The sequence below is a fragment of the Hypanus sabinus genome, chromosome 3 (assembly GCF_030144855.1).
Source record: "Hypanus sabinus isolate sHypSab1 chromosome 3, sHypSab1.hap1, whole genome shotgun sequence".
Taxonomy (NCBI): domain Eukaryota; kingdom Metazoa; phylum Chordata; class Chondrichthyes; order Myliobatiformes; family Dasyatidae; genus Hypanus; species Hypanus sabinus.
Genome location: NC_082708.1, coordinates 151,870,864 through 151,942,952, shown reverse-complemented (window position 1 = coordinate 151,942,952; position 72,089 = coordinate 151,870,864). Strand labels below are relative to the sequence as shown.

General features: G+C 39.2%; 2 protein-coding genes across 4 annotated transcripts in view; both read left to right on the top strand.

Moving 5' to 3' along the window:
• The window catches only part of LOC132390939 (uncharacterized), a 122,799-nt gene extending 102,267 nt beyond the window's left edge, over positions 1–20,532 (top strand). The window contains exons 40-49 of the mRNA XM_059963474.1: positions 410–484; positions 990–1,079; positions 2,394–2,498; positions 7,501–7,638; positions 7,973–8,139; positions 8,437–8,503; positions 12,614–12,699; positions 16,612–16,795; positions 18,272–18,371; positions 19,587–20,532. Coding sequence (XP_059819457.1) covers positions 410–484; positions 990–1,079; positions 2,394–2,498; positions 7,501–7,638; positions 7,973–8,139; positions 8,437–8,503; positions 12,614–12,699; positions 16,612–16,795; positions 18,272–18,371; positions 19,587–19,804 — 1,230 coding nt within the window. The 3' untranslated portion in view covers positions 19,805–20,532. The remainder of the gene's footprint in view (positions 1–409; positions 485–989; positions 1,080–2,393; positions 2,499–7,500; positions 7,639–7,972; positions 8,140–8,436; positions 8,504–12,613; positions 12,700–16,611; positions 16,796–18,271; positions 18,372–19,586) is intronic.
• Positions 20,533–33,598: 13,066 nt separating this feature from the next.
• On the top strand, positions 33,599–71,450 carry ppm1kb (protein phosphatase, Mg2+/Mn2+ dependent 1Kb). 3 transcript variants are annotated; one of them, XM_059965400.1, is made up of 7 exons: positions 33,599–33,755; positions 35,376–35,922; positions 43,373–43,473; positions 64,843–65,008; positions 65,140–65,284; positions 68,815–68,949; positions 70,581–71,450. In XM_059965400.1, the coding sequence occupies exons 2-7, from the start codon at positions 35,483–35,485 to the stop codon at positions 70,710–70,712; spliced, it is 1,119 nt and encodes a 372-aa protein (XP_059821383.1). In that variant the 5' UTR covers positions 33,599–33,755; positions 35,376–35,482; the 3' UTR covers positions 70,713–71,450. The 3 variants fall into 3 exon arrangements, with proteins under 3 accessions (XP_059821383.1, XP_059821386.1, XP_059821385.1); XM_059965403.1 differs by lacking the exon at positions 33,599–33,755 and adding an exon at positions 34,401–34,449; XM_059965402.1 differs by lacking the exon at positions 33,599–33,755 and adding an exon at positions 34,419–34,498.
• Positions 71,451–72,089: the final 639 nt, after the last annotated feature.

Sequence of the window (72,089 nt, the reverse complement as noted above, 5' to 3'; positions counted from 1 at the left end):
AAGGATATTTCACTTGAATTGCCGAGGCTATGAATGCTACAGATCAAACATGGGTTAATAAGATTAGTGCATTATCATGGTTGGCTTGGTGGGTTGAATTGCTTCTACTCCATGAAATGCAAGCCAAAGTGCTATCAAGAGTTCTAAATGTAGGAATATTTATTTTGATAAATACATACAAGGAGCATACAACTACCATTCAGTGACAAATATGAACCTGCTTGTTGTGAAATGGCCAAAGACATTATGTTGTATTAAAGGTGTTGTTATTCTAGAATGGAAGATTTCCTGGAGGCAAACATTGTTATTCAAGAAAGGAGATCTTTTTGTAGGAATGTTAATAGGGGATGCAACAAACGACCCTATCCAAAAAGGTTTCTCCAGTACTAATTTTGTGCTTTCTTCACAGGTATTGAATGGATATTTTATACCTCCTGACCGACAGCACAAGTTGGTGAGAGAATATTACCCAGCCCTTCGCAAGGTAGATTACTTGCATTGCATGTTTGCTTTTAAGTTAGCAATCAACCTTATTACTTTTTCCTCCTTTTATGGAACAATCAGATAAACAACTTCAGGACACACCATATCTTATTTTCATGCGACTGATAGTCTTTATCAATTCATTACTCAGCATTAGACTCAGGCATTGGTCTGGATGTTGGGCTTTAAGACTACAGAAAGGAACTTGAACCCGGAATGGGCAAGAGCTCTACCCACTGAGACACAGTGGACAATCTTCATATATTAAGACTGATCCCCAAATCTAGCATTTTCTGATTTAATTTCAGATTCCAACATCTGGAGTTTTTGCATTTGAGTCCAGAGTACTGCATTTGGCTAGAGCAGTAAAATGGTAGTGCAAAGACACCATAAACTGGGTGATATGATGGCAAATAGAGACAATTATTATCTTGCTAAAATAACTAAAGCACATAAACTGTCATCAATATATAGTGATCAGATTCGTACTGCATTTTCTTTCACAGGTCGTACAGCAATTAATACCGTATCCTTGCATCTTTGATATGGATACAAAACTTAATTTTTTAAAGCTGGAATCCACAATACTTCTAAGAGTAAGTATAACTTTCAGGAAGTCATCCATGAACCACTTTCTATGCATGTATTATGTGTCAGGTCTGCACAGGTTGGCACCTTCCAGTCTCCAACCAGTTAACAGGAGTCACCTGCCACTCATTTCCAACCCATTACCTGCAGCCCATTTAACCCAGCTCTCATTCACTGTCCTTTGCTGGGACATTTTTTGTCACTGTCAGCTAGAGTTATGGGAGCTGGTGGTTTGCACCACCTGTAATGTGATTGTAGGAAGCCTATGGTGGGACATTCAGATGGGGAGTTAAGTGATAGTATGGAATGGATTTTGTAAGAAATAAAAGTAAAATGAGTTTGGGGTAGCCCCCACCCCCAAACTCATTAGCCCATGTGTCTGGGTAGGAGGGTCACCCACTGAAGGGCATAAGGACTGTGGTAGAAGATGCTGTCGATTATGATAGCTTTCATAACTAATTGTGACAAAGGCTTTCAGAAGTATATTGGTGAAGTAAGATCAGCAATATGTCTTAGCAAAGGTAGGGTGGCCACTTGCAGCCCAAACACTCAAGTCTCTACCCACTGGATATGTCTGAATAAGGATACAAACACCAAACTTAGACAAGTCTTTTTAAGGTTACACCAAGCAGGCCTCACATATGTTGTTTCTTCTGCATGAATGCCCCCCCCCCCCCACTGTCTGTAGCCTCTGCTTGAGATCATGATGTCCAAAAATGCATTACCCTAACTACTGGATGCCACCGTGCTTGTCCAAGCACTATTACATCAGTAAAGCTGAAAAGAAATTCATAGCTTGTTGGGATCCAATCAGCCCTGGAGTATCTTGTGAATGATTTTCCAATAAAAAGTTATGAAGAAGCACTTCAAAGGCTGCAGTATACAAGATAATTGCCAAGCCTTTGTGTGCTCATTTTGTGCAGAGTATGTTTTCTACATGACAACCACACTCCTTTTGCCATAAAGCTCTTTGGTTTGCTCTGAGGTCATGATGTGGGCAATGTTCTTACCATCACACAAGAAACACAGAATTAAAAAGTAACTTTTCATAATGTACAAATTCTTTAAAACTCAGTCAGGATTGTAAACAAATGTTACACTGTATGTACCATGGAAAGAAAAATAGTGGTGCTCTATCATTTTATTTCTTCACTTGTCTATTGGAATAGTCTATTAGAGATCAACTACTTTTCATCATTTATCAGGTCGTTACACCACATGTATTTTATTTCCAAATGCATAGTAGTCTTGATTTACTTGTCTCTCACTTTCTGCCTGAATATTTGCAAACCTTTTCTCAGGAGTGAACTCATTTATTTCAGGATGCCATTAGAACTGAAGTGAATGTTTCAAGAACAGCAGTTCTTCAAGACTTAATAGACTGGCACAGATCTCACAATGGACTTGAGTACTTTACAGCACTTAAGGTATGGAACTGTTTTCTCTTCGGCAACATTTCGAAAATCTACTGATCAAAGATTATGGAGCTGTACAGCCCGGAAAGTGTCTCTCTGGCCCATTATGTCTGTCCTGACTTCCTATACTAATTTCACAACCACTGCAATACTTGGGTGGGAGGAACATGTCATTATGACTCACATAGAGATTTCAATACAGATAAGAGATAAGAAAATAGCAATAGAAGGTCAAGTTTTGTAGACCCGGAAAAGGAAAACTTAATACATGACTAATTTGCCTTCAATTGCCTAATCCAAGTATGGTTCAAAGGCCGTTGGCAGTGGTAGGTGACTGCAGAGGTGGAAGATGTTGGAGAGATGGGGAGATAACTGTATCAGTACCAACAAATGAATTTAGTCTTTATTTGGAAGTATTCTTATTTTATGAATTAACTTGATCCAAGTTAGAAATTACTGAAAGAAATCTCAATGGAGCACACATCTTATTAAGAGACACCAAGGAGTAAAAGGGCATAAGCTACTGCTACAGGGTCATCACTAACAAGCAGAATTGATTACAGTGTGACATGTTTGGCATCGTCTATGCAAATGTAATTGTAGACATTATTGAGGAGAAAGGTGACCAAAATGTTCTGAGAATTTTCAAACTTTTATCTACTATTACAATGGACAACAAATTTTTTAAAAAGTGTTGCTTCCTCAGAATTTTTTTTTGTTTATGATAGACTGCTTGAAGATGAATAGAAATATAATTTCAGACTACTTGTATCATGTAGGAATTCGGAGAAAGAATAAATTAGCTTTTATTGAATATAATGTGTTTAATTGCATAATGGTGTTGATTTTTTGCAATAGTTCAACTAAGTTAAAAATATTTTGTTAATGATTTTCATTTGTACTCAGTGTCTGAGGCTTCTCGCTTAAGCGTCCAACAATAATTCGCCAGCATTGATGGATTCCAGTTGCCCTGGTATCTTCTCCATTATCGTGCAGGGAAGAAATCTCATTGGAAATGCAGAAAATGAATCTTTAGTGACATGTTGCATTTCATGGTTTTATATGCTTGAAGCATGCTTTCAACCAGCTGAATGTAGTTTGGTGCTCTGTAGATGCTGAGAAAAATTTCAACAACTTCCTTGAATGCCTTCCACGTGATTTTCTCCGGTCCCGCTAGAAATTCTTCAAATTGCCTGTCATTAATGACCTATTTGATTTGTGGACCAACAAAAATGCTTTCCTTAATTTTGGCATCAGTTATTCTGGGAAGCATCTGTCTCAAATATCAAAAGCCTTCATAGAAATTTTTGTGCCTGGTGATAGCAAATTCCATCTTTACAGTCCTGAACCCAATAATTATTACTAAAACCTGTCTTGCCATGCAGCAGCTGCACCACCTAAGCATGCCTGGAGAAGATAGGAAACTTTTCAGCTTACATTGTAGGCAACATTTTAATTGATTTGAATTATGAATAAAAAATAATAAACATAAGTGATATCAAAAAAATGGTGCATGATAGGGAAATTTCATGGTGATTTTCATGATCAGTAGGCCAAAAGATATACCTAAAGGTATTCAGGAAGAAAAAACCTTTGTTGTCCAGTGTTATTGGCATAAGAGGGGAGGATTGTTTGCACCAGCCACTACAGTTTACACAGTTAACTTTGGTCCAACAATTTGATTTTAAGGAGAATATTTTCCCCATTGTAAGTGGAGTCATTTGGGCCAAAATCACACATATTTTCCATTTGTGGCAAGAGGAAACTTTGTTCCAAACCTAGGCGATTAGTTGTTGAGGAAATTCCAGCATATTCCAAGATTTTTGATACGTTAAAATGTACTTAAACAATTACTAATTAAACCAATATACAGCATCAACATGATAAGAGCCCTTGGTATTACAGTGAAAGTACTAGCATGGACAGAAAATTGGCTGACTGGCAGGAGGCAAAGTGTGGGAATAAAGAGGGCCCTTTCTGATTTGTTGACAGTGGAAAGAGGTGTTCCACAGGGTTCAGTGTTGGGACCACTTCTTTCCACATTACTTGTTAATGATTTGGATGAAGGAATTGATGGCTTTGTGGCCAAATTTGCAGACAATACAAAAGATAGGTGGAAGGAAGGAAGCAGGGAATCTGCAGAAAGACAGACTGGAGGAATGGTCAAATAAGTGGCAGATGGAATATAGTGTAGGGAAGTGCATGGTTATACACTTTGGTAGAAGGAATAAAGGCATGGTCTGTTTTCCAAATGAGGAGAAAATACACAAATCAGAGGCGCAAAGGGACTTGGGATTGCTCGTGCAGGATTCCCTTGCAGGTTGAATAGACGGTAAGGAAGGCAAAAGCACTCATTTTGAGAGGACTAGAATATAAGAACAAAGATGTCATGCTGAGGGCTTTTAAGGCATTGGTTAGACTGCACTTGGAGTATTGTGAGCATTTTTGGGCCCCTTTTCAAAGACAAGATGTGCTGGTATTGGAGAGAGTCTGGAGGAGGTTCACAAAAATGATCCAAGGAATGAAAAGGTTAGCATATGAGAAGCGTTTGATGGTTCTAGGCCTGTACCTGCTGAAATTTAGAAACATGAGGGGGGAATCTCATTGAAACCAGTGGAATATTGAAAGGCCTAGACAGAGTGAGTGTGGAGGGGATGTTTCCTATGGTAGGGGAGTCTAGGACCAAAGGGCACAACCTCAGAAGAAAGGAATTTGAGGTGAGGAATTTTTTCTTTAGCCAGATGGTGGTGAATCTGTGGAATTCACCAAAATACTGAGTATATTTAAGGCAGAGGTTTATTTAAGGCTAATAAATCAAGTGTGATGGAATGACAAAGCAGACTTGATGGGGTGAGTGGCCTGATTCTGCCCCTCTGTCTTAAGGTCTTGTACTGTAACTCTTACATCAATGCCTCAGCAAATGAAGGCAAGCATGGCAAATGCATTCTTCATTACACCATCCGTGGCGCCACTTTCAGCAAATTGAGAACTTGCAGCCGAGGTCCCTCTGTGGATTAAGGCTGATAAGATCGCTGACATTTACTCTTTATGCTCTACTGGAAATGGACTTTTCAAACTGCGTTATTTCTTATTTGTTTGGAAGACATTTTATCTGCCACTGCTCTGCCTAACTTGACAGTTGATCTGTGCCCCACTGTATACTTCTTTTTCATCTATAACTCACAAACTTTTGTATTGTCGGCACACTTAATAATTCTACTCCTGCATTCTCACCTTGTTATTTATATGGCACAAAAAAAAAGGGTCCCAGCATGAATCCCTGAAGTACACCTTATTACAGATTTCCAGTCAGAAAATCCACCATGGTATATTGTCTCCAACCTCCAAACTAAATGTGGATCCAATATACCAACATGCCTCATGTCCCTAGTCCTTAAACTTCTGGTCTAGCCTACCATGCAGAATCTAGTCAAAAGCCTTGCTGAAATCCATATAGACATTATCTCTCACACTGACTGAATGATTGATTTTTAGAATACCTCCTCAAAAACATCCAGTTTTGTGAGAAATGATGACTTTGTTATTTGGATTCAGAATTGGCTTGCTCATAGAAGCCAGAGGGTCATGATAAATAGGGCTTATTCTGGTTGGAGGTATTATGTAGGAATCCATACTGAACCTCTGCTGCTTGTGATATATAAATAACTTGTTAAATATGGATGGTTTGTTTGGTAGGTTTGGAGATGTCAAAAAAATTGGTGGCATTGTGTATTGTGTAGAAGTTTGCCAAAGGATACAAAGGGTTATAGATCAGTTACAGATATGAGTGGAGAAATGGCAGACGTAGTTTAATCTGGACAAATGTGAGATGTTGCACCTTGGAAGATCAATGTAAAGGGAAAGAACACAGTCAACAGCAGAACCCTTAACAGAGTTGATGCATAGAGGGATATTGAAGTCCATGTCCATAGCTCTTTGAAAGTGCAGCATGCTTGCTTTTATCATTTGAGGTAATGCATGAATGAGTCAGAAAGTTTTATTGTAGCTTTATAAACCTCCAGTTGGGCTGTGACTGGAGAACTGATTTCAATTCGAGTTGCCTTATTATAGGAAGATATAGAGGATTTTGAGAAGTTGCAGACGAGTTTTACCTGGATGCTCACTGAATTAGAGTGCGTAAGTAGAGCTTGGACAAACAAGGGTTATTTTCTCTGGAGTGGTGGTGGCTGAGGGGAGACCCGATTTTATATAATTGAGAGAAATAGGTTTATAACCAGTATCCTTTTCTCAAGGTCAAAATGTGTTTAACGTGATAAGGGAAAAGTTCAAAGAAGATAAGTGAGCAAGTTTTTTTTTACAAAGCAAATGTTGGGTGCCTGAAATGTTTAATGTGGAAGTAAATGTGATAAAGGCATTTAAGAGGCTCTTGGACGGGCACGTGAATATGTAACTAATAGAGGATATGGACTATGTGCAGGCAGAAGGGATGTGTAATTAGGCATCCTTAGCTTAATTAACTTGGCTTAACATTGTAGGCCAAATGACTTGTTCCTGTGCTGAACTACAGTATGTTCCAATTAAAGTATTTTAGCTAGTTTTCTGAGAGCTCACTCATGGCTAAGGCAGTTACAAAGACCACCAACAGAATCCCAACAGTCTCCTCTCTTGCTTCCTTTAGCATTCTAAGATAGATCCAAGATTTCCTCCTTCCTAACAGACATGCTTCAGAAAATCAGCACCCACTCCCTTAACTCTGCAGCCTCCACATCCTCTTGCTTGATGTATACCAATGAGAAGGATATATTCAGGACCTCGCTAACACATATAGTTTATCCCTTTGGTTCTTGAGGGACTTACTCTTTCCTTAGCTACCCTCTTGCTTCTAATGTACACAGTGTAAATGTTTTAGGATTCTCTTTACTGTAACTTGCCAAAGCCATAAACTAATTATGGTTAGGAGATAATGAACAATGTCTATGAGGAGAGGAGTCAATGATATCAGAAGGCAAACATTGAAAATATTAATGCTTCAATCTTGATTCTATTATTTCAGGTTACCTTTTGTAATGAACCATGCTTTGGTCATGGGGTGACACAGGAATTCTTCACTCTTTTCAGCGAGGAGCTCCAGAACGACGAAAGGATATTTAGTAATGAAGAGCAATCTAATTTGCTGTGGTTCTCTAATAGGGTAAGAAATGCTATATCAACTACTGAACATATGCAGATGCAAGTGTCATCTGTGAATGCAGCTTGACTCATCTTAGTTGGTTTACTTTGGTTCTGGAGTAGTGTTGCCATGAATCAAACAGCTTTTTAGTTCTAAAGATTCGCTAGCCTTATAGGAAGTTTGTTGGAAGTGAGATGTAACCCTGCACCAAAAAAAAGAGAAAAGCATTGGGGAAATGAAATAACATTGTTCAACATCAATCATTGCTGAGAATGGTTCTTTAGTCGATCCACTGGATAATATCAGGGCCTGAGGGCATAATAAGATTCTAATAGTTTTGTATTAATATTCACAGGAAACTGAAATGAAGGATGTATTTAATCTGGTGGGAAATCTGTGTGGAATTGCTCTGTCGGATAATTTTGTTTCCAACTTTCACTTCCCTTTGGCATTGTACAAAAAATTGCTCCATGTGCAACCAACACTGGAGGACCTAAAGGAGCTCTGGCCAACAGTAGGAGCGTGAGTGAAATCAAATCTACTTGCATTTTTATCCTTAATTCATCTCAACTTTACAAAGAAATTTTCCCATCCATGCTACCTGTGGAAAAGTTACTGTCCTTTTCCAGGTTCTACAGAGAATAATGATGAATTGCCTATAAAATAAGAAGTTAACACTCTGCTTCATAAATAGTTTACAATTAATGAAAACTGATACATTTACTAAAGCTATTTCCACAAACTTATGTCTACCATTAAAAGGAACAATCCAGAGATAACTTCAGTTTTCAATGTCTGCATCTTTGTTCTGCATTGCAGGTCACTCCAGGATATTCTTGACTATGAGTATGATGACTTTGAAGAAAAGCATTGGATATATTTTTCAGTAGGTTTACTCTTATTTTAAATAACCAATGAACATATTAATTTCATACTGAAGTATAAAGTTCAAGCCAGTAGGTACTTTAGGGAATAAATCAGCCATTCTAAAGCAGTTTGCCCTGTGTGTGACTCCAGACAGCACTGATTGATGCTGAAACTTCCCAAATCAGAATGAAACAGAGTGGACCATCTCTCATCAATACTAGCATTGAAATTAGATGTGGAAATTATCACAAACAATTCAAGAAAATCTTAAGTTCTCCTCATACATATCTGGTGACTGGGAAATGGCATTCAGCTTGAGAGAACTTCCCCCTTAAATTAGTTCAATAGTTTCATGTAGTATCAGAGAAAATATACAACATACAACCGCAAACATCCTCAAAACTGAAGAAAAACCCCAAAGAATGAATGACAGAAATGTAAGAACTCCAAAGCTCCCTACCACCTCCCATGCATAAGCAGCATCAAATCCTCCCCTTCCCCCTCGCCCACTTGTTCTAGCATAAAGAATCATCATTCCCATCACTTGTCATGCAAGCCACAGCAAAGTCCCCAAAGGGAGACCATGATCGACAGTACATCAAAAACTAACTGTTCACTCTGACAGGCACTGTCTCTCACTAACAAGAGAGAGACAGATATAAGATACAGGAGCAGAATTAGGCAGTTTGACCCTTCGAGCCTGCTCCGCCATTTCATCATGGCTGATCCAATTTTTCTCTCAGTCCCAATCTTCTGCCTTAGCCCTGTATCTCTTCAGGCCCTAATGAATCAAGAACTTATCAACTGCTGCCTTAAGTATACAGTATATAAAGACTTGGCATCCATAGCTACCTGTAGCAAAGAATTCCACAGATTCACCATTCTGGCTAAGGAAATTCATCCTCATCTCCATTTAAAAGGACGCCCCTCTATTCTGAGGCTGTGTCCTCTCATCTTAGACTCTCCTGCCATAGGAAACATCCTCTCCACATCCACTCTATCATTTGATAGGTCTCAATGAGACAACCCATCATCCTTCTCAATTCTAGTGAATACACACCCCGAGCCATCAAAAACTCATATGACAAGCCATTCAATCCTGGAATCATTTTCGTGAACCTCCTTTGAACCCTCTCCAGTTTCAGCACAGCCCTTCTAAGATAAGGGTCCCAAACCTGCTCACAATACACCAAGTGAGGCCTCATCCTTGCTTTTATATTCTAGTCCTCTTGAAATAAATACACTGCATTTGCCTTCCTCACCACTGACTCAAACTGCAAATGAACCTTTTGGGAATCCATCACAAGTCTCCCAGGTCCCTTAGCACCTCGGTTTTTTGTATTTCCTCTCCATTTAGAAATGTCAACCCTTTCATTTCTTCATCAAAGTGCATGACCATGCATTTCTCAACACTGCATTCCATCTGCCATCTCTTTGCCCATTCTCCTAACCTAAGTCCTTGTGTCGCTTCTCTACTTCCTCATAACTACCTGTCCCTCCACCTCTCTTCATATTGTCTACAAGCTTTGCAACAAGACCATCAATTCCGTCATTGACATATAACGTAAAAGAATCGGTCCCAACACAAACCCCTGTGGAGCACCATTAGTCACTGGCAGCCAGTCAGAAAAGCTCCCTTTTTTCCCACTCTTTACCTCCTACCAATCAGCCACTGCTTTATCCAGGCTAGAGTTTTTCCTGAAAAAGTATGGGATCATAGCTTGTTAAACAGCCTCATGTGTTGCACCTTGTCAAATGCCTTCTGTAAATCCAAGTACACAACATCAACTGATACTCCTTTGTCTATCTATTTTATCATGTGCCTCCAAGTACCTTGAGACCTCATCCTTAAAAATCAACTCCAACATCTTCCCAACCACTGAGCTCAGACTCACTGGCCTATAGTTTCCTTTCTGCTACCTCTCACCCTTCTTGAACAGTGGAGTGAAATTTGCAATTTTCCAGTCTTCCAGAACAATTCCAGAATCTAATGATTCTTGAAGGATCATTACAAATGCTTCCACAATCTCTTCAGCCACCTCTGTCAGAACTCTGGGACGTTCAGGTGACTTACCTACCTTCACACCTTTCAGTTTCCCAAGATCCTTTTCCCTAGTTATGGTACCTTCAATACTTCATGCCCCCTGACACCTGAAACCTCCACTCTACTCCTAGTGTCTTCCACCATGATGATTGATGCAAAATACTTAACTCAGTTTGTCCACTGTTTCCTTGTCCCCTATTATTACTACCTCTCCAGCATTGTCTTCCATCAGTCCAACATCCACTCTTGCTTCTCTTTTACACTTAATGTATCTGAAGAAACTTTTGGTATCTGCTTTAATATTAGTGGCTAGCTTACTTTCATATTGAACCTTTACATTCTTAATGACTTTTTTACTTGCCTTCTGTTGGTTCTTAAAAGTTTCTCAATCCTCAATCCCCACTAAATTTTGCTCTATTATATGCCCATTCTTTGGCTTTTGTGTTGGCTTTGACTTCTCTTGTTTACTACGGATACGTCATCTTTCCTTTAGAATACTTCTTCCGCTTTGGGATGTATATGTATATCCTGTGTCTTCCAAATTGCTTTCAGGAATTTCAGCTATTGCTGCTCTGCCGTCGTCCTTGGCAGTGTTATTTTTCAATGAATTCTGGTTAGCTCCTCTCTCATGCCTCTGTAATTCCCTTTACTTCACTGTAATACTAATATATCTGATTTCACCTTCTCCTCATATTTCAGGGTGAATTTGATCATATTATGTTCACTTGCCCCTAAGGCTCCTTTTATCTTAAGATCGCTAATCAATTCTGGTTCATTGCACTACACCCAATCCAGAATATCTAATTCTCTAGTGGGCTCAACCACAAGTTACTCTAAAAAGCCATTTTGTAGGCGCTCTAGAAATTCCCCCTCCTGAAATCTAGCACCAACCAGATTTTTCCAATCTACCTGCATGTTGAAGTCCCCCATGACTATTGTAACATTGCACCTTTTGGCATGTGATTTCTATTTCCCATTGTAATTACTAACATCTGCCTCAAGATCACCACTCTGATTATGTCCACTCAAACAATGGCTGGTGCACTTGCCACTGCCTTCCTTTAGTTTGCTCTTGCTAAGCAATCCCATAAGCCTATTAGTTGCTGGTCAAAGCTCTTTTCGCTGTACAGACCCGCTGCTGTTTTTTATCCTCGGGTAGTGGACCTGATTGAAGTCCCCTCCTCTCGACAGTGGAGACAGCAATTGTTATTTTTGTGTTACAGTCAGTCTTAAACACTGGTTTTATTTCAAATTCTCTGACTCAAGAATGGGTAGCAAAATCTCCCTCACCATCAACAGAGAGAGGATTGATTGATTACTGAGTGCAGAATCCTCCAATGGCCACTCTCGCTGTCTTCAATGTTCCGGCTCCCGCTATGCTTCAGCTTGCAACACCATCGAGAATTCGTGTCCATAGGGTCATGCAAGGCCCTAAAGTCACCCGACTTCAGGCCAAACCTGGACATACCGAAAAGGGGCTAATTTGCAAGTTCCAAGAAGAGGAACATGCCATCGTACAAACCACTGTCAAGCAGCAGCCCAGGATTGTCATACCAGAATTATTCAACAGATCTGCAGCACTTTTTCATCTCAAACCTGAGGTTAATTCTTGTCCCACTTACTAGAGATTGAGGAAGATGTATTAGAACCCTGGGAGTGCTTAACATTATTGGTAAGGCAAGAGAGATCCCTTTTGCTTCTCAATGGCCTTAGGCTGTGTGGTTAGCCATTTCTTGAAAACCTACATAATCTTTTCTTGAAAAGTAACATTCTTTCAAACTCTTCTGTGGTTTTTAATTGCACCTCTCCTCTATTAATGTTTTTCCCCTTTGAAGTGATCTATCCCTTAGTCTGCACTCTCAGGCATGACAAGATTAGAGAGCAAGCCTGCAATGTTCAGCTTCCCAGAGACAAACCGATTCGGGAAGAGATTCAGCTATAATGAGTTGAATTGATTCATGTGAATTTTGTTAGCAAAAGAATAGAGAAGCATGGCGAAGTCAAGATTTTTGAATTTGTTAAATGCTGTGGAGAAACCAACAAAAAATGGAATCACATCATGTAAATTTGTGGGGTATTTTGCAGGTACCCAAAGAAACGGAGGACGGAACATACGTTGAACATGAACTGATTGCTGATGGTGCCAACGTACCAGTTCAAAAGCATAACAGGTATGTAAACTACATTAGTAGAAACTGTTCAGGTCACAAACAGAGCTGGTGGAGATGGGGTTAGGGTGACAGCCTCTCCCACACACCCAACCTCAGATATTAGAATCATGGACAGGCACCTGACAACCACCTGGTTGTAAGTCTACTGTTGTAACAGTAAGCCACAAGTTAACTTCACCTCACCACCCCCATATGGAAAGCTAACTCTCGCTGGTTCAGGTGGATTGCTAAATTAATCTGACTTTAGAGGCAACATTACAGCTGCATTTGCAGTAACATACAATTAAACATGGATGCTTGGACCACATTTATTTCATGCATTGATGTGTATTAGCCAAGGATGGCTACTTAATTCAAAAGTGTGCATTAGAACTCTCCTCTCTCATCCAGTTTTCTCCCAAACCCTGTGTCTTGTTGTGTGACCTGTTGTGTTAATAGTTTTACCAATTACAGGCTCACTGTTCATCCTGAACTATTACGTTCAGCAGATGACACCCTCAGAGGAATTTCTCATGAGAACCTTCTGATGAGGATAGATTATCCACATTACTCAATTCCCTCCCAAAAGAACTTGTCCGTTGAACTGATAGGATTGCTGGGATTGTCCGTAAGGGTAGCAAAGCAGTTAGCACAATGCCATTACAGCTCTGGGCTTTGGAGTTCAGAGTTCAATGTTGTTTGTGAGGAGTTTGTGCTTCCACCCTGTGAACACGTGGGTTTCTTCTGGGTGCTCTGGTTTCCATCTACATTCTAAAGACATATCAGTTAGTAGGTCAATTGATCATTGTAAATTGTCTTGTAATTAAGATAGGGTTAAAAGGGTAGGTTGTTGGGCCAGAAGGGCTTGATCTGCACTGTATCTCAAAATTAAATACATGAATAGAATGAACCTTTTATAATTCATCAAAGTTCAAAGACTGAATTAGGTACTCCATTTACAGAGGGAATGACCTGAAATTTGCCTATTTACTTGTTAATTTAATTTCTAACTTAAGGTTGGGATCTGATTGTCCTGGACTCCAGGTGAGTGGTTCAGTTGCATACCATATATTTCCAAAAGCAGATTTGCTTCTATGAACCAGATGGATCAGAACAACAGGTTATTTTCCAGTGGATATTACTGAATCTGCTAGATTCATACAACAGACTTTTCACTGGGCCCAGTTTTTTGAACTCACTATCCTGATAATGCATTACTATTAAACTATTTAGTTGAAAGAAGCAATATCCACTATTTTAAACACACACATTCCTAACTTATAGTTAGTAATTGATCCAATAAATTTTAAAGCAAATATATTATCAAAGTACCTCTGCCACCAAATATAACCGAGATTCATTTTTGTGGGAATTCACAGTAAATACAAGCATTGGGGTGAGTGAAGTTATACCTTTTGGTACAAGGGCCTGATAACTGTTCATGAAACTGGTGAAGTGGGTCTTGAAGCTCCTGTAACATCTTCCTAATTGCAGTAGCAAGAAGAGAGCATGGCTTGGATGGTGGGGTCTCTGATGATGGATGCTGTTTTACTGCGACATGCTTCTTGTAGATGTGCTCAATGGTGTGGAGGGCTTTCCCATGAGGGACTGGGCCATACCCACTGCTTTCTTTTAGGACTTTCCATTCAAGGGCATTGGTGTTTCCACACCACGCTGTGATGCTACCAGTCAATATACTCTCCACCATACATCCTGAGAAGTTTTTCGAAGTTTTAGATGACACGCCAAATGATGACCCTGTGATCTCTATCTCAGAGGCAAATGTTAGGCTGCCTTTGAAGAGAGTGAACTCTCACAAGGCGGACGGTCCCAATGGAGTACCTGGTAAGGTTCTGAAAACCTGTGCCAACCAACTGGCGGGAGTATTCAAGGACATTTTCAACCTCTCACTGCTATGGGCAGAAGTTACCAAAAAGGCAACAGTTATACCAGTACCTAAGAAGAATAACATGAGCTGCCTTAATGACTATTGCCCAGTAGCACTGACATCTACAATGATGAAATGCTTTGAGAGGTTGGTCATAACTAGACTGAACTCCTGCCTCAGCAAGGAACTGGACACATTGCAATTTGCCTATCACCACAATAGGTCAACGGCAGACGCAATCTCAATGGCTCTCCAGACAACACAAACACCTATGTCAGGATGCTGTTCATCGACTATAGCTCAACATTTAATACTATCATTCCCACAATCCTGATTGAGAAGTTTCAGAACCTGGGCCTCTGTACCTCCCTCTGCAATTGGAACCTCGACTTCCTAACTGGAAGACCACAGTCTGTGAAGGTTGGTGATAACATCTCCTCCTCACTGATGATCAACATTGGTGCACCTCAGGGGTGTGTGTTTAGCCCACTGCTCTACTCTCTCTATACCCATGACTCTATGGCTAGGCATAGCTCAAATAGCAACTATAAACTTGCTGATGATACAAACATTGTTGGTAGAATCTTAGATGGTGACAAGTGGGCGTATAGGAGTGAGGTATGCCAGCTTGTGGACTTCAGGAAGGTTAACAGGAAGGAACACATACCAATCCTCATAGAGAGATCAGAAGTGGAGAGAGTGAGCAGTTTCAAGTTCTTGGGTGTCAAGATCTCTGAGGATATAACCTGGTCCCAACACATCGATGCAGTTATAAAGAAGGCAAGACAGCAACTATATTTCTTTAGGAGTTTGAAGAGATTTGATACGAATACACTCAAAAATTTCCAGAGATGTACCATGGAGAGCATTCTGATGACTTCATCACTGTCTAATATGAGGGAACTACTGCACAAGACCAAAAGAAGCTGCTGAAGGTTGTAAATTTAGTCAGCTCCATCTTGGGTACTAGCCTACAAAGTACTCAGGACACCTTCAGGGAGCGGTGTCTCAGAAAGGCAGCGTCCATTATTAAGGACCTCTAGCATCCAGGGCATGCCCTTGTCTTACTGTTACCATCAGGCAGGAGGTACAGAAGCCTGAAGGCACACACTCAGTGATTCAGGAACAGCTTCTTCCCCTCTGCCATCCGATTCCTAAATAGTCATTCAACCGGTGAACAGTATTTATTTATTTACTTCCCTTTGTTCTATATTATGTATTGCATTGAACTAACTGTTGTTGCTAAGTTAACAAATTTCACGACACATGCTGTTGATAATAAACCTGATTCTGATTCAAATCTTCGCAAACTTCTAAGTAAGAAGAGGTGTCGCAATGCTTTCTTTGTAATTGCACTTGTATGTTGGTCCAAGTACAGATCCTCTAAAATATTAACACTGAGGAATTTTAAATTGTTCACCCTCTCCACCTCTGATACCCTGATGAGGACTGACTTATGGGCCTCTGGCTTCCTCGTCCCATAGTCAATAATCAGCTCCTTGATCTTGCTGCCATTGAGTGAGACGTATCACCAACTTTGATTCGGCTAATGACAATGGAGCTGTGCTTAGCCTCACATTTAAAAGTACAAAGCAAGTAGAGCAAATGGTTAAGCACACAGTCTTGTGGTGCCCATATGTTGATGGTGATGCTGTTACCAATCTGAACTGACTGGGGTCTGCGAGTGAGTAAACCTAGGATCCAATTGCATAAAGACATATTTAGGCCTCAATCTTGGAGCTTATTGATTAGTTTTGATGTGATATACTGTATGATTGTAATTGCAAGTATTTGGATGAACATTGTGCAATTGTAATTAAATGTGTGATTTTATTCTTCACTTTCACTATCCTATTGGACCTTCTCATTTTAAATATTGATGTGAAATTTGTTGTTCATGACAGTCTATCAAAGGAATTTATTGGCAGCATTTTAAATACTAAGTTCAATGTGAGATTCAATGCAATCTTAAAACACTTGGTATCTACAACCAAGCCTACTGAAGTTATGTATTTTAAAGTAAGTCTTATTTTCTTTTAAAATAGGAAGCAATTTGTTGATGCCTTTGTGGATTACAAGTTTAACACCGCAGTGGAGAAACAATTCAGAGCCTTTTCTGAAGGTTTCCGGGAAGGTTTTCCACTACCCATTGTGGATCTGTTCCTCCCAGAAGAACTAATGGCCGTTATCCATGGCAACACCAACTATGATTGGAAACTTCTGGAAAAGGTATGCACTGCATGCCACATCTACTATTCAATGCTTTGACAGTTGCTGTCCATTGTGTTTACAAGAAACAAAAGCTGGGATTAGAGTGCATTAAGAATACTCCCAAAACATTATACCATTCTATCATTCTACCATTATGGCTTTCATCCTAAACCTGAGGTGTTTTTCCTGATTTAACTGACTGAATAGGAATGCATTCATCTTACTAAAGCACAAGCAGATGGGAGTGCAACAGAAGCAGATCATTCAGCTGCTCATCCCTGTTAACTATTTATTTATATTATGTATCTTCTATTGCTTAATTCCCATTGGCCCATCCATAATCCAGCACCCTGGAAACACAAACCAGATAAAAATTTGTTAACTTGGTAGAAGATTATTACAGTCAAGAGATCAGACTGAAGTGGTCAGCACCATACTCTGGGCTTATTCTCTGCACAAAATTTAGACTCAAAAATACTGAGGATTAGTCAAGAGTGGGATATGGGCATTGAGATAGGGAATCTGCTAGATCATATTGGACAGTAGAACACATTTGAATGGCTTAATCTTGAAAATATTTTGTTTTCTGCTTACTGTTTAAGGCGGGTAGAAGGGAACCCATGGTGTTATTCTGTCATGGAGCAGCTGAGTTATTCCTGATGTCATGATGAATGTTAACCCCTCATTTGTTTTTCTTCTTAAGCACTCCTTCAGGACTGTGGATAACTTGCTTCCATTCTGGTTTTGTGGGCTCTCAGGTGGCTGATGAGGCCAGTATGGGAATTGGAGTACCCCACAGATAGATGGGTTAAGAGGTGTCTTGGGAAGTGACATGCTCTGTCTGCACCTATACAGGATACCTGTGCTCTACTGGCATGTGAGCTTGAAGTTATCAATAATAGAAAGCTCCTTCTTCGCCCAAGTAGTCATGGTCCTGATGCTGGGTCTCAACCCAAAACATTGACACAGATGTTGCCTAACCCACTGAGCTCCTCCAGCAGGTTGTCTTTTTGCTTGGGATTCATCTGCAGTCTCTTGTGTCTCCAATGGCCAGGAATTCCCAGGAGTCAGTGTGGATATTACACTTTCTCAAGGAAGTTTTGAGCATATTGAATCTTTTCCTCTATCTTTTTCATAAATAACATCAATGAAATAGATTGTTATCTTGATACTGCTGATTTTCCTACATTGTAAAATTGATCATATTTCAAACAAATTCACTGGGTGTACAATCCTTTCAGATGTATTGAATAGGACCTTCAGTGTACTTATCAGTTCTAAAAAAAAATCAGTTGTTGATGGTCATTTTCTTGTGGCAGATAGGAAGAAGGCCGATACAGATTTTAACCACTAGATATGTCCAAGAACACTATCTGACCATATCCAAAACATTAAAAAATTGCCTTTATATCTGCGAAAACAGAAAGTTTCTAACTATTTTAAACATTTAATCATCCAGTCTCATGCCAATCTTTGTTCTACTTCTCTCTGCAGAATACCAAATACCGAAATTATCAACCAACTGACAGAGTAATTAGATATTTTTGGGAAGTTTTTGAAAGCCTACTGGAAGAGGAGAAAAAGCAATTCATTTGTAAGTAAGCTCACATCTGTTTTAACACTTGCATGTGTCTAGAATGAAACATATCTAACACAGGGGTTAGATACTATACAACTGAGATTTATCTTGTCATCAAGCAGAATGGAGATCTTGAACTAAAAGAAAACAGAAAATGGTGCAAGAACTTGTAGAATGTGAAACAACATCATGTTTCAGGTTCAAGGACATTCTTCAGAACTTAAGATGCCAAATTCATGATGGCTTAAGTGCAGAATTTTTGCCACAAAGAGCAGTTTAAAAAAAAAATGAGCATTGGGGGAAACCAGAAGTAGGAAATACTGGTGAGGAAAGGTAAGAGGAAGTTCAAAACTGGCACACCACGTATGCCCACAGAAGCCAACATGTACTCAGTGGGGTTTTAGCTTCAAACTAAATCTGTTTCAGAGACACACAAAATTCAAACAAGGGTCTACAGTTTATTCCAGGGTTTATTTATTGAGAGGTACAGCATGGCAGCAGGCCCATCATTTCCATTTTTTTTTACATAGACCCCTACTGTGGAATTCCTGAAGAAGGCATGGCAAGGCCTCTGAATTTTGTTTCAGTGACCTTCCAGTCACAGTAATTCATTCATTTTTAAAATACTTCACATTATAAATAAACTCTTCAATTTAAGTTCCTTGGTTTCTGTGATGGAATTCACACCTGTTCTTCCAGATCTCTGAATACTAATAACTTTGTTACTATACTCTTACTTTGTCGGATTTCAGATGCAGCAGACAGATTTATCAGTCAGGGAAGGGGAAAATACTGCTCTGCATATCAGGGCAACATAGTGATGCAGCTGGTTAAGCTGCTGCCCCACAGTTCCAGAGAACTGGGTTCAATTCTGACCACCAGTGCTGCCCGTGCAGAGTCTGTACATTCTACCATGACTGCATGAATTACCTCTGGGTGCTCCAGTGTCCCAAAGATATGCAGGTTGGTAGGTGAATTGGTCACTGTAAACTGCCTTGGGTGTGAGTGAAATGAACAATCTGGGGGTGGGGTTGTGGTGAGCTGTTGAAAATGTGGAGGCAATTTAAAAAAAGAGATAAATGTAGGATTAGTGTTAAATGTGTGGTTGATGGTTAGAGCAGATTTGAAGGGCTGAAGAACCTTATTCCTAGCTGTATCTCTTTACCACTAATTTTTAACTGGTCCACAGAATTCTGACTTATTTCAATGTTGTTGTTCTCTGATTTTTAGTTTTTCTATCAGGAAGTGAGAGACTCCCAGCAGGTGGGATTGGAAGAATTAGGATCGTAATATTCAAACCCTGGATCAATCAACCAGATATATCATATCCACGTGCTTATACCTGCACCAGGAGCCTGGAACTCCCCAATTACAGCACAAAAGAACTACTGAAAGAGAGGTTACTTCACGCAATCGAACAGAGTGAATTCTGTGCAGAACCACCCTAATATATCCAGCTGGCCCAAAATTATGCAGTTGATTTAAGATGTCTTGGTTTGATCAAAATGAGTTGCAGCAGAACATTCGTTTGGTAGCAATATAGAAAATATCCATGGTGTTGCTGCATTTCTATAAAACCTCTGCTATTAATCCAATAATGTGATCTGACTCTATTCAGTAATGTATTCCACCTTGGCTAAATTGGATGCTTGTGAAGGGGGAGTTTTTTTTTGCATTTTGGAAGTACATTTTGATATGTTATTCACATCACAACAATTTCATTGTGTAGAAAACAAAATCACTATGAGAAGCTGTAAATCTGAAAACAAAATGTTGAAACTATTCAAAGGTCATGTAGTGTTCATGGAGTGAATAAGTTAACTTTCCAGCTAACTTAGCTTTACTTGCTATCAGGGATTTCCTTGCTTCGATCTCATTAACCAATTACTTGTCCATTTAAAAGTTTCCAAATGCGTAATTATAAAAACTACTGACGAAGGGTCTCGACCCGAAACATCGACAGTGCTTCTCCTTATAGATGCTGCCTGGCCTACTGTGTTCCACCAGCATTTTGTGTTATAAAAACTACTAATTGTTTCTCTAATGATATTGCAAATCAAAATCTCTGTATTGTCACAATCAATATGCTTCTTGAACTGTAATATAATTTCAAGTGTAAATAATTACTGTTTATTTCTGTATTTATATTCAATTAAAATAAATGACAATTTTTAAAATTTTTCTTCATTGTGCCAGAGAGTATTATTGAGTGCTAAAAACTCCCTTGGCTTTGGCTTGGTTTGCTCACAGTCACCACCCTCCCCCCTTCACCATGGACAGTCAGCCCAATCAGAACTCGATGCGAGGACCAGTTCTGCTTGCTAATCTGTGACGTTTACTCAGTTCTATGGAGTGTCGGCAGCAGTGATGCCTGACTTCACATTTGTGGTCATGGCTTTGCAATGACCAATGCACCAGCTGCAGTGATGCCTGGCTTTGTGTCTTTCATAAAACTTTGGTTCTGAAGATATTTGCTTACTTTAATTGTCTGCATGAATTGCTTTCTCTCTGCGCATTGGGTGTTTGACCGTCTTTTTTTTAATGGGTTCTTTTGAGGGATTTTGTTTTGTGGTGCCAAGAAGGAGGCCACAAAGGCCTTGCTAAAGTCCATCTAGACAACATCCACAGTCTTGCCTTCATCAACTTTCCAAGTAACTTCCTCGAAAAACTCTGTAAGATTGGTTAGACAAGACTTACCAAAGAAAGCCATGTTGGCTATCCCTGATCAGTCCCTGTCTATCCAAATACTCATATATCCGATCCCTTAGAATGCCTTCCAATAACTTTCCCACTACTGATGTCAGGCTCACCAGTCTATAATTTCCTGGCTTATTCTTAGAGCCTTTCTTAAACAACTGAACAACCTTAGCCTTCCTCCAATTTTCCAGCACCTCTCCTGTAATTAAGGATGTTTTAAATATCTCTGCTAGAGCCCTAAATTTCTGCACTAGCCTCTCACAGAGTCCGAGGTTGGTCATGGCTAGAATCAACATCTCAGGAAGAACCTGGACCCTCTGCAATTTGCCTATTGCCACAATAGGTTGACAGTAAACGCGATCTTAATGGCATTCCATGTGGCTTTGGATCACCTGGACAATACAACTACCTATGAAAGTATGCTGTTTATCAACTACAGCTCATCATTCCTACAGTCCTGATTGAAATATTACAGAACCTGGGCCTTTGTACTTCCCTTTGTAACTAGATCATCAGCTTCCTAAATGGCAGACCACAATCTATGTGGGCCAGAAATAACATTTCCACCTCACAATCAACACTGGCGCACCTCAGGGATGTGTTTTCTCTACACCCATGTCTGTGTTGCTAGGCAGAACTCAAATGTCATCTATAACTTTTCTGATAATACAACCAGAAAAAGTGGAGACAGTGAGCAATTTCAAATCACTAGGTGTCAATATCTCTGAGGACCTAAACAGGACTCAGCAATAAAGAAGACAAGACAACGGCTATATTTCATTTGGAGTTTGAGGAGATTTAGTTTGTTAGCTAAAACACTCGATAACTTCTACAAATACACCAAGGGGAGCATTCTGACTGGTACATCACGGTCTGGCATGGGGGTGGGGTGGTGCTACTGCACAAGAACGAAGTAAATTGCAGAAACTTGTAAGGTTAGTCAGCTCCATTGTGGGTATCAGCCTCCATAATTTCCAAGACATCTTCAAGAGGCAGTGCCTTCGGAAGGTGGTGTCCATCATTAAGGATCCCCACCAACCAGGACATTCCCTCTTCGCACTGTTACCACAGAGAAGAAGGTACACAAGCCTAACGGCACACACTCAGTAATTCAGGAACAGGTTCTCCCCCTCTGCAATCCGATTCCTAAATGGACATTGAACCCATGAACATTACCTCACTACTTTTTAAAATTTTTTGCACTACTTATTTTAACCTAGCTATTAACTATTAAACACACAATGTAACTAAGGTTTTTTCCTCTATATTTATTAATGTATTTCATTGTACTGCTGCCATAAAGTTAACAAATTTTACAACAAGTGCCAGTGATATTAAACCTAATTCTGATTCTGACATGTCAGGCCCTGGGGATTTATCCATCCTAGTTTGCATCAAGACAGCAAGCAGCTCCTCCTCTGCAATCATTAGAGGTTCCACGACCTTGCTGCTGCATTACCTTACATTGATAGACTCTGCGTCCATCTCCCAAGTAAATACAGATGCGAAGAATCTATTTAAGACCTTCCCCCATCTGTTTCGGCTTCACTCATGGATTACCATTCTGATCTTCTTGAGGACTAATTTTGTCTCTTGCTGTCCTTTTGCTCTTATTATACCATATCTGTAGAAATATTAAGGATTCTCCTTCACCTTGTCTGCTAGAGCAACCTCATGCCTTCTTTTAGCCCTCCAAATTTCCTTCTAAGTGTTCTCTTACATTTTGTATATTCCTCAAGTACCTCATTTGTTCCTGCCAGCCTGTATCTACTATGCACCTCCTTCATTTTCTTAACCAGGGCCATAATATCTCTCGAAAACCAAGGTTCCCTAAAACTGTTATCCTTGCCTTTTATTCTGACAGGAACATACAAACTCTGTACTCTCTAAATTTCACTTTTGAAGGCCTCCCATTTACCAAGAATACCTTTGCCAGAAAACAGGCTGTCCTAGTCCACACTTGACTGATCCTTTCCGATACCATCAAAATTGGTCTTTCTCCAATTCAGAATCTCAACCTGAGACCAGACCTATCCTTTTCCATAATTATCTTGAAACTAACGATATTATGATCACTAGATACCAAGTGTTTCCCTACACAAACTTCTGTAACCTGCCCTGTCTCATTTCTTAATAGGAGATCTAGTAGCACACTCTGTATAGTTGGGACTTCTATGATTAAGGGAACCTTCCTGAATACATTTAACAAATTCTTTCCCACCCAGCACTTTTACACTATGGGAGTCTAAGTCAATATGTGGAAAGTTAAAATTACCTACTATCACAACTTCATGTTTCTAGCAATAGTCTGTGATGTCTCTACAAATATGCTCCTCTAAATCCCTCGGTCCATTTGGTGGTCTATAACATAGGCCCATTAACGTGGTCATACCTTTCTTATGCCTCAGTTCTACCATAAAGCTTCACAAGACGAGCCCTCCAGTCTGTCCTGACTGAACACTGGTGTGATATGTTTTGCAGCTAATAATGCCAGCCCTCCCCTTTTCATCCCTCTCTTTCACATCTAAAAGAACAGAGCTCCAGAACACTGACAAATAAGAAAATCTGCAGATGCTGGAAATCCAAGCAATACAACAATATGCTGGAGGAACTCAGCAGGCCAGGCAGCATCTATAGAAAAAGCAGGATCTCCCAATGGCAACCCATTTTAATTACATTTCCCATTCCGATATGTCAGTCCATGGCCTCCTCTACTGTCGTGATAAGGCCACACTCATGTTAAAGGAGCAACACCTTATATTCCATCTGGGTAGCCTCCAACCTGAAGGCATAAGCATCGATTTCTTGAACTTCCAGTAATGATCCCCCCCTTCACCATTCCCAGTTTCCATTTCCATCTCTCACACTATCTCCTTACCTACCCATCATCTCCCTCTGGTGCTCCTCCTATCAGATTCCCTCTTCTCTGGCCCTATATCTCTTTCACCAATCAACTTCACAGCTCTTCACTTCACCTCTTCCCCCCACCACGCTTCTTGGTTTCACTTATCACCTTGTGATTCTTCCTCCCCTCCCCCCACCTTCTACCTCTGATTCCTCGTCTTTTTTTACAGCATTCCTGACGAAGGGTCTCGGCTTGAAATGTTGATTATACTCCTTCCCATAAATACTGCCTGGCCTGCGAAGTTCCTCCAGCATTTTGCATGTGTTGCCCAGAACACTGAGCTGCCAGTCCTGCAACCAAGCCTCACTGATGGCTACAATGTCATAATTCCACAAGTTGATCCATGACCTAAGCTCATCGACATTTCCTACAATACTGCTTGCGTTGAAATATATGCAGCTCAGAACTTTAGTCCCACCATACTCAAGCTTAACCTTTCAATTACTAACTTTGTATGTAGTCTTAACAACCTCTTTCTTCACAACCACACCACTCTCTGTTTTGGTGCTCTGGTTTGCATCCCCTACAGCTCGAGTTTAAACTCACCCCCACCCCCCACTCTGTGAAGCATTATCAAACCTTACCCTTCAGTTCACATGCAAACCATCCCTTCGGTAAAGGTCCCACCTTCCCTGAAAGAGAATCCAATAATCCAAAAATCTGAAGCCCTTCCTCAAGTACCATCTCCTTAGCCACCTGTTAAACTGTATGTTCTTCCTATTTTTGGCCTTACCAGCACATGGCATGGGTAGCAGTCCTGAGATCACAACCCTGGAAGCCCTATACTTCAACTTCACACCTGACTTCCTGAGGTCACTTTGCAGGACCTCGTCACTCCTCCTACTCATGTCATTGGTACCAGGGACAATGGCTTCTGGTTTAACAAACCATCCAGGAATCTTGTTCTCATCCACAGAACCAATGAATCCCCCATCACTGTAGATCATTGCTTCTCCCACCTTCCCTTTTGAGCCACAGCCAGAATCAGTGACAGAGACCTCACCACAGTGGCTGTCCTCTGCTAGGTCACATGCCCCCCGGCAATATCCAAAGCAGTATACCTGTTGAGGGGAATGGCCACAGGAGTACTCTGACCTGGCTGCCTAACCCCTTTCCACCTCCTGACAGTCATCCAGTTATTTGCATCCTGCATCTTTGGTGTATCTGCATATCTCCCTGTCTGTCCTGCCCATTAATCCCTCAGTCTCCCGAATGATCCTGAGTTCATCCAGTTCCAGCTCCAAGCCCTTAACACAGCTTGCTGGATGCACTTCTTGCAGGTGTAGCCATCAGGTTCACTGGAGGTCTTCCTACTTTACAACATCCCGCAACAACCATTCCACCATTCTGTCTGGCAACCCCACTACTTTAAATGTGCAATAAGAAATCAAGAAAGAATAAATAACAAAGGAAAAAAAATCAACCTACAGTGTAGTCTCTATTCACCAAAGCCTCAAGTCCCTACTGCAACACTAGCCCATTCACATAATGGCTGCTGCACTTAAACCTAATTTTTTTTGGTCCTTGTCAAGTTCCTGATGCACCATCAATAACTCTCTCTGAGACGTGAAGGCGAGATATTGGCTTTTATTGACCGGAAGACAGAACAAGCAGTGGTTGACCACCATACTACATCCTGGAGACAGAGAGGCCGGGCTCAGACCTCAATCGCCTTTATACAGGGGTCTGTGGGAGGGGCCGCAGGAGCAGTCAGCAGGGGGCGTGTCCAGACAGGTATATGTAGTTCACCACAGTGCCTAATTATGTTCTGTCCAATTTCCTTAGGACTGTGGTATGCAAAACATGCTGAATGGCCCGCTCACTTCTTTTAAACTCTCTCTCCCTCCATGTAATCCAGTGTCTCCTTGGTTTAGTGGCACTCAAAATGTGATATATGATCATCAGTCATTGTTCTCTTCTTCAACTGGAATGCTGTCTCAAATGTCAGTTTTTAAGAGTTCTTTTAAAGAATAGGCCAATGCTTCAACTGATAAATTAGACAGAAATGCTTGCATGCTAAAATGAATGTCATGACCTTTCTAATATGGCCTCACTGTGGATATGATGCAAAGGAGGGTAAAGTTCCAGGATGTAATCACAACTGGTCACAGCTGCCCTCATGTGGGGAATGGCGATAGAGCAGCTTCATGTATATTCATCTAAAATCCACTTATCCAAAACTGATGAGAGGAAAAATCAATCTTTTCCTAAATAGTTTCAGTAATTCCTAATCAAATATCATCTGTAATTTGAAGTCCTACTGTCCATGCCTCACTATCAGGCTAACCTTGGCATCTGTTATTTAAAGGACGAAGCCAGAATGATGGGTACAGGATAAAGCAATTACCTAAGTGCTGATTTTCAAATTAGGATCAAGACATACAAGGTAGATAACTAGCATATTCAAAACTCCATCTATATCATTATTTGTGTGAGAAAGGCAAATGCAATGTTAGCATTCATTTTAAGAGGACTAAATGTATTGCTGGGTCTTCATAAGCCAATGATCAAACCACATTTGGAGTATTATGAGCAGTTTTGGGCCCCTGGCATTGGAGACGGCCCAGAGGAGATTCATGAGAATTATCCTGGGAATGAAAGGGTTATGTATTAGGAGCGTTTGATGGCTCTGGACCTGTACTCACTGGAGTTTAGAAGAGTGAGGGGTATCTCATTGAAACCTACCTTATATTAAAAGGCCTAGAGAGAGTGGACGTGGAAAGGATGTTTCCTATAGTGGATAAGTCTAGGACCAGAGGGCAGAGGCTGAGGCTATAGGACAGAGATGAAGAGGAATCTTTTTCGCAAAGGGTGATGAATCTGTTGAATTCATTTCCACAAACGGCTGTGGAGACCAAGTTATTGGGTATATTTGAAGTGGAGATTGATAGGTTTTTGTTTAGTAAGGGTGCCAAAGGTTATGGGGAGAAGGCAGATAAATGGGGTTGAGAAGGATAAAAAATCAGCCATTATTGAATGGTGAAGCAAACTCAATGGGCAGAATGGCCTAATCCTGTTCCTATATCTGATGGTCTTATGGTCTATTTCTCTTCATATTGTACAACTGTTTGTTTATTTTTGGCTGTAAGCTGCTTCGGGCCGCTGTGATACTATTTCAATGCAAGTCTTTTTTCATGAACTTGGTATTCTAAGAATGATCCAAAGATAGAAAAATCCATTCACGAGTCTCCATATTGTTATTCATAGACAATTACGTGGAAGTAAACAATGTGGTGATATCAGGTAAGGTAAATATGAAGGATTAACAAAAGTGGAAAACTGCAAGCTAGCAGGGTAAGCTGGTAAAAGGACAATAGATTGCTGGGTGACCTTTCAACAAAGTCAGGATAGAGAAAGTACTGTACTACTAATTTTGCAAAACAAAAAGGTTCAGACAAGGTCTTAAGATTGCAATGACAGAACCTGTCATAAGGACCTAGAAATGAGTTTGAAACAGAATTCGGGATGGTGAAACACAATGGTTTAAGGATTAACTAGAGGAAAGTAAAGGCCATCTATGGAATGGTAAAGGGCTGTGCCAGAACAGTGATCCATGTCATAAATTGAATATATTATGCAACTATTATTCCCTGTGTTTTGTTGGAAAAATAATCCCATTACATTGGGAACAGTCTGCATTACTTTAGCTCAAGAATTCAGAGACCCTCAGTGAAAGACCTGCCTCCCGACTTTGAACTGATCAGTAAATTCTGTGGGTTCACTAGTCATCCTGATAGAAATTATATCTTATGCTTCAAAACCTAGACACAAAGCCAAATTAATGGCAAATAGATGACCAGGTTTATTTTTGTCACATGTACACTACCAAGATACAGTGAAATATCTACCTTGCATTCTGTTCATACTGATCAAATTGTTACAACAGTGCATTGAAGTAGTACAGCATAAAACAATAACTAAATGCAGAATAAAGTGTAACAGCTACAGAGGAAATGCAGTGTAGGTGAACAATAAGGTGCAAAGTCACTAAGGTCAATAGCTCACATTATCATGCATTCAATTATCTTATAACAGTGGGATAGAAGCTGTCCTTGAACCTGGCGGTACATGCTTTAAAGCTTTTAATTTTTCTTCCGAATGGGAGGTGGAGAAAAACAGACATCCCGCCCTGCAAAAACTCATTTCAGGGAGGTAGCACCCCAGCCCCCACAGTCGACCTCCAAGGGTGTATGTAATACCTTGTTTAGTAATTTTGTCTAATCTGTAAACTAAGTTGGGTATATGCACAAAATGTGACATTAAAATATGTACTTATTATATTATATTATCATGGAGTCATTTTTTAATTCTATTATTACTTTAAGCAAATCTACAGGGAGTTTGGCCTCATCACATAGGGTATCAATAGAGCAGCTAGCCAGCTAGTTTAAATAACATTAGCTATGCTAATGAACGAATGACACCTGTTAAACTCACCTCAACATGTCTTTTACATTTTAACCCACCATGGGCAAAAGAAAAGTCATTGTTTTTGAGGTCAACTGTAAAGCCCCCCCCCCCCCCACAGAGAGAAAACTGACAGATCTACTTAGCACGAACAGAGACCAATCAGGATACTCCCTCTCACTCTTCCTCTTCCCCTCCCTCTCAAAAATATCGATTTCTGGGATATTGTATATAATTTGCGGGCATCAGGGAGCCGCTATCAATATGCAGGAGTCTCCCGGAACTTCTGAGAGAGGTGGGATGTCTGGAAAAGCGAATGCCCAGGGTGGGTGGGGTCTTTGATTATGCCAGATGCTTTAATGGGTCAGCAGGAAGTGAAGACAGAGTCCATGGAGGGGAGAAAGATTCCCACGATTCACTGAGCTGCATCTACAACTCTGCAGTCTGGGGCAGAGCAGTAGCCATGCAGAGCTGTGGTGCATCAAGACGGGACTCTTTGATGAGGGTCAAAGTGGTCTTGCCAAATTTGTCTGCAGTCGAAAATGAGTTCCCAGCATTACCATTTCCGAACAGAAACCTGCCAAATCCTCCAGCTAGCTGGTTTATATTGGTAGCAACTGAACCCTCCAAACTATGGGAGTTGCTTTACTCTCCAGTAATTACCCTTACCCTCATTCTGTAAGACCTCAAGAGGACCACAACCTGGTTATAGGGTTTGACCTGGAGAGCTATGTTGTCTGAAGTCAAGGACTTGTCCTTTGGCTCTTGGTAGGGTCACCATGCCAAACAGGTCTAAGGGTAGAGGCCAGACTAAGAGTGGTCCATCAACCTTCCAGGTTTGGGGGATCAGCTCAGGCTAACAACCCTGACTGGTCAAAAAACAGTTGTGGAAACAACAATGAAGAATCTTCTTTGCAGGCAAAGATGGAGGACCTTCATTGCTGCCCTAAACGCCAGCGAGTCATTCTGTAACAGTAAAGGAGTTATAGAATGGAAGCAAAAATAAAGGTGATGCAGAAGATTTAAAATTGGCTAAGCATCCCAAACATGATACTACATCCATCCTATCCCCACCCTGACCATATTTGATCTATGACCATAATAACATCCCTTTACAACAAAATATTGCAATTATAACTGGTAGGATAATGGTATCCCTGAGTTTTGTTTAATAAATGTACACTCAGATAAAGTTTTATTTGACTAACATCACTAAGAATACAGGAGGTCAATATTTTACATTGATAATACAACAAGTCAGAACACAGGTGAATGTCGATATAATTGATCTTCTTTACATACATTCGTGGGTTGGTTACGCTGTACAAATTCCACCTATATTTCACTGGCAGATTTATGATAGCACCATAATCTCCAACTGACCAGATCTGTCAAACAACATCTACTCACCATTTTATATATATATATATATATATATATATATCTCCGATATCAACAGACATGAAAAATAGAAAGAGAATGCCAATCTTAATGTCTCAGGTTAATCTTTAATTCTCATACAATATCTCATGTGGCCAGCATATCAGGAGATTGGATGCCTACCTGAGGACTGTTAAGAAAATTAATTAACATGGAGCCGAAGAAGGTCAGTTGGGTGGTTGAAAGTTTGATGGTAATAGGGTTGAGAAAGCAAAAGGTCATTCTGATGAACATAATAAACTCAGAGAGGTATAAAAGGAGATTACAGAAACCAGTGAAAGATGCAAGGTTGAATCAGGACTCTTTTAAAAAATTTTTTTATTGAATTTTCAAATAGGTTACAGAAAGAAAAAAAAAATTATCGACCCTTCCCCCCCCCCCCCCCAACATATCCCTATAGAAAAAAAAGAGAAGAAAAAAGAAGAAAGAAAGAATGCCTGGATATCGGAAGATCCCCACATGCTCCATGGAATTCATAATAGCTTTAATATGTATATTTATTTATTTCCCCAGATAACCAATAATTTTATCTTTGGAGCACCTATATATTTAATCCTATTTTTTGTAAATAAGGGTGCCAAATTTTCAGAAATATTTCATATTTATCTCTTAAATTATAAGTAATTTTTTCAAGTGGAATGCAGCTAAAAATTTCATTCTTCCAGCGATCTATACTTAAGTATGAATCCGATTTCCAAGTAACTGCAATAGCCTTTCTGGCTACTGCCAATGCAATTTTTATGAATTCTTTCTGATATTTATTCAATTTGGATTTCGATTTTATCCCTTCAATATCGCCTAGTTAAAATAATGTTGGATTATGTGGAAGTTATATTCCAATAATTTCTTCCAGTAAAACTCTTAAATTTGTCCAAAAAGGTTGAATTTTAAAACAGGACCAAGTAGAGTGTAAAAAAGTACCAGTTTCTTGATTACATCGAAAACATTGATCAGATAAATTTGAGTTAAATCTATTTAGTTTTTGTGGTGTAATATATATTTGATGTAAAAAGATATATTGTACTAATCTTAGTCGAACATTTATTGAATTTTACAAAAAGTTTAAAGATTTATTAATTCCTCCTTTTATGGAGCTAATACACCAAGCAGAAAGAATGCATAAACTTCCAGAATCTTTTTTGACAGCTATTTTAATAGTATTGCCAAAAAAAGACAGAGATCTTTTAAAGCCAACATCATATAGACCTCAATCTTTGTTGAACACTGACTATAAAATAATTGCAAAGATTTTATCTAATAGATTATCTAAATACCTACCAAAACTAATATACATGGACCAAATAGGATTTATTAAAAATAGACAATCGGCAGATAATATAACTCAGTTACTTAGCATAATTCACAAAACAGGGAAGAAATGAGTGTGGCAGTTGCTTTGGATGCAGAAAAAGCATTTGATAGATTGGAATGGGATTTTTTATTTAAGGTATTGGAAAAATATGGATTAGGAGTATCTTTTATAAAATGGATTAAAACCTTAAATACTAACCCCAAAGCTAAAGTGGTGACAAATGGCCAAATTTCAACATCATTTCAGTTAACAAGGTCAACTAGACAAGGTTGTCCATTATCACCTGCTTTATTTGTGTTGGCAATAGAACCAGTAGCTGAATTAATTCGAACTGACTCAGATATTATGGGTTTCAGAGTTAATCAGGAGGAATATAAGATTAACTTATTTGCTGATGATGTTCTGATTTATCTAACTAACCCATTGCATTCGTTGCGTAAATTATCTTCTAGATTGGAAGAATATGGGAAAATATCAGGGTACAAAATAAATTGGGATAAAAGTGAAATTCTACCCCTTACTAAAGGAGATTATAGTCAATGTTGATTAATAACTCAATTTAGATGGCCGATAAATGGTATAAAGTATTTAGGTATAAGAGTTGATAATGATATAAAGAATTTATATTTTTAAAAAAAGAGTCAGGATTCTTGAGAGGTTTTTGCTCACTGGACTGAGAAAGGGAGTGGAAGGATGGAGATGTGTTTATACAGGACATTATTTGGGATGATTGGTCAATTTCAAATCATTGTCAGCTTAGTTTTTGCTTTCAGTCTGAGATCTGTTCACTCCTACAGAATGAGAGATGGACAAATGTGAGGCATTAAAACAGCTCCCAAAACTTGAACACAAGAGATTTTGCAGATTTTGGAAACTTTGAGCAACACACACAAAATGCTGGACAAACTAAGGCAGATCAGGCAGCCATCTATCAAGAGAAATAAAGAGTTGATATCTTGGGCTTAAACCCCTCATCCCACAATCTGATTTAACCCAGCTACTCTTATGCAAGGTAGCAACAGTTGGCTAGATAACTTGATCTTACCAGCAAAGTCTAAAAAATGAGAATGGCCACATGTGGGATAAGATCTGAGGTTAAGGAGTAGCTGAGAGGCTGTGCCAGTGTCATCAATGAACAATATCATGTACTCAACCTGTGGGCCCACTTCCCATCAGAAACAAGCCCCTTAGTTGGATTGGAGACTTGTAGCCTATTGAACAAGGAGTTTTTGTGAGTATGGAGCCCAGACACAGAACCAGATATAGTCATACTGAGAGACAGCATGGAAACAAGGCTCTTTAGGCTACACCAACCATCAACCACCAATTTGTGTGAATCATCTAAACCATCTTATTAATGCCACCCTCCCTGCATTCTGATCAGCCCCCACTCCAGGATCTACCCCTGAGCTACGCAGTAGGGACAAGATTAACCTGGAACCCCCACCCTCTGGGATGTGTGTGAAGCCCACACAGACACAGGGAGAATCACACGGACTGCACCAGAGGTCAGGATGGAACCTAAGTTGCTGGAGTTGCAAGACAGCAGCCCTATTAAATGCAAGACCCCATCAGACAACCCCTATTCTGGTGCAGTAGGCAGCTACCTGGGGCTGGGCCAGTGTGAGGGAGGACAATAAGAAGCAAACACGAGGAAATCTGCAGATGCTGGAAATTGAAGCAACACACACAAAATACTGGTCGAATGAAGCAGGCTAGGCAGCATCTATAGGGAGAAGTAATGTCGACGTCTCGGCCCGAAACGTCGATATTGCTTCTCCCTATAGATGCTGACTGGCCTGCTGTGTTCCACCAGCATTTTGTGTGTGTTGAGGACAATAAGATGTTTGATTATTTCTATTTCCCGTTCACGTATCACTTCTTACTCTGAGTAAGCAAGACACTGAACAATGGCTTTAAATTCAAGTTGAATTCTAACCTGGTCACCCTTTTATACCAAAATATCTTATCAGTAACATTCTGACTAATTGTGGTTAATTATTAAAATGACATGATTAACCTTGGCATTCACTACCGAGGGAGTGATTTTTTTCCCATTGCCATAAAAAATTGAAAACAATGCATATTCAATATTTGCATGGAAGCTTTCTCCTTAAGGCTTAAGGAAATAGATCAGCATTTGGAGTATCAATGGGGATTAGAAGATCAAGGAACATTCTGAGTTGTTCGTGTAAACTGTTAGATAAGGCAAATGTTAAATTTATATTAGAAGCTCACGGATTTCAGTACAGCATGATTTATTAGATTTCCGCTGTTCATTTTTAAACACAAGACATGTCATAAATTGATTTTAAAAGACAATCCTAGTATTACGCAAACTGACCTATAAGGCCTCATATGAAGGTTACCTCTTCTGTTGAAGTTCAAGTCTCATGATGCAGTGCAGGCATCATTTGCAAGCATGGCTATGTTATTGGTTGCAAAGTTGACGAATTGGATTGAGAGCGTGGTACAACGCCCCATTGAAAGGAAGAGAATAACCGTGTGGTGTCATCACAACACAGCCGCCGTCGCATTTGGGTCATGACGTTTCTCCCGATTGTCTGCTACGAAATCGCTCCCGTACGAATAAACAATATCGACCAGGGGGCAAAATAGGCTGCAAAGAACGCACAAGGTGAGTGTGTGTAAACGTGGGCGTTTTGATAGAGGAGGAAACGAGAAGAGAGGCGGGGAGGGAAGGTTGTTCAACTTGCGAGATATGGCTGCAGTGCATCCGATTGCAGGAGCTGGCTGGAAACCACTGCTTCGTGCGGAATGGTGGTGCAGCTACGTTTATACATTAATTTTCAGTTCACAGCAGTGACTTTATCCCCTGGAAATGCCGCTGCCGTTGCTTCACGCTAAAGCAGCGCGTTTTTGAAATGCTACCGAACGCTTTAATCTCCGCGGCGCCCCTCACGCTGGGGCATTCGTTTCGCAGCATCGCCTGGCGCTGGCGGTCTCCAAGGACAACCGCTGCCCGCTCTTCCCTTGATGAAGGCAAGCCACGCAGCCCCGAGCCGGTTGGCTGATTCAGCCGTCAATCACGACTCGTCCAACTGCAGAGTGAATACCTCGTATAAAAGGCTTCTGTTGGCAATATCGTCACTGAACTCCTGCCGTTTTTCTCCCATTCGGAGGCCGGTGATCTTATTCCTCAGATCCCCTGGGAGGCGGCGGGCGGGCGGGCGGGCGGGGGGGGGGGAGTCGCGTCTGCTGCGCTGCTATTGGACGGGGTGGCTGTCAGTTAGTGCGTGGCGTCTGCCGGCTTAAACCGGGGCGGGCGCGTCAGGGGTTGGGCCGAGCTGCCATCGTTGTTGTGGTGCAAGGTATTGTGGTGACCCGGGTAAAGAGATCCCGCAGGGAAGGGCGTAGACGGTATTTATTTCACCATCCTCCCCTCAACCCCTTCCTTGGCGCTTCGACCCGCAGTTCATTTGCACACCTCGACGTACGCGGCTACCCCGTTACCCTAGTCTTGGCCTCTCCTCATCCTTCCTGTTTCTCACTCTCTTTCCCTGCCTCTGCTGCTCCCCTTTACCCCACTCTAGTCTTTTTCACCCCCTTCTCCCTCTGCTCCTCTCCTTTGGCTCTCGGGACAAATCCTCTCCATCCCACACAAAGCTTTTACTTATTGCCACCTCTCCTTTCCCCTCTTGTTTGGTGGGTATGTCTTAATTATTTCACCTTTGACTAGTGCCATTCTAGAATATTGAAGTATGCAGAACTTCTGAACTCCTGGGAAGGTTACTTGCATATTTCTGAACAGTGCACCAAGTTTGAACTGATAAATTTTATGGATTGGTTGATAACATTTGTATTATTTGCTTCGAATTGAAGGAAATGAATCTTGAGATTTGATTGTAGCCAAACCAAAGCCCTTCCTTTCTTACCTGCTCATTTCCTTCCTCTGATGTCCCTCCTCCTTCCCTACTGTTGGTCTACTGTTCTCTCCTGTTAGAATACTCCTTTAGCCTCTTCCACATTGTGCACATGCTTGCTAAGTTTTAAGATTTTGGAGTAAACTTTTTGTGCTTTTTAAAGTGAGTGATAATGGCCTCTAGGAATAGAGGGGAAAAACTTGGTGGCTTCATTGACTAAATGTCAGCACTAGGTGTGATTCCTGAAATGGCTCTTCAGGATTCAGGTGTCTCTATTACACCATTTAATTAAGTCTTCCAAATCATATTGTGAAATGTTGACTTTGAAAATGTGGTTCACAGCTTTGTTTAAATATTTACTTTTCCTTTTGTAGCAAACTCCTGGATTCAGATATTTGAAACTGGTCATCCACACTGAAGACAGAATCTTCACTTTTTCCATCTCGAGCTTCATTCTTTGGTGATCTCTGTGCATTGAGTTATGTCAACAGCTGCACTAATCACCTTATGTAGATCTGGTGGCTTTCAAGTGCGAAGACAAGGACTCTTGACCTTCAAGCTACTTCAAGACGAAAAGCGCCTTGTGGTTCTTTACCACACTACAGCAAGTGATCGAAGGTCTTCTCGGTTTGATGTAGATGGTGGTGGCCGTCTGACACCCTGGGATTCTTTTGGTATCTGGGACAACCGCATTGATGAACCAATTCTGCTTCCGCCTAGTATAAAATATGGCAAGCCCATTCCAAACGTCAGCCTGGGAAAAGTTGGATGTGTCACCCAAATAGGCCAACGCAAAGAAAATGAGGACCGTTTTAATATCGGATTGCTGACTGATAATGTGATGTATTTTGCAGTGTATGATGGACATGGTGGAACAGCAGCAGCTGATTTTTGTGACAAGCACATGGCAAAGTATATTGCGTATGTATCACTTAGTAAATATTAGTTTATAAAACACTAATTTGGGGTTTTCATGCAATTTGTCATTAAGTATTTGCCTTTTAAATATCTGTTAAACCTGTTCTACAAGGGCATATCCCTACATTTTATAGCTAAGTACAGATTTGTTAAAAATAGCATGCAATGTTTTAATTCTCTTAACAAAACCATTTCTTGGTGTTTGGGGTGTCCTTTGTCCCAGCTGTCCATCCCTGAATCTCCATGGGGTGGGGGAGTACATGGTGTATGCCACTTATAATGGATTACTATGTGTCAATCTAGTTTGTTTTATTTGTTGGGTGAAATAGAGTTAAACCCATCTATAATTAAGTTAGTCCCTTACAGTCTTGCACAGCATACACTGACTGCAAACAATTGGCCTGATCATCCTGAAATTTTTTACTCTCTCTATATGTTCAGGTAAATCAGTATTCCAGCTTGCACCTTTTATGAAGTTATGGATATGTTCTAGTGAGACCATAAGACATGAAAACATAGGAGCGGAATTGGGTCATTCGCCCATTGAGTCTGCTCTGCAATTCTGTCTTGGCTGATTTACTATCCCTCAACCCCATTACCTTGCCTTCTCCCTGTAACCTTTGGCACTGACATAGGTTATCAACCTCATTTTTAAATATACTCAATGACTTGGCCTCCACAGCTGTCCATGGCAATGAATTCCACAAACTTGCCACTGTCTGGCTTAATAAATAAATAAATAAACAAACCCTTCTTATCTCCATTCTAAATGGGTGCCCCTCGATTCTGAGACTGTGCCCTGTGGTCCTAGAGTCGCCCACTATAGAAAACATCCTTTCCACGTCAACTCTGTCTAGGCCTTTTAACATTCCATAGGTTTGAGTTAGATTCTAAACCCCGCCCCCCCCAATATTATTCTAAACTCTGTGGAGTACATGCCCAGAACCATCAATGCTATTCCCCGTGTACATTAACCTTACATTCCCAGAATCATTCTTGTAATCCTCCACAGGACTCTCTGGTGCCAGCACATCTTTTCTTTGATAAGGTGGCCAAAACTACTCAATACTTCAAGTATGTTCTGACCACTGCCTTAAAGCCTCAGCATTACATCTGTGGTCTTGTATTCTAGCAGTCTCCAAAAAAAAAGCCTTACTTACCACTGACTCAACCTGCAAGGTAACCTTTAGAGAATCCTGCACAAGGACTCCCAATTCCATTTGCACATCTTTTTTTGATTTTCTCTCCATTTAGAAAATAGTTTATGCCTTTATTATTCACTTTAGTGCATGACTTTGCACTTCTCTGCACTGTATTCCATCTGCACTTTGCCCATTCTTCTAATCTGTCTAAATCCTTCTGTAGGCTGTCCTGCTTCCTCAGCACTACCTGCTCTTCCACCTGTCTTTGTATCGTCTGTGAACCTGGCCAGAAAGTCATCAATTCCGTCATCCAAATTGTTGACACGTACCGTGAAAATGATCCCAATACTGCCCCTTGCAGAACGTTATTTGTCACTGGCAACCAAGACCCTGAAAAGATTAAGTACTGTATTATCATATTTAAGGAAACACAGCTTCCTTGCAAAAAAAAAGTACATACTGGCCAATTTTGTTTTTTTTATATACAGTTTCCTGTTATTACTGCATCTTGTTCCTCTCTCTCTCAATAGCTAATTCAAGTTAACTTTAGCAACTGCTGGTGTTGATTTGGACAATGTCATTTTATAAGACTTGACATTGCTTCATAGAGTTTCTGCTGTCATGATGACTCTGCCTTTCTGCTTCATTCCTTTACTAAGAATTGGTATTGATTTATTATTGTTATATGTACTGAGATACAATGAGATGTTCATGCAGATCAAATCATGTTATGGGTAACCCTAGATAATTTCTAAAGTAAGTTCATGTTCGGCACAGCATTGTGAGCCGAAGGGCCTGTATTGTGCTGTAGGTTTTCTATGTTTGTTTTTTTTCTATTACCTCGTGCATTGATGTAATACAAGGTAAACATTAGCAGAAGGCAAAATAAAAGTAACTTACTGAGAATGTGCAGTAGACAATAAGATCAGGGTTATAATGAGATAGATTGTGAGGTCTAGAGTACATAAGATACTGTGGAACCATTCAATAGTCTTGTAACCGTGCAGTAGAACTTGATTTTGAGCCTGGTGTTACATGCTCAGGATTTTTTTTTAATCTTTGATGGAATAGGGAAGAAGAAAAAATGTCAGATGTGCATGGGGGTTTTTCATTACCCTGGCTGATTTACTGAGGAATTGAAAAGTATACAGTGCAGTACATAATGGGGGAAAAACTGAATTACAGTTAGTGGTGTGTATGTATATATATTATATATAGTGCGAAACAAAAAGGAAATTTAAAAAGTCAGGTAGTGTTCATGGGTTCAACATCCATTCAGCAGTCAGATGACAGGGGAAGAAGCTATCCCTGAATTGTTGATTGTGTGCCTTTAGGCTTCTGTACTTCCTTCCTGATGGTAGCAATGAGAAGAGCGCATAATCTGGGTGATGAGGGTCCTTAATGATGAATGTCGCCTTTTTGAGGCATCAGTCCTTGTAGATGTCTTGGATGCTACGTACTAAGTTTACAACTCTCTGCAGCTTGCTTCGATACGATGCAGTAGTGCCCCACACCCGTAGGAGATGGTGATGCAGCTAGTTAGAGTGCTCTCTGATGGTACAAGTTACATCTGTAGAAATGTTCAGGTATTTTTGGTGACATACCAAATCTTAAACTCTTAATGAAATATAGCCGTTGTTGTGCTTTCTTTGTAGCTATTTTGATATGTTGGGTTGAGGTGAGATCCTCAGCAATATTGACACCCCAGAGCTTGAAATTGCTCTCTGATTCCTCTAAGGAATGGTGTGTGTTCCCTTGTCTTATCCTTTCTAAAGTCTGCGATCAGTTCTTTGGTCTTACTGACATTGAGTACAAGGTTGTTGCCACAATACCACTCAACTAGCTGGTATATCTTGCCCTTTCATCACTATCTGAGATTCTGCCAGCAATGGTTGTATTGTCAGCACATTTATAGATGGCATTTAATCTGTGCCTAGCCACACAGTCATTGGTGTAGAGCGAGTAGAACAGTGGCTAAGTGCACATCCCTGAGGTGCACCAGTGTTGATTGTCAGCAAGGTGGAGATGTTATTTCCAATCCACATAGACTGTGGTCTTCCAATTAGCAAGTGGAGGATCCAGTTGCAAAGGGAGGTACAGCTTCTGGAACTTTTTGATAGGGTGACCATAAGACACAAGAGCAGAATTAGGCCATTCAGCCTATTGAGTCTACTCTACCATTTCATCACGGCTGATCCATTTTTCTCTCAACACAATTACCCTTTCTCCCTGTAACCTTTCATGCCCTGACTAATCAAGAACCTAATAACCTCCACCTTATATACACCCAATGACCTCGCCTCCACAGCAGCCTGTGGTAGCAAATTCCACAGATTCATCATCCTCTGGCTAAAGAAAACTCCTCGTCTCTGTTTTAAATGAACTTCTCTTTATTCAGAGGCTTGCCCTCTGGTCCTAGACTCCTCCACCATAGGGAACACCCTCTCCACCTCCACTCTATTTAGGTATTCCATTGAGATTTCTCCCCCCACCCCCTCTCCATTCTTCTAAATTCCAGTAAGTAAAGGCCCAGAGCCATCAATCACTCCTCATATGATAAGTCTTTCATTTCCAGAATCATTCTTGAAAACCTCTTCTAAACCCTCTTCAATGTCAGCACATCCTTTAGATAAAGGGCCCAAAACTGCGCACATTACTCCATGTGAGACCTCACCAGTGCCTTATAAAGCCTCAGCATTACATCCTGTCTTTTATATTCTGGTTCTCTTGAAATGAATAAGAACACTGCATTTGCCTTCCTCACCACCAACACAACCAGCAAATTAACCTTTAGGGAATCCTACACAAGGACTCCCAAGACTCTTTGCATCTTGGATTTTTGAATATTTGCCTTGTTTAGAAAATAGTCTACCATTTTATTCCATCAAATTGCAGGACCATACACTGCCTGAAGCTGTTCCATTTACCCATTCTCCTAATCTGTTCAAGTCCTTCTGCAGCCTTCCTGCTTCCTCAACTCTACCTGCCGCTTCACCTATCTTCTTGTCATCCACAAAGCCGGCAATTTTATCACCTAGAATTGCTGTTTAAAAAGAAGCAGTCCCAACACCAACCCTTACTGACACTGACAGCCAATCAGAGAGGGCTCCCTTTATTCTTACTCTTGGCCTTCTGCCAATCCTGCTCATATCGTTCCTGTAGTACCATGAGCTCTTGTTAAACAGCCTCATATGCAGCACTTTATCAAATGCCTTCTGAAAATCCAAGTACGCAACATCTACCAATTCTTCTTTGTCTGTCCTGCTTGCTATTTAACATAGAAAACCTACAGCACAATACAGGCCCTTCAGCCCACAAAGTTGAGCCAAACATTTTTTCAGAGAATTCCAGCAGGTTTATCAGGCAAGGTTTTCATTTGAGGAAACCATGCTGATTTTGGTGTATTTCATCATGTGCCTCTAAGTATCCTGAGACTTCATCCTTAATGTTCAACTCCTAACATCTTCCCAACCACTGAGGTCAGACGAACTGGCCTATAATTTACTTCCTTATTAGAATGATTGTAGCGGAGGTGTTGCTACCTAATTAATTGCGGTCTGTTGTTGTGGAAGTCAGGATCCAGTTGTAGAGGGAGGTGTTGACTTCCAGGTCTTGGAATTTGGTGGCTTGTAATAATAGTATTGAAGGTGGAGCTGTAGTCAATAAAGAATTGTCTAACATGAGTGCCTTTACTGTCCAAATGTTCCAAGATGGATATAGGGCTAGGGAGATGATGTCTGCTGTAGCCCCGATTCAGCGATACGTGAATCACATTGGGTTAAGTTTGTTAAATTGTCTAGTTTAATGGAGAACATACATACCATGAATAGCTTCTCCAAGCACTCCATGGTGGTGGATGGCAGAGCCACTGGGCTATTTTTGTTTAATTATGTTATCTTGTTTTTCTTAGGTACTGAGATGATAGTGTCTTAAAGCAGGTGGGAACCACAGATTGAAGAAGAGAGAGGTTAAAAATGTCTACAGATATTCTGTCAGCTGATCTGCACAGGTTCAAAGGACACAGCCAGGAATACCATCTGTGCCAGATACCTTCTGCGAGTTCACTCTCCAGAAGACTGATCTTGCATCTCCAACAGTGACTGGGTTTAGGTGCACTGGAAGTTGTTGGGGTGGGTGGTGACATACCAATCCCCTTCCTTGTCATAAACACCAGATCTGAGACTCAGTTGGTAATACTTCATGACTCAAGAGTCAGAATATATTAAAATCAATTCCTTTTGTTTCCTATCATGCAAATCCAGAATTCTAATCAATTCTGAGAAGGTTCTGCACTGGGAAGTAGCATCTTAGACAAATACATTAAACTTTGGGTCTGTTGTTAACAATCCCAATGTGCTGCTTTGAAGAAAACCAAGCATTCTCCCTGAAGTCTGCCCACATTAAAATGTGTTATTTGAGATGACCTTGTTGCATGCATTGGGTGTGTACATAATCACTACATTTCCAACATTACAATAATGACTACAAAGTTATGCCACTTCCTTAAAATATTTATGATGTTTTCAAGGTGATGAAAGATGCTTTATAGTTGTAAGTTGCTATTGAAGGCTTAATATTGCACTTAATTTTACGTAGCATTCTCTTTTTTTTGTTTCTTCGCTTGGTCTGGCAGGAGTGTACTTGCTGACTGCAATTTCACTGATATGTCACTAGAGATGAGCGGATTATGGCTGAGAGATTGTCAAAAGATGGATATTTGATTTTGTCTATTATGCATGTTATTTTGCATCTACACTTCTCTACCTTTATTTATAAAGTTAAGAGGAATTTGAGAATGTTGGATTGGTATTAGATCCAGTTAAAATGTATAGAAGAATATGATGATTTGTGATTTTTGAGGTTAGGATTATAACATCGGTTATCCAGTTTTCAGGAGTATAAATTGTACTATGTTATTGAAGTACATTTTGAATAGTAAATGGACATTTAATATCTTCAGTTTCTTGACAGTGGAGTAATTCCATTTTGTAATTTTATTAGAAGTTGATTTAATTGAAAGCCCTGTATTGCCATGCGTACCTCAATATGAATATAAGTCCAGAAGTGACTTTCCTGTCCTCAAGGGCAATGTATTTACCGCCAGTAAAATATCTTTCATTGTTGAGAATGTATTGTGGGCAAATAAAGCAGTTAATTTGAATATATCAAGGTCTACAGGCAGAAATTACCTTGTCATATGTAAAATTTCTAATGAGATACAACATTGGCAGAGTATACAAGGGCATCTCTAATGCACAAATTATGGAGAAATTGTAGTTGGGGAGTGGGGCTGGAGGATGAGGGAAGGAGGATTTATTTAAAGAAAAAAACACATCTCCATTTGTTCAGAAGAATACCAGGATTGTTTGGGGAAACTGCTGGAATTTGCAACAAACGATTTTGAAGGATCTTGGGTCTTGGACCTTGTGCATTATCTAGTGTCTCTTTCTACAGATTCTGCTTTACTGACTGAGGTCCTCCAGCATTTGCGTTGCCAGGCTTGAGTTAATATCCATAAAATGGTACTGCTGTCTGTGCTGTGCATTGTTGATTTCGTAGTCAAGCTTGGAGAGGGCTTAATCCCATAATCTTTTGACATTGAGGCAAGGGTTTTTCTCTGAGTCAGGCTACCAATTAATGCTTTCAAAGAGTGGCATAGCAACTCTTTACTATTAATGGACTAGAGTGTTTATGAAATTCAGCATCTTAAGTAGACCTATTTTGCAGTTCAAATCTATTTTACAATATAAGATTGTTGTGAAGGCTTGCAGTCATGCCTTAAGTGTTAGCATCAATTAATTTTTGAACCAGTGCTGCATTTTAGTTGATGATTTTGAAGATGCAAATACTGTTGGACTACATTTGTATAGAACTTAGTACATTTTAGGAAAGGTTTTACTTTGTGATAATATTTTGCTATTAAATAATATATTACTAGTTGCATTCCCAAAAAAGGTTTACGTAAGTTTTTTGTGTACAAATTAGCAACTGAATTTCTTAAATGGTTCCACAGTAGTATGTTTTGAAGAGTAAAATCTAATGTTCTGAAATCATAAAAGACTTGAATATGTTTCATTGTATCACTGCACAATTTGGCCAGTGTATTTCCATGCTTTTCAGTGATAAGTGTCTTTGGATGTACTGAAGTTGAAAAGGGTTCAAGGTACTGTAATTCCATGATTTAATATCTAAATTCAACATTGCTGTTTTTATTTTATTGTTTTATTGCTATGTACTGAAATGTGCCACGTATTTATATTTTCTCAATGAAGTAAAATTTACTCAGAATTTCCCTTTTTCCTTTCATTCAGACAATGCCTTTCACAAGAGGAAGATCTAGAAATTGTGCTGACCAAAGCATTTAATGAGACGGATAAGGAATTTGCAAGACAAGTTCGTTTATCTAAAAATGGTAGGGATCTTTTGATGGAAAGTTTTTCTTCCATTAAGAAAACTGAGTTAAAGTGAGTTGCTGTAGCATTAAATGCGATAAATATTTATTTTAGCCATCTGTGATACTAATTAATCCAAAAGATAAATAGTATGGAAATTGAGATTTCTGTATTTCCCAGGGCAAGAACTACACTAAACTTGTATGATTAAGTGACCAGTGTTTCTTGACTGTTTAAGGTTAACGTTTGTTATTTATAGTTCATAAGTACTAATGTTGCCGATGAAAATAAGATTACACAACTGAACTGTGAAAGGTTTAATCCATTATAACTAACAAAGTTAAATAGTTGTGCTGCTGGATTGAAATGTCATTACATAATCTTAGTTTTCACTAAATCCCAATTTTACAATCTTTTATGCTGTAACAATGTTTTAATACCAATTCACAGGGTAATTGTGTTCTTTACTGCCATAGACTTTTTGTTTCTAAATCTCTAACAGCTTAAATGAGGACCAGAGAAATGCATAATGCTTAAACTTTAAAACATTTTATCTTTCATTTAATATTGATTTGAAAATTTGCCCTATGGATGATATTTTAAATGAGTACAAGACTTTCCTGGAAGTTGCTGCATTGTTGGCTTCCCTTACTTGCAATTTGATGATTTATAACAAACCCATCTTTGTTTGAAAGTTCTGTTTTTATTAAACATTCTTGAGTTTGTTATAGCTGTACACTGAATAAATCTCATTTTTACTAAGTAGTAATCTACTTCCTTGTAGCTGAATATGAATTAATTTTAGTATTGAATTTCAGTACCATGCCTACTGAAATTTTAGTTATATTAATTCAAAATTACTCTTTCATATGTGAAATTGATGCCCACTGCTTAACCTAGAATTATCTATTGTGCCATGAAATCTGCAGAGAAGTGAAAAATGGGTCAATGATCAATAGTCAATTGAAAACAAAACTGGCAAACTAAACCAAAGATTCTGCAGTGAATTCGAGCTGATGTCATTTGGGAAAGCAGTATAATTTAATAAATGGGTGCATTTTTATTTGTATGCTGGTAGATTTGTATCACAGAAGGCTTTCCATCTGCCATGCCCATTCCTGGCCTTTTTTTTATAAAAAAACACAACTGGTTGCAGGGACTAATTCGATTTTCCAGCACTTGGTCTGTAGTGTTATGGGTCATGATATTATCAGTTTGTGTCTAGGTACTAAAATGTGATAAGAATTTCTACATTTTAACCATCTCTACAGGCTGAGTTCCAGTACCATATTATTTTGTGGATGTAAAAATAATCATCCACTAAGTACTTTTTCCTCTTACCCACCCCAATTCAACCATTTGGCTATTACAGGTGCACACTAGGTTATGAACGTCTGGGCTATGGACAATCCATAGATAGGAATAAGTGTTTGAGAGACTGGTGGACATAGTAGTGGGGGGAAAGATAGTAAACACAGCCCAGATTATCACAAGTAAAACCCTCCCTACAATTCAGTTCATTTACAAGGAGCGCTGTCAGAGAGGAACAGCATCCATCATAAAGGACCCCCACTATCCAGACCATGCTCTTCTCACTGTTGCAATTGAGGAGGAAGTAAGGATCCTCAGGTCCCACACCACCAGGTTCAGGAACAGTTATTTTCATCAACCAAAAGACTCTTGAACAAGATAACTTCACTCACCCCAACACTGAACTATGGACTTTAAAACTCATGTTCTTGATATTTATTGTTATTATTTTTCTTTTGTATTTGCACCGTTTGTTGTCTTTTGCAACAAAAAGACCATGTCTGTCATGAGGTTTATCAATGATTTGTTTCTTTCTGTTTACTGCAAATGCCTACAAGATGAATCTCAGAGTAGCATGTGGTTGGTTATATGTATGTTAATAATAATTTATTTTGAACTTTGAGACTAGTAGGATTTGCCAACTGCTATAGAGCTGCAGGTGCCTTTTCTTACCCCCACTCTCAACAAGTTGCAATGATTTGGGCTGGATCAAGCAGAACTGGAAGCTCTGAAAAGACTCGGTCACGGACATAGTGAAGCTGACTGCAGCCACTCTTCTCAAGCCTGTCTGCTCTCCTATTGCAGCTGTTTCTTCTGACACACTTCTTATCTGACAAGCTAGTTTGAAATATGAACGGTTATGAATCCTGTCATAACCTGGCAACTGCTGTATCTTAAATCTGATCTTAGTAATAACTTGGCTATTTTTACTCACTATTTGCCCTTTCTATACTTTTTTTTATAGTTCATCTCTAATAAGCCACTCTTGCCTTATGACATTAAAAAAAGCTCCATCCCACCTTTCTTCATAATTGTCTTTTTACTTGACAACTTGTGTTTAAGTCTCCCATAAATTCTTTTAAATTCTATGCATTGTGGTGTGGTGACTAGAATTGTGCACATCTATTTAGTAGTTCTTATTTAACTCCTATAGTTATACTTTGTCTTACACAATACATGCCTGTATTACTACATTGGCTGTATTGTTTGGTTAGCCTTGTTTCGAGTTGAAAGCTGGCCCATTAGTAGAGAGATTTTCTGTCTTATGAACTGCTTGCCTTCAACTACCACCTTCTAGCAAACTAATTCCTCACTGCACGAGTAGATCTAAAATTTTCTGTCCTTTGTGTTGACAGATTGCCCTGCTGGTTACAAATCTAGTTTTGGGTTTACAGCTGAATAGATGGAGGCCTGTAGCAGAGTGAAATCTGAGGAAGGAGTCAAATCTTAACTCCAACGTGAGGAAAGGGAAGTGAATGCTGTGTGTCCAGATAATCTCTTGCCCAAAATATCAGCCAACAATGTATTTTGGGCAAGTCATGACAGGAAAATGTAACTGTAGCTCAGATTATTTTAATTTTCTTTCAAATGCCTGCCTCCTTAAGTTTCTTAAGTTTGACATTACACCATCATGATATTTCTTAGTAATGTCATGTTTTTTTTTTAGTGTGGGGGGTGGTAATGTGGGATGTTGGTATGAGGCTATTGCATTCCTCAAAAAGAAAGCCGAGAATTGTGAAATGAAGGTAATTTAACATCAGTGCACGCTAAGGCCAGTTATATGAAGCCCACAGGCTAGTGTAACCACTGTGATGCAGAACTTATCTGAGTCTTTTGACAAGTATGTACATTCTATATTCTTTCTTTGTCTTCCCTAAATGCATTACTTCTAACCTTGTTATCCATGTAGGGATACAGGTACCGCTGAGGGTATATCTTCTGTCAATCTTGGTCTGTCTTTAATGGGTAAGGCTCAATGTACAATATGAAATTGAGAACTCTCTTTGGAGAAACTTAAGTGTCAACACTGTAAGAAGCTAGCTGCATTGGTAATGGAGGACACAAATCAAGAATGCATGTGCTTTAATGTCATCCTGTTTCAATAAAGCCACACAGTTTCAATAAAAACCACACTGCAATACCTCTCCCATTGTATTTAGAAACAACTACAGATGTGAATAATATTAAAAAGATAAATCACGAGGGTAAATGCAGTTTTGTTTTAAACAGTTCTGTATGCTCCAGCTAAGTAAATTAGTTGTGCCTGGATTTCATGAAGATGTCCTTGTAATTAAGTACTTTTCATTAACCATTTCACTTGCTTGCATGTGGCTTATACATAACTCACTCAGAAAGAATGCTGAATTGGGCTATAAGTGGAGTGTAGCAAGCTGCTAGACATCAGGGACTTCATAGTTATTTACGTTTTATAGTTGGTCAGCTGCTTTGCTCATGTTTCCTGTTGTAAGTGTATTTCCTCATTGTAGAACACCTCTCTGCAACCCTAAGCAATGAGGGACAGTTGATGTCTTGGCTTTAAGTCCAAGTCAGAACATTTGAATTCCAAAGTTGGTCTTTCTTCACATGACTTCATAGAGAAATATTTTTTAAAGAAGCACTTATAAGCCATTATAGAAGATCCTAAAGAAAAGTAGAACAAAGTCACAGGCTGTAGAGAAATATGGTACAAAACAAATACAACTTTGGATGAAATTGCCGAGGGAGAAGTTTAGTCTATTATTTTCTTTGTTACTGCTGTTTTTGATAGCCATTTTTGCCACATTTAACCATGTTTTTTTTCCCCCCATTTTTCTATCTATGTTGACTGAGCTGGAGGATAGAGGAAGAGTTAAATTGTATTGGGCCATATATGGGGTGGCTATATCTATATCTATGCTACCTCCTCCACTATCCACAATTATCCAGGTGAAGTTTCAGATCAGAATGTCCTGTGCAGTGCCGCTTTAGTGGCAGGTCCTACCCCTGAAATACATTGACAGCTGGTTAAACTAGCTAAGTTGACGTGGATTTGTGATTTTTATTTTTCATTTCCAAAAGGGATCTCAATTGCCTTCCTGCCAGCAGTAAATAATATGGAGGTAGGAAATGTTTGGAGGAATTAGAGGCATTAGTTTTTATTTGGTGATCTTTGCCTTAAGATGCTCACTATAATGAATGTGTACTATAAATGTTTGTATATCTTTAATACTAGTTAGTATAGAGCATTACAACACTGAAACAGGCCCTTTGGCCTATCTGGTCTGCCTAGTCCCATCTATCTGTACCAGACCCTGGCTCTCCATGTCCCTCTCATCCATATACCTGCCCAAGCTTCTTTTAAATGTTACAATCGACCCTTATCTACCACTTCCGCTGGGATCTTGTTGCATGCTTGCGCCCTCTGAGTGAAGAAGTTCCCCGTCAGATTTGCCTGAAATATTCACCTTTCACTCTGAACTTGTGACCCCTTCTAGTCTTGCCCAGAGTTAGGGAGGAAAATCTACTTACATTAATCCTAACTCACTACTTTTTTAACTTTTTTAAAAAAGTGTGTATAAAAAATATAACTTTAATTTTACAATTTATATAATGTATTTCATTGTACTGCTGCTGCATAACAACAAATTTCATGACATTTGTCAGTGATATTAAACCTGATTCTGATTGTGATTCATTACTTCTCAATTTTGTATACCTCTAAGATCTCACCTCATACTCCTGCACTCCTGTCCCAATCTATTCAGCCTTTCCCTGTAACTCGGGTCCTCAAGTCCCAGCAGCACCCTTGGAAATTTTCTTTGCATTCTTTCAAGCTTATTGATAAATTTCCTTTAGGTAGCTTACCAGAACTGCACACAATATTCCAAATTAGGCCTCACCAACATCTTGTGCAACTTTAACATACCAACTCCAGTACTCAGTGCCCTGATTTCTGAAGGCCAATGTGCTCAAGAAATTATGGATTTCTATTCCCAGATCTTTGTTCTGCTGCACACCTCAGTGCTCTACCACTCACTAAGTCTTGCCCTGATTTGTCCTCCCAAAGTGTAATATCTCACACTTGTCTGCATTAAATTCCATATGCCTTTTTTTTTGTGCATTTTCCCAGCTTCTTCCCCTTCGCCCTTTGGTTTCTGAATGGACAATGAACCCATTTACACTATCTTACTATTTTTCCTCTCTTTGCATTACTTATTTAATTTATTTTTTATATATACTTTATTAAGTATTGCAATGTGCTCCCTGAAACAAGATAACAAAATACGCAATATATGGCAATGATACTAGATCTGATTCTGAAATTAGACAATTGTACCTGCTTCAACCACTTCCTCTGGCAGCTTTTTCCATATGCAGAGGATTGTGAGCATGGAAAAAGCTTCCTCCAAGTTCCTTATAAGTCGTTGTCTTCTCACCCTGTATCTATGTCCCCTAATTTTGGAATTCACTGCTCTAGAGAAAAGACTTGCCAGCCATCTTATCTATGGCTCATAATTTTAAATGTTTCCATAAGGTTACCCTTCTTTCTCAAATACTCCAATGGATATAGTCCTAGACAGGCCAGCCTTTCTCTATAACTTAGGCCCTCTAGACCTGAGAACATTCTCAAATCTTTTCTGTACTTTCCAGCTTAATGTCTTTCCTATAATAGGGTGACCAAAGCTATGCACAGTAATGTGGCCTCATCAACGACTTGTGCAGCTGTAATTTAGTATCCCAGCACCAATATTTAGTGTCCAAACTCATGAAGGCCAGCAGCATGCTAACACCTTTCTCACTACCCTTTCAAGTTGTGACAGTTTTCAATGAGCTATGCACTGTACTTCTATGCACCCAGTAATTACATTTCTTGGATTGAATTGAACAGCATTTGAACTAAGTTTGGATTCTTGCATTTGTACTGAAAATGAAGCTCATCTCAAAATACAATGTCTGTTAAAACTTGCCCAATGGAGATTTGATAAATTGCATTCAAAATTGGCTTGACTATTACAAAATAAGGTAGTAAGGAAGGTCTGTAACCAGTGGTATTCTGCAACAATCAGTGATTGTACCTTTGTACAACTTTGGGAGGGCAATTGCAAGACAAAAATACAGGAAATGGCAGGACTCATAGGAGCATTGATGTACAGTGGGAAATTGGGTGCAGTCCATGGCTTCCTGACGGTGGCAGCACATGGGTGCTAAAGAAGATGTACGTTGGTGCATGGAGGGATGTGGACCATGTGCAGGCAGATGGGTTTAGTTTGGATTGCCATTGTGGGCTGAAAAAACTTTTACTGTGCTGTAATATTCTGTGTAAGCTAGTGTGACAGCTGAAATTTGGTTATGTTGTGCCCCAGCTCCTTTTGTTCTGCTTTAATAATGGCTTTTGATCTTTAGTATTCATTTGTTTATGGCAGGGAGTGAGAAGAGGTATTACTTCAGTTTACGATCCTTTTTTAAAATACATTGTCATAACCTTGTTAAATGGTCAAGTAGCTTAAAGGCTGAATAGCTTACTCCTCCTCTATAATTGCCTTTCATGTCTAGAGTCCAAAAGCATGGCTTAAATCAATCAGGTGTATTACCTTGAGTTGAAACATCTCTCATGTCATTTCAGTTAATTTCTTGATCTGTGCAGATGTGGCGAATCAAAGTTTTTTTTTCCCTCTGTGTAATGCAGATTGTGTTTCCTTAAAGTCCAACCATCTTGGTAGAACAGCTTAGTTATCCACAGTTAGATGTGATTGGTAAGACATCTGGTAGAAGATAATTGTGCAATACAAATTTAAAATAGTAAAATAACAGTTATTGTTGCTTGAAAAGATAGTAGAAACAGAAATCTTTGTATTTATAAAATGCTTGGATGTGAAGTTAACACTGTCCTTATAGGACTATACACCTTGTGCTGGAAGATGGGATTAGGCTAATTAGTTTTTCAGCTGACCTTGTTAGATATTTCCTGATTCTATGATCAAGGCCATGTCGTGGGTCGATTAAGTTTTCCAATAATGGGATTTGTCCTTGTAAAAATATGTTTGTGTTTATGATGTCAGGATCAGCCTTGTGATATGTTATATAATCAATAACGTGACAATTAACACCTTACAAAAGCTAAAACACAAGTGGGATGTAAAAGTAATGTGTTTTTTTTTTAAATTGTGCAAATGCTTATTTAAGTCATCTCTGTTTTGAAACAAAAGATCAACAAATAATTTAAATAGTAAAAGTTGACCAGTTTGAGAGCCATTGACAAGTTACAATAAATGCTATAGGAGTCCTGATAAAGGGTGTTTCTCCACCCCACTCCATACAATATTGAAGTCTGGCTAGAAATGAGTTGGAAAATTTACTGAAATAACCACAAAGCATTATCCAGCAACTGTGGTTTTTGGGAGTTTGATTAGTGTTCTACTTCAAATGGAAAAACTGTTGTAAAATTGAACAGTAAAGAGCATTTTAATCCTGCAGCATAAATTTAAGGCTGCTGTGTATGTAATTGCAGTAGCTAAATTTGTGTAATTAAATTATTTAGGTGTAAATATATTGAATGCAAGGCATTGCATTAATGTAGGTCTTAAGCATGTCATCTTCACTATTGTGTGCAACATTTTCTATCTTTTGGTATTTGTTATGAAATGTGTTAGTTGCTATGCCAAGAACAGGCTACTCCAGAACATGCAATTAGTGGAGGAATAATTATGCAACTGAAATGATTTTAAAGGAAAATTCCATATGCAAGTCTGTAGTTTAAAGCTTTTCTATAATCATGATATTTAGAAATGAGCTCTGGGGGTTTAGCGTCTCCTCACTTAATTCTCCAGTCTCAGTGTCTTTTTCTCTGAAGAATGCCAATGGGAAGTTTTCGTTTAATATCTTGCCCATTCCCTGGCTCTGCACACGTATTCAAATGACCACTTTGTTAGGTACAGGAGGTACCTAGTAGGTGCTACTGAGTGTAGATGACTTTTCTGGTCTCTAAGGAGACAAATTCCTTCCTTGGCTACCCCCTTGCTTCTAATATACTTGTAAACGAGTTTGGGATTCTCCTTAATTCTTGCTAAAGTTATTTTATCTCCCCGGTTTCTTGAGTTTTCTCATAAGACCTAGACTGTCTATAAACCTCGTCATAGAGTAATAGAGCATGAAAACAGGTCCTTTGGCCCAACTCATTCATGTCCCAATTGCCAATATTTGCCCAAATCTCTCTAAACCCCTCCTATCTGTGTATTTATCCAAATGTCTTTTGGTTGTTAATATACTTGCCTCACCACATCCTGTAGAAGCTCATTTCATATATGCATTCTCTTCTGCATGAAAAAAGTTTCCCTTGAATTACTTATTAAATATTTCACCTTTCCTAAATCCATAACCTTCAGTTTTTAGTTCCTCTTTCTTGGTGAAAAGACTCTGCGTTCATTCTATTTATACCCCTCATGGTATGTACTCCTCTGTCAGGCCACCTGTCAATCTTAAACACAAAGTACACTGCAGAAGCTGTGGTCAAATCAACACGTACAAACAAGCTGGATGAACTCAGCAGGTCAGGCAGCATTTGTTGAAATGAACAGTCAATGTTTTGGGTCCTGACGAAGGGTCTCAGCCCGAAACTTTGCTCATTTCAACAGATGCTGCCCAACCTGCTGAGTTCATCCAGCTTGTTTGTACTTGTTGATTTCACCTGTCAATCTTGTATGTTCCGAGGAATAAAGACCATGTTTGCTTACCCTCTCCCTAAAATTCAGGCCCTTGAGCCCTGGCAGCATCCTCATAAGTCTTTGCACTCTTTCTAGTTTATTGATCAATTTCATTTAACAGGGCAGCCAAAACTGTACACAATGCAGTCTTGCTAACATCTTGTATAACTGTAACATAATGTATCAGCTCCTATACTGAGTGCCATGTCTGATGAAAGCCAGTGTACAGAGCATTTTCAGCACCCCACCTAATTTTGACACTGCTCTTAATAAATTTTGTACATATTCCTTGGTCCCCTTAACTAATACTTGTTGATGCACTGTGGAATGTATTCTACCAGCATGCAGAGCTGCTTGATATAGCAACTGCTCTGCACGTGACTTCAAGAAACTTCAGAGAATTGGCTGAGCTGTGTCCACACCATGGAAATCTTTTCTTTCTTTCTTTTTCAATCTTTTTATTAAATTTCATATATAAAAAAAAACAGCACATAATAATGAATAGATTACAGATTCAATAAACTTGAGATTACATTAGTAATAGGATAATAATATCCTATTAAAACATCCATCAACAAAAGGTACATAAATCAATCAAGTCTATATAAATATGTATGAAAAAAAAACAAAAATAATCGTCGAAAAAAGAAGAAAAAAAAATTGAAATTATATATGAGAAAAAATATATATTGAAAAAAAATACTAAACTAAAACTAACATGGGCAATAATAGCACTTTATAAATATATAAAGGTGTCAAGAAAAGAACTCCGGAACTCCATACCTGAACAAGTATAAGTAGAGAAAAGGATCTGAAATAGGCCAAATTAATTCATATGAAAGTGTCGAATAAATGGTCCCCAGGTTTCTTCAAATTTAATTGAAGAATCAAAGATAGTGCTTCTGATTTTTTCCAAACTCAAATAAGAAATAGTTTGGGAGAACCACTGAAATGTAGTAGGAGGATTTACTTCTTTCCAGTTTTGTAATATAGACCTTCTGGCAATTAATGTTACAAAGGCAATCATTCGTCTGATTGAAGGGGAAAGCTGATTGCCATCTTCATTTGGTATACCGAAAATTGCAGTAATAAAATGGGGTTGTAAATCGATATTCCATACTGAGGAAATGACATCAAAAATGTCCTTCCAATAGTTATGTAAAGTGGGACATGTCCAAAACATGTGAGTCAATGAAGCCACTTCTAAGTGACATCTGTCACATTGAGGATTAATATGCGAATAAAATTGGGCAAGCTTATCTTTAGACATATAAGCTCTACACACCATGGAAATCAACTTCCCTCTATAAACACTGCCTTAGTAAAGAAGCCAGCATAATCAATGATCCCACCTACCCCAGGCATTTTCTCTACTTTTCTCTCCCATCAGGCAGAAGATACAAAAGCCGGAAAGTACGTAGCACCAGGCTCGAAGAGAGCCTCTATCACACCTGAATGGTTCCCTAGTTATGATGAGATGGGCTCTTTCCCTCACAATCTACACCTCATGTTTGCACTTTAATGTTTACCTGCACTATACTTTTTCTGTATGTTATACTTTATTCTGAAACCTGTTTTTGTTTTACCTAGTACTACCTAAGTGCACTGTGCAATGAATTGATCTGTATGAACAGTGTGCAAGACGAGCTTTTCACTGTATTAGTACTTTTGACAATAAAAAATTCCATTCCAACACTTCCCAAGGCCCAACCATTCACTGTACATGTCCTACATTGGTTCAATTTCCCAAAATGCAACACTTCAAACGTCCAAATTGAAAACCATTTGGCAATCTTCTGATCACTTAACTAGCTGGTTAAGAACCTCTAAAGTTTGAAATGTTTCTTCACTATATTTTAGTATCACCTGAAAACATGCTAACAATGGTTTGTACATTCATATCCAAATTGATTGTATAAATAACAAACAAAAGTCCCTGCACAAACCCTGTGACACATCACTAGTCCAAGTCTTCATGAAAAAAAAACATTTTTGATCTTCCCTCTCTGCTTCCAATTATGAATCCAATTGGCTGTCTCTTCCTCGATCCCATGTGCTCAGACCTTCCAGACTAGTCTGCCATGCAAGTTAAAGGCTAAACTTCGTATCGACAGCATCCACTGCTCTTCCCTGGACTGTCCTCTTGGTTAGCTCTTGGAAGTTACTAGTTTGATAACAATTTTCCATACTTGAAATATCTTTACTTTCTTTTCCCTCATTGAATCTTCAATATTGTTCATCGGCCAGTATTCTCTAACTTGCCATCTTTGCCTCTTCCTCTTAAGTTTTCAAAAACATGATTTTTTTTCCCCATTATATGGTGACATGATACAGGGGTTAGGAAGTGGAGAGATGAATAATGCCGGTTTTTGCTAGTATTGATTGTTGCTCTGTGCTGTGAGATGGGTCATGCTGGTAATCAAGGGGTCATATTCTATGTGGTATGTAATAGAGCATCTTTTGCAGAAGCTGCATGTAGAGTCAATTCCATTAGGATTCAGTAAATAAATTGATAGTCATTTGGATTATAGCCTCCACTATTCTGCATGTGAAAATATCTCCAGTTTTAGGTGCAGTTTACTGTAATAACTAGCCTATAAGCCCACATGTATTTGGAATGCAAAAAGAAACTGGAGTACATATGGGAAACTCCCATGGATTCAGGGAGAGCATGTGAATTCTAATTTGCACTAGATATAAGGATTGAAATCCCTTTAATTGAGCTGTGAGACATCAAGTCTACTAGATGCACCACTTTGACCATAGTTTCTATTAATCCTGGAGATCAGCCCTGTTCTAGTGGGACGTTTTTGGGGATGAAATTCAGCATAATAATATTGTCATAGGCTTTTGTGAGGTTAACAATGACTGCTTAATCCCTATATTTTTGTTGGAGAATAACAACTGTCTGCTGTGCCTCAAATGAATGTAATTCACACTGTTACCTAAGAAACAGCTCTGTGGTAACTGGAAAAAGGTGATTAAGCAGGGCATGAATTAGACTATGTCCTCAATGGCTTCGTTTGTACTTTGCAGTATTAGGATGATGACACCTTACTGGTTCCATGATAGGTTGAGCTCAAGGTTCTGATTTCTTCTGTCTCTGTAGAATTTGCACATTCTCCTTATGACTGTTGATTTCTCTTGGGTGCTTGGGTTTCCTTGCACATCCTAATGATGTGTGGGTTGGTAGGCCAATTGGTTACATAAATTCAAACTCACTCGACTCTTTAGGTGAGTGCCAGAATCTGGGGGAGGATTTCAATTTGAGGAGGTTAAAAAGGGGTCTAATATAGATGGGTGCTTGATGGTTGGCATGGGCACAGTGGGCTGAAGGGCCTCTTTTTATGCTGTAGGTGGTACGTAGTTAAAGGACAAGTGACGGAGAGGATGTGGGAATTGTGGAAATGGGAATAATGCTCTGACAGCTAGTATGGGCCAAAGAGGTTGAATGGCAAAGTACAAGAAGTATTCATTGTCCTATAGAGAGGGTCACTAGGACATCAGACTAGCTCATTCCTGATAAGATGGCATTTCTCTTTCACTCTGCTGTCTTGGAAGGGATACCCAGTACCTTGTATTTTAAGTTAATTATTTCCTACTTACTGCATTTCTTGCAGTATAGCAGTGTCAAATCATTTGAGTTTCTGACTATGATACTGGAAGTACATACAAATTTCTTTGGGGGGGGGGCTGCCTATAATAGTTCAGACACACTCAATCATCTCATTTGAGGAGGAGAAGTTTGTATGTGATAGTAATTGCATGTCAAGGGTTGCATAGGCTTGATGGACCATGGTCTTGGTATATCGGTGAGAAATTGTCAAATTATTGAACCATGATCATTAACACACACAGATGCGTAGTGGTAAATACACTTATAGCTGAGCTCAGATACTGCGGCTTTTGCTCATTGCTACCACCTCACTTCTCACCCTTCCCCTTGATCTTCCCTGTCCAGGAATGCCTTTTGTGTCCTCTTAGGTCCTGGTCAACTCCTATTCTCTCTCATACTACTATTTATATTGCACTGAGAACCCTTTCCCCTAAGTCTTCCCTATCCCTCCTTGTTCTTGCCCAGAGAACAACTTTCATCTTCACTATTCCCACTTCTACTGAGCAATCTCTCAGCAACTGACAGTAACTGCTTTGGGTCTACTGTGTTCACAACTTTGTACTGCTGTAGGTTATTTCTGGGATTGCCTTTCTTGATTGTGGTATGACCAGTCTACATTATCTTATGATCCTGAATTACAAGACTTAAAACTCTGTATAGTCAGCAGCCAGTTTCATAATTTTCTGCTATAAAGATTCATTCTTGTTTATTCAGATATATTTATGCTCGTGAATTTGACTGAGTAATTTTAAGCAAGTTTCCTTATGACTTTCCATTTTGTTTCTTGGAAGAATTTTAACTTTCTTTCCATAAGCTCTGTATTCAGGAAACTTGAAATTTGTGCTCATTGGATGTTCATTTTTAAATGTGCTGAAATAAAGATGATAAATTACTTGGTGATAAGAGACTGCTTTAAAAAAACTATGCACAAGTTTATTAAAACTTTTTTTTGACTTTGTTCTGGAATAGCCTGTACTTTAAACCTAATGCTCAAACTGCACTAAACTGCATTGCTAATATTGTACAAAATATCTTCTGGCATTATGGACAATGTATTTTTTAGAGCTTACAATTATAATATACCTTTCCAAACGTTAAGGATATTATTCTGGTATTTTCTATAGTACTGTAAATCAGATACTGCAAAGACATTTTGGCAATTTTAACATCTGCCTTTTGGTTCTACCATGATCTGTTGTTGCTCTGTAACACTGGGTAATATTTTTAAGAGCTACAGATGAAATTTAGATTAATAAAAGTTACTTCTGAATATTAAGATGTAAAGGATTGGAAGGAGGAATTCAAAATCTTTAATATTTTGGAATTGGCATCATTTTTAATTATCTTGCACAACCCTCTTCTATATGACTATCAGGTACACATTAGTAAAATCAGTAAATTTTTTGCATAATTTCATATTGCAAACATTTTCATCCAGCTCCAGTTATTATATTTCCAGTGTTGCAGGAATTGTTTGGACATCCCTGCGTAAATTTCCTATTTGCCTCTGTGTACATGTTATCTATAGCAGTGTCTGTACCTGGTCTGTTGCGCAGCACCAGCGGCTCTAGAACTGGAGGCCCTGGACACTGTTGGGCTTCAGTGGAAGGAGAACTGCTCCCTTTTACTCCCAGGTGAAGGAGTCCAGAGGTTCCTAGCCTGGACTACTGGAAGGTCCCTTACATCCTCTTTGTCCCATTAGTAAAATCTGCTCCAGTGAGTGTTCAGACCTGTTGAAGAAATTAGTAACGTAGTATTGTTAATGAGGAAAATTTGTAATGTATGTTTTGTCTTATTTTTAGAATTTTTTATAACCTGTGTAGTTAGATGGATACACAATTGCATTTTAATCCTTGGAGCTAGTAAATTTAATTCTCTATCAAATTCTGCAGAAATTAATGAATTTAAAAACAGGTAAAGGAGTTTAGCTAGTATACTTGGAGTAAATTTTTGTATACTATATCAAGCAGGTATTTTTCCTCTTAAACTAAGAGTAGCTGAAAACACATTGTGTGTGAAACTTCTATGAACATTTAATTGTACAAGCTTCTAGAGTAGACCAGTTGGCATCAGAAATGAGATAATATTTTGGGTTAAATCCTTTATCCTATTAATTGTATTGAAAAATCCTTGCAAAGTTTCAGTATATTGTAACTTTGATCTTGATCTCTTTTGTTTGGTTTTTCTTTTTTCCTTCTCTTCCCTATTCTGTTTGCACTGGCCTAACACCTTCACCTGAAGGGACACTTTAGCATGCACTCCTTCACTCTGCTGTCTGTTTCACCGTGCAATGCTAGTATATTCTCCCCCTTTTATAATTTGATAGCATGGAATAATTTAGATTTAAGGAGGAAACATTAGATTCTAGTAAGGCATTTCTTTGAAGTGTTTTCAGGAAAAAAACTTGGCACAAATTTTACAGAAGTTATTGTGTTATTCACTATAATTTTATGAAATTCTGGAATTTCTACACATTATTTAACACAAATGCAAAAGTTGCAGCCATTGTTGTGCTGATGGGTTTATTGACTATTGTAAATTATCCCTTGGTATGGCACTAAGTAGCAAAAGAATCAAAGGTGTATTATACAGGATTGGAGGGAAATTGTATAGAATAGGGTACTGCTAGAAGCTGTTATTTGCCAAGTAGCAGCCTCCATTGTTTTTCATTCTTGGAATAGTATGTGTTACTTCAATTAGATTAGACTTCAATGTGTCACCCACACATTTTGCCTTCACATCTGCTTTGAAATTACCCCTCTCCTTAAATGGATGCCCCTTGGTATTGGATATTTCAATCTTGGGTGGGGAGGGAGGGGGGAAAGATACTTCAACTATGCCTCTCATAATCTTTTAAGCCCCTCTCAGATCTCCCATCAGTCTGCCACTCAGAGAAAGCAGCCCAAGTTTGTCTAACCTCTCATTATAGCACATGCCTTCTAATCAGGCAGCATCTTGTTAAAGTCTTCTGCACCCTCTCCCAACACCTTTACATCCTTAATAGAGCAACCAGAACTGTAAGCAATAATCCAGATGCAGCTTTATTAGAATTTTATAGTGCTGCAACATAACCTCCTGACTTTAGAACATTCAGTAAAATGCTTAAACCTTGACTATTTCATGTAGCACAAAAAAATTGCAAATCCTAGAAACTTGAAACTGAAGTCACTGTTTCAGGTCCTCAGAACTGAAAGTGGGAAGAAAGTGAAAGTAAATATTTTGGGTTGCATAATTGGGGAGAGGTGAGAACAATATCTGTAGTGGAAATAGATCTAAGTTGTCAAGTAGCTTTAATGACCAGCATTTGGAGACAGTCATGGAGATGGTTGGGGTAAAAGGGGGTTGTGTAAAACTGTTAATTCTGTATTAAGTCCCAAGGCTTTTAATGTGCCCGTGTGAAAGATGAGGTGCTGTCCTTCAGCATGAGAATTGTTTTTGTTTTATACTTACTTGCCTGTGAAATATCTGGGAACTTGATCATCAGCCAAGTGTTGAGGTGAAATATTGCTAGTTTCCTACATGTCTACTGATACTACTTTTGTGGAACTGAGATCAACTTTCAGAATGTCCAATTTGGTACAGAAATCGCAAGGTGCTATCAGTATTTTTCAAGAACTGGCTGAAAGAGAACTTATTGTGGAGTCTAGATGCCTCATAAATATGCAGTTAATTCTTAGCTGTAAAGGAAATCCGTTGTAGGGCATGATGGCAAATTTGATTTATATTTATTAAATTTGGTTTTCTTGAATATTTTGTTTAAGTGTAAAGCTTTAAGTATTAAATTCAAATTTCTGTTGATTTGGTTCTTATTAGCATTTAAAATACAAGAAACCGATATAACTAGAATTGATTCAATTATATCCATGAAACGTGGTTCAGCCAATGCCATTCTCTATGCCTGTCCTAGTTCTGGGCTTGGTTTCATTACCGATCCCATCCACATTTCATGATGGTGCTTACCTGAGACCTCACCATTAAGGATCCGACTTCTTAGAGCTTAAGTTTCAGTTAGGAGAATCAAATCAGAGTAGCACTTGGATCAGAGACTAGTGCTGGTTGGCTCACTATAGCAGGAAATTCTAAGCTTTGTGATTGGTTGCTCAGCCTACCAGAATCAGAATCAGACTTTAATCGCCAAGTACCTGTGCACATACAAGGAATTTACTTCTGGCAGATGTTGTCTCTCTGCTCATAACAATAATAATGATAAATATAAATGAAAATATAGATTATACATACAAGTAGTGCAATCCAAGTAATAGTTAGCCGACAGTTAACCGGCAAGAAATAACAATTTCTGGATATGGGAATCTCCTTGAACTGATATCTAAGCCTGGGTTGTTGATAAAAGACAGTTTGCAACAAAGAACTAGGCATTTGAGGGAAATTTTCTTCAAGTTCTGTGGCTAGCACTATAGCATTATTGATTGCAAGTTCTGTGTCAACGAGAAGACTGTCCTATGTATTAGTTTTTCATAAAATCAATTTATTATAGTTAAATGTTTTAACAAGAGATCAGCATTAATCAAAATAGACAATACAATAGACAATAGGTGCAGAAGTAGACTATTTGGCCCCTCGAGCCTGCACCGCCATTATGAGATCATGGCTGATCAACTGCTATCAATACCCGGTTCCTGCCTTGTCCCCATATCCCTTGATTCCCCTATCCATAAGATACCTATCTAGCTCCTTCTTGAAAGCATCCAGAGAATTGGCCTCCACTATCTTCCGAGGCAGTGCATTCCAGACCCCCACAACTCTCTGGGAGAAGAAGTTCTTCCTTAATTCTGTCCTAAATGACCTACCCCTTATTCTCAAACCATGCCCTCTGGTACTGGACTCTCCCAGCATCTGGAACATATTTCCTGCCTCTATCTTATCCAATCCCTTAATAATCTTATATTTTTCAATCAGATCACCTCTCAATCTCCTTAATTCTGGTGTGTACAAGCCCAGTCTCTCTAACCTCTCTGCATAAGACAGTCCAGACATCCCAGGAATTAACCTCGTGAATCTACGTTGCACTTCCTCTACAGCCAGGATGTCGTTCCTTAACCCTGTAGACCAAAACTGTACACAATACTCCAGGTGTGGTCTCACCAGGGCTCTGTACAAATGCAAGAGGATTTCCTTGCTCTTGTACTCAATTCCCTTTGTAACAAAGGCCAACATTCCATTAGCCGCCTTCACTGCCTGCTGCATTTGCTCATTCACCTTCAGTGACTGATGAACAAGGACTCCTAGATCTCTTTGTATTTCTCCCTTACCTAACTCTACACCGTTCAGATAATAATCTGCCTTCCTGTTCTTACTCCCAAAGTGGGTAACCTCACACTTATTCACATTAAACGTCATCTGCCAAGTATCTGCCCACTCACTCAACCTATCAAAGTCACCCTGAATTCTCCTAACATCCTCATCACATGTCACATTGCCACCCAGCTTAGTATCATCAGCAAATTTGCTGATGTTATTTTCAATACCTTCATCCAAATCGTTGACATAAATTGTAAACAGCTGTGGTCCCAATACTGAGCCCTGTGGCACCCCACTAGTCACCACCTGCCATTCCGAGAAACACCCATTCACCGCTACCCTTTGCTTTCTATCTGCCAACCAGTTTTCTATCCATGTCAATGCCTTCCCCCCAGATGCCCTGAGCTTTGCTTTTACCCACTAATCTCCTATGTGGGACCTTATCAAATGCCTTCTGAAAATCGAGGTACTCTACATCCACTGGATCTCCCCCGTCAAACTTCCTGGTTACATCCTCGAAAATCTCCCAACAGATTAGTCAAGCATGATTTACTCTTGGTAAATCCATGCTGGCTCGGCCCAATCCTATCACTGCTATCTAGATGTGCTACTATTTCATCCTTATAATGGACTCTGGCATCTTCCCCACCACCGTTGTCAGGCTGACAGGTCGATAGTTCTGTTTTCTCCCTCCCTCCTTTCTTAAAAAGTGGGATAACATTAGCCATTCTCCAATCCTCAGGAACTGATCCTGAATCTAAGGAACATTGGAAAATGATTATCAATGCATCTGCAATTTCCAGGGCCACCTCCTTTAGTACCCTAGGATGCAGACCATCTGGACCTGGGGATTTGTCAGTCTTCAGTCCCGTCAGTCTTCTCATCACCGTTTCCTTCCTAATGTCAATCTGTTTCATTTCCTCTGTTACCCTATATCCTTGGCTCATCCATACATCTGGGAAATTGCTTATGTCTTCCTTACTGAAAACAGATCTAAAGTACTCGTTAAATTCTTCTGTCATTTCTCTGTTTCCCATGACAATTTCACCCAATTCATTCTTCAAGGGCCCAACATTGTTCTTAACTATCTTCTTTCTCTTCACATACCAAAAAAAAAAGCTTTTGCTATCTTCCTTTATATTCCTGGCTAGCTTGTGTTTGTACCTCATTTTTTCTCCCCATATTGTCTTTTTAGTTAAGTTCTGTTGTTCCTTTAAAAGCTTCCCAGTCATCTGTCCTCCCACTCACCTTAGCGCTGTCATACTTTTTTTTTAGTGCTATGCAATCTCTGATTTCTTTGTCAGCCACTGTGGCCCCTTTCCCCCCTTTGAATCCTTCCTTCTCTTGGTAATGAACTGATTTTGCACCTTGTGCATTATTCCCAAGAATACCTGCCATTGCTGTTCCACTGTCTTTTTTCTGCTAGGCTATCCATCCAGTCAACTTTGGCCTGCTCCTCCTGTTCAACTGCAACACTGCCACCTCCGAGCTGCCCTTATCCTTATCAAATTGCAGGTAAAAACTTATCATATTATGATCACTACCTCCTAATGGTTCCTTTACTGCAAGATTGCTTATCAAATCCTGTTCATTACATAATACTAAATCCAGAATAGTCTTGTCCCTGGTCGGCTCTCGTACAAGCTGTTCCAAGAATGCATCGTGTAGGCACTCTACAAACTCCTGTGGTCCAGCACCAACCTGATTCTCCCAGTTCACCTGCATGTTGAAATCCCCCATAACTACTGCGACATTACCTTTGCCACATGCCAGTGTTAACTCCCTATTCAACTTGCATCCAATATCCATGCTACTGTTTGGTGGCCTGTAGACAACACCCATTTGGGTCCTTTTGCCCTTACTGTTCCTCAGTTTTATCCACACAGATTTTACTTCTCCTGACCCTATGTCCCCCCTTGCAAAGGACTGAATCTCATTCCTCACCAACAGGGCCACCCCACCCCCTCTGCCCACATTTCTGTCCCTATGATAGCACGTATACCCTTGTACATTCATTTCCCAGGTCTGATCTCCCTGCAGCCATGTCTCTGTTATCCCAACAACATCATAGTTACCCATTCGCACCTGAGCTTCAAGCTCATCCGCCTTATTTCTGAAATAGTTCATTTCAGTTTAAATTTGTAATGTGTCATTTTTTTTTAAAGCAGTTGAGACCAATATCATCAAGGTTTATTTTACTGCTCCCTAAGAAATATTTTTACATTTAAAGGGGAGGGGGATTGTCAGAAATGTTAATTTAACACAGTTTAGTTGAAACGAAGATTATATTGCAAGTTATCATGCAATGCATAGACAGATACAGTAAATATTTCCTGATCTATACAGAGGAAATAGCTCAAAATTGTTAATTTTTTAGGCAGGTTATTAGAATAGCAGCACCATATAAGTGAAAATTGTTTTAATGTGCTGAGATATTGGAAGTCATTTCTAATGAATCAGAAGTCTGAGATAAAAACCTAAATTTTTATTTGGGTTTCTCTTATTCTCATTCCTAAAAGAATTAGGAAAGTGTACGTGGAGATCAGTTTCTGTATAAGTATTTATCATACTTGTTATTGTTAACCCTAATTTATGAAAGGCTTTGTGGACTTCTGTCACTTGGAATCTGCATTGTTCCTGTTTGATTGTTATTGACAAGCATAGAGCAGAAGAGCATTTAAGTGTGAAACAAAGTTTCTGTCCCAGCTATTATTGAAAATATGTGTAGTTTGACTTTCCTGATTGAGCTAGTTGGAATTTCGGTCTGTCTTTACAAGTGATGCTGGACTATGTTGCTGTGCTGTGATAGTGGGGTACCTTCTGGTGATAGGTGAATCAATTGCTAATTTGATAGGAGGTCCTTGGGAGGGAAGAAAGAGCCCAAGCTGAGGAGGCTTCGTTTTTTTTTAAAAACAAAAGATCTAGAAATCTGACCCCAATTTTCAATTATCTAAAATGTTACTTTCATTCTAGTCTTTGGGTGTTGTTCATGTATTTGTATTTTGAAATTGGAGTTTTAAAGGAACCCCTTCTAAAATGTGCAGATAGCACAAAAATACCTGCTATATAGTATACAATTTTAATTGAACTTGCTATTTAGATGTATAGATTTATCCTTTCAGTAATTGTTTCTGCATTATTGTTACAACAGGGCTTGATGCTAACTGGAAACTAATCCAAATGTTGCCAGTATTCTCAAACTGACAGTTCATAAGCTTAAGTTTAGTGCCTTGTACATGTCTTTGTATACAAGTTTTTAAAAAGTACTGCAACTTTTAGTCATTTTTGCATGACCTAAGTTGAGCATATAGCCCTGTTAACAAAATAAAATACCCATTTTCTAGTTTTAATTGCATTTTAATGCCTGCATGCTACAGCCTTTTTTGACATTTCTGCTTATTTAGCAATAATTTTGACCATAATTAAAAATACTGATTTTGATTTTTTTTTTATTTTCAGTGCTTTCAATTTAGATATTATACTCCATACTTTGAAAAACTAACTTAAAATGTTTCTGATTTTAGCCTCCTTCCTTAGTTCTGGGACAACTGCCACTGTGGCTCTGTTACGTGATAGCATTGAGCTTGTGGTGGCAAGTGTGGGTGATAGTCGGGCAATTCTTTGTCGTAAAGGAAAACATAAGCGACTAACTGAGGACCATACTCCAGAAAGAAAGGATGAGAGGGAAAGGTAATTCTTAATGAAAATAATGTTGAGTAGAATTTGTTATGAATCCATATACTGTAGTTCAGTACCCATTGTTAAATTTAGATGTACTTCACAGGATTCATTTAAGTTTTTTTTTGTACTTGTTTTGACAGGATTAAGAAATGTGGTGGATTTGTTTCATGGAACAGTCTGGGCCAACCACATGTAAATGGGAGATTGGCAATGACAAGGAGTATAGGAGATACTGCTTTAAAATCTGTTGGAGTCATTGCTGAGCCAGAAACCAGGCGAATTAAGGTGAGCTTGCACACCTTTTAGACTACTGTTTTGCACATCTTTTGGAATCCATGAAGTTTCTAACTGCACTTTTAATCATAGTTGAAAACAGACTATTTGAAGTAACCAGATATAGTGACCTTCTATGGCCATTTGATTATGTATTGTTGTAATTGGTTCAATGTCTGACAGTCTGGGTGGTGGTGTTTTGCTAGGGGTTGTTAATGATTGGGGAGCAGTTGCAGCACAAATTATGAGCTTGGAAGGGTCTACATAGTTAGGATTACAAGCTGCCCTTTGAAAGCATGCTAGCCAAAAGGAAAGTGACTATGTTTATTACCTGAAGAGATGTACTTGACTTGGGTTTCCTGTGCAGGCCTGGGATCTGTTAAGAGGTTACCTTAATGCCCAGATGATCTTCTCAGCTGACCTCACTATCCGCTGCAGAGTCTTGCGATCCAAGATGGTGCAATTCCTGAACCAGACAGTGATGCAGCTGCTCAGGATGCTCTCGATACATGCTCTGTAGAATGTGGTGAGGATGGGGTGGGAGATGGACTTTTCTCAGCCTTCACAGAAAGTAGAAATGCTGCTGGGCTTTCTTGGCTATGGAGCTGGTGTTGAGGAACCAGGTGAGATTCTCCATCAGGTGAACACCAAGAAATTTGGTGTTTATCAGCATGTGTGTTGAGAACTATGTACCAAAGAGGACAAGCTGCGTGTTTCCTAACTAGAAACCATGGATGAAGGGAGATACACATCTGAAGTTTAGGTTGGCAGCAAATAAATGAGGTCACCCTGTGACCTTTATAAGAAATCAAGCTCTGACCTCTCAAGCTATCAGAGATTCTAAGAGGCAATACCAGCCCACAACTGAGTGAGTCTGAGTCGAGCCATCAGCTGTGGCAGGGCTTTCATAATATAAGGGGGTTACAAAATGAAGATGGATAACATTGCTAACAACAGTACATGCTTTCCCAAATAGCTTAATACATTCTTTGCCCATTTTGTACAGAAGGGAATGGGTATTTTGCCCCCCATCTTGCCAGTCTCCAGTGCACCTGAATCTACTAAGTCATTGTTGTGGACATAAAAACCAGTCTTGCAGAGTTTTTGTACTTGGTGTCCCTGGCCATGTTCTTTGATGCTGTGCAGGGCAGCTGGCATGGGTATCTGCAAACATTTTTAACTTCCTCCCTGCATCAGACTGTAGTTCTCTCCTGCATAAAGACCACTGTTACCCAAGAAAAACAAGATCAGATGCCTTAAAACTACTACCCAGTGGTTCTAACATCTATCTTCATGAAGTGCTTCAGGTGGCTAGCCGTGGAATACATCAACTCCAGCTTTCCAGATGACCTCAACCCACCACAATTTTTAGCAGATTCCATCTCTCTGGCCCCTACGCTCATATCGGAAGCATCTGGACAGTAAAGACATCTACGTCAGACTATTATTTATTATTATTTATTGACTACAGTTTTCCCCTGAATATTTCAAGCAAATACGTCACCACAGTTTGAAACTTAATACTTCCCTCTGCAACTGGACCATTGACATTCGGACCAAGATCGGTAAAGATAGGCAGCAACACCTCCACTGTGGTTATTCCTAACACTGATGGTCCACAAGGTTGCATCCTCAGCCGCTACTCTACTCACCATACACTCATGATTGCTTGCCAGATTATGCTTTGACTCCATCCACAAGTTTACAGATGATACCACTATAATGTGCCACATCTCAAATAATGATTTAGAGTACAGTAAGGAGATAAAGGAGCTTGGTGTCATGACAACAACCTTTCCCTAAATGTCAGCAAAACAAAAGAGCTGGCTATTAACTTCAGAAATGGTGGCAGTGCAATACTCCTGTCTACATCAATGGTGTTGAGGTTGAGAGCTTGAGGTTCCTAGGTGTGAACATCACCCATAGCCTGTCTTGGTCCACATTGATGTGATAGATGAGAAGGCTCACCAAAGCCTCTACTTCCTCAGGAAGCTTAAAGACATTTAGCTTATCTCTGTCCACTCCTACCAATCTTTATCAAAGTGCGATAGAAAACATTCTGTCTGAATGCATAACGGCCTGGGTTGGCAACTTCTCTGCATGTGACGACAAGAAACTGCAGAAAGTTGTGGACACAGCTCAAGACACCACAGAATCTAGCTTCCCCTCTATGGACCCTGTCTATGCTTCAGTAAGGCAGCCAGCATTATGAAAGACCTCATCTACCGTGGATGATTTGTCTTCTCCCCTCTCCCATCAAGCAGAAGATACAAAAGCTTGAAAGCATGTACTACCAGGCTCAAGGATATTTTCAAATTTGCTGCTATCAGCCTCTTGAACAGACCTCTTGTATGGTCAATTCTTGGCATCATAATTTACCTTGATAGACTCTTGTACATACTATATTGTTTACCTGCAATGTACTCATTTGGTAGCTTTTGAACTTTATTCTGCACTGCTACTGTTTTACCTTATTCGATCTAACAAGTAACGATTGTAATGATTTGATCTGTATGCATGACAAATGTTTTCAGTGTATTTGGTACATATAATAATGAAGTAGTCCCAATCTGGAACAGTGTTATTTCTACCAAAGGAAGGATATGCTTGCAAAGATGGACTATTTTGATTTTGGAAATGTCCTAGAAAGAAAGATTAAGTAGTCCTTGGAGTGTTAGCTCATCTCAAGCAAATTGTTATAGAGCTTGATCAGGTGGATGAGGGAAGGTGTTTTGGAAGAATGAGGGTGGATCCCATTGAAACCTATCAAATGGTGAAAGGCCTAGATACAGTGGATGTGGCGAGGATATTTCCTATGGTGGGGGAAGTCTAGGACCAGAGGGCACAGCGTCAGAATAGAGAGACATCCATTTAGAATGGAGATGAGGTATTTATTTAGCCAGACGGTGGTGAATCTGTAGAATTTGTTGCCACAGGCTTCTATGGAGGTCAGGTCATTGGATGTATGTAAAGTGGAGGTTGATAAGTTCTTGATTAGTCATGGCACTAAAGGTTACAAGGGAATGGTGGGAGAATGGTGGTTGAGAAGGAAATGGATCAGCCATGTTGAAATGGCAGAGCAGACTCAATGGGCTGAATGGCCTAATTCTGTTCCTATGTCTTATGGTAGGTATTGTTTCCCTGGATTGGATCACTGTCTGAAAACAAGCATCACCCACTCAGAACCGATCTGAGAAGAAAAGTGTACTAAGTCTCTGTTTATACAAGTATATTCTGTGGACAGAGTTTTCTGTATGTTATAGAGATATGACATAAGCACCCAAGGGGTTCCCAAAGAATAGTCACAATCTTGTATTGAATGCTGGAACAAGTATGAAGAAATGAATGGTGTATTCCTGTACTGCTTTTTAAATATGTACTGTATATTCCAGTATTTCTGGTAGAACTACCTGTTAAGAATTAGCTAATTCTTTAGAAAAGGATATTATGGAATGTTGGGAGCAGTCTTTATCTTTGATATTATAGAAAATAGTTATTTCTGCAATTTCACTACTTTCAGCTAAACTTTATTCTGTTTGCAGCTACAACATGGAGATGATGCTTTCTTAGTTTTAACAACAGATGGGATTAACTTTATCATGAACAGCCAAGAAATTTGTGACCACATCAGTGAATGCCATGATCCAATAGAAGCTGCCCAGGTTATTGTTGAACAGGTAAATGGAATTTGATATGAGCATGATTCATACATTTATCATTTCACATTTTAACTTTGTGCCAGAATGCCCTTTTTAATCTCCCAACTGTCTTGAAATTAAGATGGCCTAATTTGTTTGCTTTTATGTCTCACCTGTTACTGTAAAAACTTGTTGACAGCTTTGTGACAGCAGTAACCAGTACTTCTGTCCCTATGTCAGTTTATATTTTGGGCTGAGAGAAAAATAAAGTTGTTGAATTAAATGTTTCTACTAGCAGGGGGAAAAAAAACAATTTTTGCCCAGAAATTAATTCTGTTTATTGGCATATGACGTGGAGTAGGCCCTTTGGCCAGTCAAGCTACAGCACCCAGCAATCCCCCAGTTTAATCCTAGCCAAATCACAGGGCAATTTACAATGACCAATTAACCTACCAATTTTGTCCAGAAATAGTGACTCAATAAAGAGTCATTTTAATATTTTTAAAGCCTTTTGATTTGTTTTTACAGTAAACCCCAAAGTAAGTGTGGGAATTAAATACTGTTGGGGGGGTGTGTGTGTGTGTGTGTGTTGAAATAGTGTTGGAAAGTGCATGGTCAGAAATAAAATGGTGGACTGGTTTCTAAATGGAGAGAAAATTAAAAAAAATCTGAGGGGCAAAGAGTCCACATGCAGAATTCCCTAAAGGTTAAATTACAGATTTGAGTCAGTAGTGAGCAAAGCAAATGCGAAGTTAACATTCTTTTCGAGGGGATTAAAATATAAAAGCAAGGTTGTAATGCTGAGGCCTCACTTGAAGTATTGTGAACAGTTTTTCACCCCTTATCCAAGAATGGATGTACTGACATTGGAGAGGGTTCAAAGATTTATGAAATGATTCCCGTATTGAAAGGTTTGTCATATGAGGAGTGTTTGATGGCTCTGGGCCTCTACTCCCTGGAATTCAGAAGAATGAGGAGTGACCTCATTGAAACCTATTGAATGCTGATAGGCCTCGATAGTGGATATGGAGAGGACGTTTCCTATTTTAGAGGAGTCTAAGATCAGAGGACACAGAATAGAGGGGTATCCTTTTAGAACAGGGATGAGAGGGAATTTCTTCAGCAAGAGAGTGGAATTTGTCGCCAAAAGCAGCTGTGAAGGTTAAATCAGTGAATGTATTTAAGGCAGAGGTTTATAGATTCTTGATTAGTCAGGGCATGAAAGGATGCAGTGAGAAGGCAAGACATTGGGGCTGAGACGGAAAATAGAGCAGCATGATGAAATGGCAGAGACTCGATGGGCCAAATGGTCTAATTCTGCTCCTATATCTTATGGTCTAAGGTATTGGGAACAATGGACTGAAGTTTATATTTTGTCATTAAACATCAAATAATTTGCTTTTGATTAGGTAATTCAAATAGACCTCTTGCTACTATTTTCATATTCTGTTGCCTGTGAATGTCAATTTTCAGCTGAGGTTATTTTGACTGTAGATTTCACACTGGCTGAGATTGCTTCTGCATTCAAAAGTACTGACAATGAGTTCTGGGACCTTTTGACTTTTGATGAATAGTTTTATAAACCACTGCTGCATAAACACAAAATAGCATTTACCCAAAAAAGCATTTCATTGTGCCTTTCAAATGCTACTAGTTTTCTCCTTTCATAGGCCCTGCAGTATGGTGCAGAAGATAACAGTACTGCAGTTGTGGTTCCATTTGGTGCATGGGGGAAGCACAAGAACGCTGGCATCAGCTTTTCATTCAGCCGAAGCTTTGTCTCCAGTGGAAGATTTGCATGAAGTTACAACAATTGAAATCCTATCATCTGAACACTGCACATGATCAAGTTTTTAAAATGTTATTCATTTTAAAGACCATTTTCAAAGACTATATACTTGATGCTTTCATTTGGGGAATGTCAGTCATGTTAAATTTGTAATGTGAATAAAGACACCTAACTAGATGTATGACTAAAACGTTGCTGTGTTACTTCAAAAAAATAGTAATTGAATGGAATTGTTGATCATTAGAGAAGAGTAAGCAGCAGTGTTGAAATTCACTAATTGGTAACTTTAGATGTCACACTGTATGATATTGGTAATCTCTTGTAACAAAGATTTTAGGGTTGTGAGTCAAAAATAGCTGGTGATATTCAACTGTATAACAATTCAAAGAAAAACATTTAGTAATTTAAACAAATATTTTGATTCTTGAACTGAAATACATTTGGCTTCTGTCCAATATTAAGTGTATATCTGCTGCTAAGAATGGGGATAAATTGTTCAATAGTGCTTGGACCCAATTACCTCTAAATTAATATTGTTTGCTTGAAAGAACACTTGCATTTTGATAGTTTGTGTTTTAATAAAAATAATTTCCCAGATTAAATTTAAGCTTTATTAATTTTTTTTTAGTCTAATAGATGGCTTTTCAAGTACAAAAGCATTTTTGTTTTTTCCTAATTAATTCCATCCACTTGAAGTATGGCTGTATGAAGTAATCTTGGAATAAGTTTGTTTTCCCCCCCCCCCCTCACATTTCCTATTATAAACTTAAGGTAATTGATTTTTTTAGCTTTAAACCTAATTTGCAGTGTTAAACGGTTGGGGGGGGGGGGGGATGGGTAGGCAGTTGTCCTGTTGCCTGCAGACTTGATTCCTTGTATTTGATGGATTTGGGGCCATCGCAGAAATTACCACATGTATTGGTGCCTTTCCAAATCTCTGCCAAAATAGTGTGGAATATGACCAGAATAAATGTAAAATAGTGCATATCAAGCCTTGGCTTCTATACTAGCATTAATGTCTACTGGATCTGAGAAAGTTCCAATAAAAAAAGGGGTACATTGGTTTTCTCAGAAAGGAATTGACAGTTTATCAGTGGTGCTCCTGTGTTAGAAACAGAATGGCTCTTTTGAAGCATCCTGGGTCAGATTTGTGTTAAAATGTGTTACCTACATGCATGTCCATGACTTGGAGTAAGGAAGGCAAAAAATATCTTGTTAGATTTGTGTGCTTTTGAGCAGGAAAACATCTGGTGGAGGAACTGGGCATGTTGAACAGCATCTATGGAGAGGGGAAAGAATTGCTGACATTATGGTTGGAAACACTGCTTTTGAATTTGAATCGGGACCCTTCAAAACTTGACCAAATTCTAAAAAAGCAACAAACAATTTA

Bases quoted from the DNA above. Each gene is read 5' to 3' on its own strand.
- ppm1kb (XM_059965400.1), top strand. From the start codon at position 35,483: ATGTCAACAGCTGCACTAATCACCTTATGTAGATCTGGTGGCTTTCAA. The intron at 35,923-43,372 runs GTATGTATCACT...CCTTTCATTCAG, and splicing joins CACATGGCAAAGTATATTGC to ACAATGCCTTTCACAAGAGG. The intron at 43,474-64,842 runs GTAGGGATCTTT...TTCTGATTTTAG, and splicing joins AGTTCGTTTATCTAAAAATG to CCTCCTTCCTTAGTTCTGGG.